The sequence below is a fragment of the Silene latifolia genome, chromosome 5 (genome assembly GCF_048544455.1).
Source record: "Silene latifolia isolate original U9 population chromosome 5, ASM4854445v1, whole genome shotgun sequence".
Lineage (NCBI taxonomy): Eukaryota > Viridiplantae > Streptophyta > Magnoliopsida > Caryophyllales > Caryophyllaceae > Silene > Silene latifolia.
The window spans coordinates 56860480-56932568 of record NC_133530.1 but is presented as its reverse complement, the minus strand read 5'-3'; the positions used below and the strand labels follow the sequence as shown (position 1 = coordinate 56932568).

The following is a 72089-nucleotide window of genomic DNA, read 5'->3' as shown; positions in this document are numbered from 1 at the left end:
TCCATGTACCATAAAATGGACTACCATTTTATTTTGTCAATTTGTCATTTGTCACACAACATGTCACATGTAGTATTTTACATGTTATTAATTAATTTAATGCATATTTATCACATAAATATCATTTTATGAATTAATTAAATTACATCCAACAAATTGACTAGTGATACTTGATCACATAAATAAAATGGGTCATATAATTATAATTCACAACATCTTGTAATTATAATTAATCATTCATTCTTATCTCTATTGTTTCTCAAACAATAAGCAATTTTAGTAATAAAGCATTTTTATTACTAAAATAAATCTTATTTAATCCCATTACAATAAGATATCAATATTCTCTTTCACAAGTAAATTGTTCACTTTTAAGGAATTTATTAACTCGTATCGTCATACAATTAATCAACTTTACAGATAAGGGCATCATCCTTTAGGTGTGACCTTAAGGGATCAACTGACCACCACCGTCCCACGACAGTAACGTCAAACTCTAGCAAGCCAATCTTTACCGATTAATGTTGATCTGTTGGCTGTATAATTGAATCATCCCTTACGTATTCTTTATATGAGATTTAATTATGATATTAAATCATGTGACCGCACTATTGTTGAGGACACATTTTCTAACACTTTCTTCACGCCTTGACGTGTCTGCTCTACGAGAGGAAGGATGTGAGTAAGTTAAACTCACATGAGTTGATGCTCTTGATGTCTTAACCCCACCCGGTCACAACCTATCACCTTTAGTGCCCCTGCCTTTGTTTGTGCCACTCTAGCTCTAATGGCCTCGTCTGACACTAGATTTCTGAGCTGTGGTGCCATTGCTACACGTCTAGCAGAGAGGTTGACTTCCTTTGAGGCCTCCTTGGCCTATACTCCTTTGACTACCACGGTGCCTACCTTGGACCGCGACTACTTCCTCGACCAGAAATGGTTGAGAACTTAGCGGATGGGAGTTTGGTATGGAGAGTATGGGGTATGAGTTGGTTGCGGATACCAGCTCTTGAGCACCTACCGGTGACTGAGCCTTTACCACTAGCAGTTATAGCTACCGATTCTGAGGATGAGGAGGAGGAAGGGCGTTCACCGGTGCAGACGTACCTCATTGACCCGGAGATCCTACAGGTTATGCCCGAGTCGAGGAAGGGAGAGAATGTGAGAGCTGAGGAGGACCGGCCTAGAATGGGGAGGGGCCACACAGAGTGAGGGAGGGGGTGGCTGAGACTCAGCCAGTGCAGCCGGAGCAGCCAGTGCCGCCGGGATGAAAAAACTTCCCAATTCGCACGGGGACATCTTCCCATATCCCTAATGGTGTCTTCGTCAATCTATCGGCCATTTGGAGTGTGATGTTGGTGCATTTAAGCTCTCCCATCCCCAACCTTTTACTCACCGAGTACGGCATGACACTCACACTAGCCCCTAGATCACACAAGGCTTTGTTGATCGTTGTGTCGCCAATGGTACACGGTATTGAGAAGCTTCCCGGATCTTTGAGTTTTGGAGGTGAACTCCTTGAAGTATTGCACTACTCACCTTAGTGAAGGCGATAGTCTCAAGTTTCCGGATCGACTTCTTCTTTGTGAGGATGTCTTTCATGTATTTCGCATAGGCCGGCACGTGATTGATTAATTCCGTGAAAGGAATCGAGACTTCCAAATTCTTCACAATTTCCATAAATTTTCCAAGTTGGTCATCAAATTTGGGCTTGGCTTGACGACTTGGAAAAGGAAGTCTAATCACAATGGGCTCCTTCTCCTTGACCTTGTCTTCATTTTTCTTTGAACTTTCTTCTTTTGATGATTCTCCATCTTTGGAGTTTTGCACAATTTCTTCCTTATCACTAGCTTCCACAACTTCATCCTCAACTTGCTTCTTCGGTGCTTCATACCTTGTACCACTTCTCAAGTGAATGACACTAACCGTTTCATGTCTTGGGGGATTACTTTGAGGTGGTAACTGCCCTTTTTGTCTTTGCGAGCTTGAAGATGCTAGTTGAGTCAATTGGGTTTCCAACATCTTGGTGTGAGCTAGGATGTTGTTGATGGTGGTTTCTTTTGCTTGACTATCTTTTTGCATTTGAGTGAAAAATTCTTGTTGATTCTTTTGCATTTGGAGGACCGCTTTTTGGACATCAAAACCTTGGTCATTTTGGTGATTGTATGGATTTTGATTTAGGTAACCTTGGTTTTGATTGTAAAAGGGTTTTTGATTTTGGTTTCTCATGGGAGGTGGGGTGTATGTTGTTTGAGGGTTTTGAACATTTTGGCTTTTGTATGAGAGATTTGGATGGAATTTGGTGTTCTCATTGTAATAGTTGGAATAAAGGGTACCACTCTTGTATGCTTGGAAAGCATTCACTTGTTCATTTGTTCCCCTACATTCACTTTGGTCATGTCCCAAAGTTCCACAATTCTCACATATCCCACTTGGGATTGATGAAGATGCCGTCATGGCATTAACATGATGCTTTGGTGATTTTGAGACTTCTCCTCCTGTGAATTCTAGTTGGGCATGGCGGAAAGTCTGTCAAACAAAAGACACACTTAAGGATTGCATATGGTCACAGAATGCATCTTATTCCATTAGCTTGGGTTATAATTGGCTCTTACCTTTCACTGAAAATGTGGGCTGGTATGCTTGGCAGCTTAACAGTTGGATGCTTCCCAAACACGGCTTCATCACTTGGATTATTGCACATCGGCGCCTCACCCAAGATAGATTGATCAAAATGAATATTGCACAAAGAACAGGTGTTACTTATGTGACTTACTACCGGAGGATCATGAGCATTTGTTCTTCCGGTGTGATTACGAAGACTCGTTGCGGCCTGGTCTCTCAATGGTGCTCTTTCACCCTGCCAGATATGGACTGTATCTCTTGGTGGATTGCATTGAGACTTCGTACTCTGACTCAGAAAAAGATTATTGGTGTCATTCTTGCTTCCCTGATGTACCACATTTGGATGGCACGAAACAAAAGTAGACTTGACCATGTAATGGTTAGACCTGAAATGGTGCTTGCTCAGGTCCAGTATGATGTAAGAGATAGGTTAACGAATTGTAAGATCAACTGTACGAATTCTAGAGTAGTTGAATGGATGAATGTACTTAGGAGTAATTAAGGAGTAAGGGTTCTTGGACTCTGCCTTAAAACTGGTTGTATGGAGTTTTTGTTCATTAATGAGAATAGCTTACATTTTCCCCAAAAAAAAAAAGATTTTGAGACTTCTTCAAGTCTAGCCATAGCTTTTTCAAACTTCAAATTGATTGTGTCGATGTGAGCACTAAGTTGAGCACCCAATTGAGTAACGGAGTCCACTTCATGCTTTCCTCCTCTAGTAGCCTTGCGAGGTCTACTATATTGTGAGTTATGGACCGCCATTTCCTCAATTTTGTTCCATGTTTGATTGTCATCAACTTCGGTGAACATTCCATTTGATCCCATATTGAGAATGTTCCTTGAATCTTCATATAAACCATTCCAAAATTGTTGTACCAAGAACCATTCGCTAAGTCCATGGTGAGGACATGAGCGACAAATTCCCTTGAACCGCTCCCAAGCTTCATACAAAGATTCTTCATCCCTTTGCTTAAAACCCGTAATTTGAGCTCGTAGCATGTTAGTCTTTTCCGGTGGGTAGAATTTTTTGTAGAAAGTTAGAGCCAACTTCTTCCAAGAATCAATTCCGAGAGTGGCCTTATCAAGGCCCTTCAACCATTGTTTCGCGGTGCCAATTAGAGAAAAAGGAAATAAGACCCATCGAATTTGGTCTTGAGTTACACCGGTTTGAGAAATCGCATCACAATAGTCACAAAAGGTTTCCATATGAGAATGAGGGTCTTCACTAGGCATCCCCCCAAATTGGCTCCTTTCAACTAATTGGATAAAGGCGGATTTGGCAATAAAATTTCCGGTTAGATGTTGTGGTGTGGGAGTACCATTGGGTAGGTTCTCCTCGGTGGGTACGGAATGTGATGAAAACTTAGGCATTGTAGGTTGATTTTGGGTGGTATTGTGTAATGGGTTCTCCTCACCTTCTCTTGCAAAAGGGTTGATGAACTCAATCGTTGGTTGAACAACTTCACTAATACCTCTCAAATTCCTCCTAGCAAGTCTCCTATTGTTTGTTAAGGTTCTTTCAATTTCACGGTCAAAAGGTAACAAGTCACCTTGTGATCTTCTAGACATGCAAAATATCAAACAACTTGAAAACAATTAGAACAAACCTTGAGGAGTTTTACTTCCCCAAGGTAAAGAAAGACACAACTAATAACAATATAAGGAAATCTAAATCAAGTAAACACCGTCCCCGGCAACGGCGCCATTTTTGATCGGTCCGTTTCGTGTTCACAAATAAATAGATGTGGTCGTTGGGTCACGTCCGAATCAAAACACAATTTATAGCTTCACAAACAACTCTACAATTAGTATAGAGGCAAGTAAAGGTCGGATCCCAAGGGACGGGAATTGAGATGAGATTTCTATTGAAACTAGTGGTGTCTTAGGGGTGTCACAATTTGGGTTGATGTAGAAGGTCACTAACTAAAATAGCAATGAAAATAAACAAGCAAGATGAATTAAAAGGGTTGTAAACAATTGATAAAAAGCACTAGGGTGTCATGGGGTCATAGGGGAATCATGGGAATTGATCATACAAACATGTTCTCAAATTATAAGCAAGCAATTATTGTTGTGATGGATTGAGTTGGGTTATATCTTATAATCCTAGGAAAGTTTGGGTCCTGGAGCCGAATCGATTAGATTGTACAACACCTACAAGTCGACTTAATCTTCCCTACTCAACAACATGCATGGTCTAATGAGACTCGAGTTGGTTTATGTCTTACAAGTCTCATTGAAAAGATAGGTAATGGTAGTAAATGCAAGGATTCATAGGCTTAGCATTTCATCAAACATAACATGTGCATGAGTTGAGATCAAAACAAGCAAGCAAATAAACCATGAAAGCATATTCATTTAAGCATGAATCATTCCCCATGTTGGTTTCCCATAATCACCCATTAACCCTAGCTAAGAGACTACTTACTCATTATCATGTTGATCATGCTAGCAAGGTTGTCAATCATACCAACCAAATGAAACATGATGAATAAATGAAAGTAATTAACAATAATTAAAAAGGGATTAAGAGAATTATACCTACTAATGGTTCCAATAATAAAGCAAAGATAAAAGAAGTACTTGATTCTTGATTGAGAGGTTGTCAATCTCCCAATAATAACCCAAATAATCTTCAATTACCCAAAATAAAGGATGAACAAAAGAGAGATTAAGGAAATAAAACTTGTATTAAAACTTGATTAATTGTTGATTACAAAACTAAAGAGAGATTTGATTGATATTAACTACTCTAATTATTGATAAGAAGAACATGCTCTTCTAATTAGACTAATGGGGTATTTATAGTGGAAATTAGGGGGATGCATTAGGGTTAACTAAGGGCTAAACTAGTAATTATACTTTTTAGATTGAGCAGGGAGGTGCCGATATTTTTCGAAGGAAGGGCTTCTTTCTTTGTAGCTTGGAGAAGACGAAATTGCGCTGTAGAGGAATCCGAGCGGATTAGAGTCGGGACGGGCAGATTCTGGCGATGGAACACGAGCGGATTCAGGTGAATCCGGGCGGATTGTGGTGGTTAAACCCGAGCGTCTTGTGGTGAAACCGCACGGATTGTGCAGGTGGAGGACGGCCGGATTGTAGACAATCCGCACGGATTGTTCTTTAGCAAGATTTCTTCTTCTTTTCTTCCCTTTTCTTCATAAATTCCTTGGGGATTTCCTTGGGGACTCAACGATCCTTTCTCAACATTGCTCATCTACTATAATATGTACAAAGGCCTTCTAATCTTGTCTCTCCTTGATGCTTGGTCATTTGATTCGATCAATTTAGTCTCGTTTTGCCATGAAAATGCAAGATTCTTACTCCTTTCCTACCAAGGGATCAAAATCTCAAAGAATATGCAAAACAAAGAACTAAAGATAATAAATGACCCAAATATGCACTAAAAAGCACGGGAACAAGGCTAATTCGGGGGCTAAATATGCGCTAATTATGGTCACATCAAATATCCCCAAACCGAACCTTTGCTCGTCCCGAGTAAAGAGGTGACAAAGACTAGGACCATTATTTAAACTAACCTAATAACATAGCCGATATGAGACAATTAGCGGGTCTCACTCCGCCCCTTCAACTCACAACAAGACAACCATGAGGTAGGATGCCTTCTTGCAAGGCAAGGTGGGTCTTGCCAAAATGGCGACACATCCAAACATTAAGCACACAAAATCACATAATGGATGCATCTACAAAAGGAATAGCCACTTCCTCATCAAGTGGCGGAGGCACTAAAGAGGAACAAATTTAAGAGCATGTAATCCTTCACAAATACTAGTTCAACAAATTACTAAGGCTAAGAGGATGGCACTAAATCACCTCCAAATGGTGTTAAACTAGACTACTTTCGTCCTCAATTTCCAAATGCTTTCGTCAAGAGCGATCGGATGGTGGTGGAATGATGATCCCTATGATGCTAGTAGCATATGACATGACGAGTCTCGAATTCTCTACAAAAGTAAAGGCCATGGATCGTCCCAAGCTCGACAAAGTGGCTTGACAAAAAGGCTTTTTGGGAATGAAATGCTCAAATCTTTATACACAACGGGTGGATATGACTAGTATTCAAAAATTGACCTCATTTACTTTCACATTTCAAAAATTTAAGATGGGGTTTGTCCCTTCCGGGCTAGTGTCCTTTGCTTTCGCCAATCGCTTATTAGGCAACCGGTTAACCTCTAGACAATAGCTTTTCGGGGTGATAGTCACTCTGTCTCTGGGCGGCCGAATTCACAACCGTGTGGGGGCCCAATTCAATGGATCCCGCTCCAAAGCACATCGAAGTGGTACGCCTCCATCAAAACAATTTAATTTCTCAACATTCAACAATTCATAACACTTGAGGTTTCCTTGACATTAAATTACTTCCACATGACAAAATTCTTTGAAAAGAGCACTTCAAACTTATTGATAGAAAGTATTTTTGGGTTGCCTTACCACAAGGTCAATCAAGGTCACCTAGACAGGTTAACCAAGTCCACATCGCATCACGGGGTTGGATAGGTGACTCACATGCAAACCCTTGACTAGGCTTTGGGTCATGGGTCAAAAGACACTAGTGTGACACTATCTAGGGTGTTTTACAACCATTCTAGTAGGCAAAGTCTTAAGTTGACAAAGTATTTGTAATGGCTTAGTTGCTCTTGTCAAAGTTCCCAATTAGGCATTTTTCAAAACGTTTATCTAAATGCAACTATATGCTATGATACAACTAATATAAACATCCTAATGCAAGTGATTCTATCAACTAATATGACATATAAACTAAATGCAAGTCCTAAGTTCACATTATTATACCGCATCAAACAAAATAAAGCCACATAGTCATTAACATAAAGAGGAGAAAGGAGATTGGAAAGATCATACTATGCGGTCTTCATTATCCTCATGTCTCGGATGTGGCGTAGTCGATCAATGTGAACAAGGGTAGAACAAACATAAGACAATATATACAAGACAATATATACAAGACTACACTACAAAAGGAAATAAACATGTTTTTGGTTTTTCAATTTTCAAATTTTTATGATTTTCTAAATTTTTCAATTTTTTTGGATTTTTTGAATAAGAGTTAAATGTTAGAATTCCCATCCCCACACTAATATGGGCATTGTCCTCAATGGCCAAAATGATGGAAATTATGCAAAGATGATGCATGATTTCTATACTAAATGCAATCTACACTAGTCTACACTACATGATGCATGGTTTTTGTTATGACGGAGAGGATAATTTAGATTACCTCCCGTTGTGTATGCATTAACTTCCCCAAACCGAGTGAGACACTATTGCTAATGTCCAAGGATGGGTATAGTTCATGCACACACTATGCAATGCATGAAACTAATTTGTCATTTTGGATTTTGAAAGCGGGAACAATAAAATGAGAACACCACAATGGTACCGAGGTGTGAGTCCTCTATGGTGCTAGGACTACTCCAACAATGATCAAGAAAATAATTAAAACAAAGAGAGAAATAGACAAACCATGAGAGGGTAGGAGCCTCCAAGGCTTGCTAATCTTCCATCATATCATCAGATTCATCACTATCATCATTCTCCTCATTAGAAGTTGTCTCATTGCCACTTCCCTCTTCATTTGCTTCTTCACTTTCCTCTTCACCTTGCTCATCATCTTGCTCACCATCTTGCTCACCATCTTGCTCACCATCCTTTTCTCCTTCTTCACTTGCTTCCTCATCAATGTTATCATCAACTTCTTCATTACCGACAACCTCATTGTCACCCGAAACGACCCTAGATGCACCCGGAAATAGGACTTCTCTATCCGCCCAACTAGGCAAAGGACATGATGGATCAAGTAGTCCTTGCCTAGCTAAGTGTAGGAGGGGTGGATATTGAGCCAAGTAAGCATTTTTCCGATCCTCAAAGGCTTGCTTGTGCATTGCTTGCATGAGAAGAGTCAAATAATCATTTCTTGCTTCAACACCTTCCGGCTTGAACTCTTGGTACTCAAAAGGGTAAGGTGGTATGACAATGGAAGAGGAGGGCATTTCAAGTTCACCCTTTTGTTGTCGGATAATATACTCGGCCTCTTTGGAAAGGGGAAGTAGATAATTGGTCCGGTGGACGCTTAGACGACAAATCTTTGAAGGCAAAGTAAACGATCTAGCCTCACTAGTGAGCCATCCATACTTGGTGTCAAGAGGGTTATAGGCAACCCACTTGTACGTGTGTATCATAGTATTCATATCAACAAGATGACCACCCTCCTTTGCTTCATACTTGTTATCCTTGTTGAAGTTAGGATCAAAGTACTTAGCTAGGATAGTGACTAGGCCGCCATTGACAATAACGGTAGTGCCTTTCTTCCCACAGTCAATGTTGAGCCATCTATCTACCAAAAGCCTTAAAGAGTTGAAAGGCTTGGTGTGTACTCTTCCAATGTTCAAAGCCGATTCAAGAAGAATAAAATCAAGTTTGGTGAAATGGTTGGTATCTTTCCTTGCAATAATGGTGTTTCCTATGACCTTGTGCCATACTCTTATGCCCGGATGATGGACTAAAAGAGTACGACTCGCATGAAAGTCCTCAAATTTCCTTCCGGAAATTGCCTCCCAAAGAGGGTCGGGGTCATACTTGCCATAATTCTTAAAATAACTCGGTTCATCACTAAGACCCAAAATTTCACCCAATTCCCTAAAGGAAATGCATCTACTAACATTAGCTAGACGAAACTCGAGATTCTCCTTAGTCTCAACTTTGGTGACTTTCAAAGAACTCAAAAACTCCAAGGTAAGGGAGGGGTATGTCAATTCTTTTGATTCAAACAATTTCTTCAACCCCATTGCTTTGAAAAAGGCTCTAGTTTGCTCAAGGACACCCAACTTATCTAAGGTATCTTCACAAATAAATTTGGTGGATTGAAATTATTTCCTAGCAAACTTGGCAAAAGTATATCTATGGGTTTTGGAAATAAAAGTTACCTCCGGATAATGCAAAAGTTGATCAATTTCCGGAGTAGTAGATGTTGTTGCTCCCATAGAAGGTTGTTGCTATTGTTGCACTTCCAAGTTTGGGGTTGCTACCACCATAACAAATGCTTTCTTTGCTTGAAGAGCCTTTTGCCTTTGTGAAAGTGTCTTTGGTGCCTTTGTTGCCTTTGTTGCTTTTGTTGCTCCCTTAGTCCTTGCCATTGATGATTCAACCAAGAAAAGAGTGAAAAATCTTCAATTTGTAGTGTACCCAAATCGATTTAAAGGTGAAAGGCTTTGCCTTTATGAATTCAAAAATCGACTCAAAGGTTGAAGATTTTGTGCTTGGTTTTGATTTTTATTGAAAAAGGAGTGATTAATTTGTTGTTGAAAGGATGGTTTGATTTGATTTTGGTGAATGTAGTTGAGGGATTTTGTTTTTGTGATGGAGAGGATGAGGGTTTTGATGTTTTGAAGTAGTGTTATGAATGAATGAATGAATGAATGAATGAATGAATGAATGAATGAATGAATGAATGAATGAATGAATGAATGAATGAATGAATGAATGAATGAATGAATGAATGAATGAATGAATGAATGAATGAATGAATGAATGAATGAATGAATGAATGACTGAAGGTGGAAGGGGTTTTATAAAGACCGAAAAAATTCGAACTGCAGGGGCAATCCGTGCGGTTTCTGCTCAAGACGGGCGGATTCTGCACTTTCTGGGTTAGGGAAAAACTCGCCTAAAGACGGGCGTCTTTTAGAGAAGACGCTCGGATTCGCTGACACGGGACGGGCGGATTCTTCAGAAGACGGACGGATTTCAGTCCAGGAATTTTTCTTGTTTTCCTCAGCTTAGAGGACGGCCGTCTTCTTTCCAAGACGGACGGATTTTCAGAGACGAGCGGATTGTTGTTCAGGACGCCCGGATTCTCTTACAGTCAAAAATATTTCAAAAGGTCAGCTCATAGGGACGTACGTCTTCTACCCAATACGGCCGGATTGCATGAAAACGGGCGGATTCTCCTGAATTCGCTCGGATTCGTCCCCTTTGTACCCGGATTCAGTTCCATCCGTGTACAATGCATATCCCTTATCATTCTTCCATTCTTCTTCATATCTTGTGTTCTTCATTGTGGGGGCGTTACTAAGGCATGAATAGCCTAGGCAATTACCATCCCCACACTAAGCTAAAGTACTACACATCAATTGAAATTATTAGTCCCTCCCTCACTTCTCTCAAACATGACAATTATCTTGATCAAAGTAAATAAAAATCCAAAGATGACAAAAATGCAATACAAGAATTGAAATGCGAGTTAGGGAGTTAGAAATATTTACAAATGGTGGTTTAGGGAGGACTCCACCAAACTCTCATTCTTGATGAGATGTCAAGGGGGCATGTTCAAGGTGTTGTTGATGTTGCTCAACACCTTGAACAAATAATCAAAAGCTTATTCATTATCGTTATAAAGTTCTTCAATAGACCTTGGCCCTTGTTGTCGGTCTTGATCGATGGCATTACCAATGTAGGGATTAAAAATCCCTTCAAATTCGTCGTCCCAAAGACCACAAACTTCATTAAGTTGATCATTGAAAATCTCTTGATTTGATGGAGACAACTCTCCCAATTTCTTCTCTTGGCCAATGAGGCCATCCTCTTCTTCTTTGATTGATTTTGATGAGCTTTGCAAGCTCTCCTTGTCATGATTCACTTGCTCTTTGAATGGAGCATCTTCAATTTTCTTCTTCCATTGGAGTTCCGACTTCTTCTTCTCATCCTTTCGGCTATAATGAACAATCATGAAACACGGTTCATGCAAACGAGGAGCTCTCATAGTCTTGTCAAGATTAAAGGTTATGCTTTCATCTCCCACTTCTAGAGTGAGCTCACCATGTTTCACATCAATCACCGCACCCGCGGTGTGTAGGAAAGGTCTTCCTAGAATTATTGGAATGTTGGAATCTTCCTCCATATCAACAATGACAAAGTCCACCGGGATGAAAAACTTCCCAATTCGCATGGGGACATCATCCCATATCCCTAATGGTGTCTTCGTCGATCTATCGGCCATTTGGAGTGTGATGTTGGTGCATTTAAGCTCTCCCATCCCCAATCTTTTACTCACCGAGTACGGCATGACACTCACACTAGCCCCTAGATCACACAAGGCTTTGTTGATCGTTGTGTCGCCAATGGTACACGGTATTGAGAAGCTTCCCGGATCCTTTAGTTTTGGAGGTGAACTCCCTTGAAGTATTGCACTACTCACCTTAGTGAAGGCGATAGTCTCAAGTTTCCGGATTGACTTCTTCTTTGTGAGGATGTCTTTCATGTATTTCGCATAGGCCGGCACGTGATTGATTAATTCCGTGAAAGGAATCGAGACTTCCAAATTATTCACAATTTCCATAAATTTTCCAAGTTGGTCATCAAATTTGGGCTTGGCTTGACGACTTGGAAAAGGAAGTCTAATCACAATGGGCTCCTTCTCCTTGACCTTGTCTTCATTTTTCTTTGAACTTTCTTCTTTTGATGATTCTCCATCTTTGGAGTTTTGCACAATTTCTTCCTTATCACTAGCTTCCACAACTTCATCCTCAACTTGCTTCTTCGGTGCTTCATACCTTGTACCACTTCTCAAGTGAATGACACTAACCGTTTCATGTCTTGGGGGATTACTTTGAGGTAGTAATTGCCCCTTTTGTCTTTGCGAGCTTGAAGATGCTAGTTGAGTCAATTGGGTTTCCAACATCTTGGTGTGAGCTAGGATGTTGTTGATGGTGGTTTCTTTTGCTTGACTATCTTTTTGCATTTGAGTGAAAAATTCTTGTTGATTCTTTTGCATTTGGAGGACCGCTTTTTGGACATCAAAACCTTGGTCATTTTGGTGATTGTATGGATTTTGATTTTTGTAACCTTGGTTTTGATTGTAAAAGGGTCTTTGATTTTGGTTTCTCATGGGAGGTGGGGTGTATGTTGTTTGAGGGTTTTGAACATTTTGGCTTTTGTATGAGAGATTTGGATGGAATTTGGTGTTCTCATTGTAATAGTTGGAATAAGGGTTACCACTCTTGTATGCTTGGAAAGCATTCACTTGTTCATTTGTTCCCCTACATTCACTTTGGTCATGTCCCAAAGTTCCACAATTCTCACATATCCCACTTGGGATTGATGAAGATGCTGTCATGGCATTAACATGATGCTTTGGTGATTTTGAGACTTCTTCAAGTCTAGCCATAGCTTTTTCAAACTTCAAATTGATTGTGTCGATGTGAGCACTAAGTTGAGCACCCAATTGAGTAACGGAGTCCACTTCATGCTTTCCTCCTCTAGTAGCCTTGCGAGGTCTACTATATTGTGAGTTATGGACCGCCATTTCCTCAATTTTGTTCCATGTTTGATTGTCATCAACTTCGGTGAACATTCCATTTGATCCCATATTGAGAATGTTCCTTGAATCTTCATATAAACCATTCCAAAATTGTTGTACCAAGAACCATTCGCTAAGTCCATGGTGAGGACATGAGCGACAAATTCCCTTGAACCGCTCCCAAGCTTCATACAAAGATTCTTCATCCCTTTGCTTAAAACCCGTAATTTGAGCTCGTAGCAGTTAGTCTTTTCCGGTGGGTAGAATTTTTTGTAGAAAGCTAGAGCCAACTTCTTCCAAGAATCAATTCCAAGAGTGGCCTTATCAAGGCCCTTCAACCATTGTTTCGCGGTGCCAATTAGAGAAAAAGGAAATAAGACCCATCGAATTTGGTCTTGAGTTACACCGGTTTGAGAAATCGCATCACAATAGTCATAAAAGGTTTCCATATGAGAATGAGGGTCTTCACTAGGCATCCCCCCAAATTGGCTCCTTTCGACTAATTGGATAAAGGCGGATTTGGCAATAAAATTTCCGGTTAGATGTTGTGGTGTGGGAGTACCATTGGGTAGGTTCTCCTCGGTGGGTACGGAATGTGATGAAAACTTAGGCATTGTAGGTTGATTTTGGGTGGTATTGTGTAATGGGTTCTCCTCACCTTCTCTTGCAAAAGGGTTGATGAACTCAATAGTTGGTTGAACAACCTCACTAATACCTCTCAAATTCCTCCTAGCAAGTCTCCTATTGTTTGTTAAGGTTCTTTCAATTTCACGGTCAAAAGGTAACAAGTCACCTTGTGATCTTCTAGACATGCAAAATATCAAACAACTTGAAAACAATTAGAACAAACCTTGAGGAGTTTTACTTCCCCAAGGTAAAGAAAGACACAACTAATAACAATATAAGGAAATCTAAATCAAGTAAACACCGTCCCCGGCAACGGCGCCATTTTTGATCGGTCCGTTTCGTGTTCACAAATAAATAGATGTGGTCGTTGGGTCACGTCCAGATCAAAACACAATTTATAGCTTCACAAACAACTCTACAATTAGTAAAGAGGCAAGTAAAGGTCGGATCCCAAGGGACGGGAATTGAGATGAGATTTCTATTGAAACTAGTGGTGTCTTAGGGGTGTTACAATTTGGGTTGATGTAGAAGGTCACTAACTAAAATAGCAATGAAAATAAACAAGCAAGATGAATTAAAAGGGTTGTAAACAATTGATAAAAAGCACTAGGGTGTCATGGGGTCATAGGGGAATCATGGGAATTGATCATACAAACATGTTCTCAAATTATAAGCAAGCAATTATTGTTGTGATGGATTGAGTTGGGTTATATCTTACAATCCTAGGAAAGTTTGGGTCCCGGAGCCGAATCGATTAGATTGTACAACACCTACAAGTCGACTTAATCTTCCCTACTCAACAACATGCATGGTCTAATGAGACTCGAGTTGGTTTATGTCTTACAAGTCTCATTGAAAAGATAGGTAATGGTAGTAAATGCAAGGATTCATAGGCTTAGCATTTCATCAAACATAACATGTGCATGAGTTGAGATCAAAACAAGCAAGCAAATAAACCATGAAAGCATATTAATTTAAGCATGAATCATTCCCCATGTTGGTTTCCCCTAATCACCCATTAACCCTAGCTAAGAGACTACTCACTCATTATCATGTTGATCATGCTAGCAAGGTTGTCAATCATACCAACAAAATAAAACATGATGAATAAATGAAAGTAATTAACAATAATTAAAAAGGGATTAAGAAAATTATACCTACTAATGGTTCCAATAATAAAACAAAGATAAAAGAAGTACTTGATGCTTGATTGAGAGGTTGTCAATCTCCCAATAATAACCCAAATAATCTTCAATTACCCAAAATAAAGGATGAACAAAAGAGAGATTAAGGAAATAAAACTTGTATTAAAACTTGATTAATTGTTGATTACAAAACTAAAGAGAGATTTGATTGATATTAACTACTCTAATTATTGATAAGAAGAACACGCTCTTCTAATTAGACTAATGGGGTATTTATAGTGGAAATTAGGGGGATGCATTAGGGTTAACTAAGGGATAAACTAGTAATTACACTTTTTAGATTGAGCAGGGAGGAGCTGGTATTTTTCGAAGGAAGGGCTTCTTTCTTTGTAGCTTGGAGAAGACGAAATTGCGCTGTAGAGGAATCCGAGCGGATTAGAGTCGGGACGGGCGGATTCTGGCGATGGAACACGAGCGGATTCAGGTGAATCCGGGCGGATTGTGGTGGCTAAACCCGAGTGTCTTGTGGTGAAACCGCACGGATTGTGCAGGTGGAGGACGGCCGGATTGTAGATAATCCGCACAGATTGTTCTTCAGCATGATTTCTTCTTCTTTTCTTCCCTTTTCTTCATAAATTCCTTGGGGATTTCCTTGGGGACTCAAGGATCCTTTCTTAACATTGCTCATCTACTATAATATGTACAAAGGCCTTCTAATCTTGTCTCTCCTTGATGCTTGGTCATTTGATTCGATCAATTTAGTCTCGTTTTGCCATGAAAATGCAAGATTCTTACTCCTTTCCTACCAAGGGATCAAAATCTCAAAGAATATGCAAAACAAAGAACTAAAGATAATAAATGACCCAAATATGCACTAAAAAGCATGGGAACAAGGCTAATTCGGGGGCTAAATATGCGCTAATTATGGTCACATCAGCGGGTCAGGACGCGACTAGAGCAGGTACTTCTGGAGGTGATGGTGATGATGCGGTGATGGACGAGCAGCAGCAGCAGTGATATACTCCCTTTCTTTTCTTATGTTTCATGATTGGTAGTGGATTTTATCTCATTTTTAGTTGGTACTTTCTTGGATGTTTGGTTTGTATGGTTGGCCATAAGGCCATATTTTGAATACTGTTAGACTTGTATGCAGGATTTGGGGGTCGGGCTAGCATCCCGACTCGTATTTATATGGTTATATGCCTTATGTTTGATGTTCAGGGGACTTTTCGACCTGTGGCAACTCGGTCGAGTGCCCCTCACTCGATCGAGTAGCTGCAGGTGTGTCATTGGAGGAGTATTATGATCTCGGGCTACTCAATCGAGTAGCTGATGAACTCGATCGAGTAGGGCCAGCTCGATCGAGTGCCTGACCAACTCGATCGAGTGTCACTATTACAGGCACATTTCGATTTTAGAATTGTTCCAATCATCATATTTTTGGATAATTTTACATTAATCTTTATTGTTGGTGGTTTGTAACATGGTTTAGCTTCACCTTTGGTTTTGTAAGTGTGTGTGGCCGTCTCATGAATGTAGTTCTCGATTTTATGCGGTATATGTGGGTCGGAATGATGAAACAAATCAATGAGGAACCGTAATGCGTGGGCGGTATTGTCCCAAGTTGATAATTATATACATATGAATATCTATATCTTGTGGGTCGTGGTTTAGTAATGTCTAGAAAGTGTTGATTCTGTCATAAGTCGGATATGCATTTTGATCAATTCACACATTTTTTTTTAAGTGGTATTTGTGTTACCTTGTAATCTGTATGCGGTTAAGTTGGATAAATCGAATACTTTGTTTATAATATTGTCGCTTGGTTGGTATGGTTGTATAACAAATAGTTGTTGTATTTGCCGCTAGTTTGTATCGATATATCCACAATGTACTATGTAATATCTGTGATTTTATGTTGTATGAGTTGTAATTAAGTAATGTCAAGGAGTAGGTTTTGTTAGTATGAATCAATGTTGTTTTGTTGGTTCATGAGTAATGTCAAAGTAATATCATCAACATCGGTTTAAGGGACAGGGAAGTTGCGTGATGGTGAACTTCGGGGACGAAGTTCCTTTTTAGAGGGGAAGAGTAATGTCGCAAAAGAAAAATGATATAATTATAACCATTTTGTGGTATTCTAAAGTATGTGAATGATTGTTTGAATAGTTTTATATGATTGTTTTGGTTAGCTTCATGGTGGTTGTAGTGCAATTGAGTAAGAGTTTGTAATTTTTGAATGAAATAGCAAGCTGTATACTTTCTTTCGGTAGTTATTCGCTATGATGACTTGAGAATTCAGTGTTATTAGCAGAAGGGTTATTGTAAGGTTAACGTAATCGGGTATAATGAAACATATGTGGTGTAAGTCAGGAATATGTGTTGTTGTGAATTTGTGACTAAACCGTTGAGTTGTGTGTCTTGCAAGTGGTAATCGTTGACCAGGTGATGAATGATTGTATAGTTTCGTAGCTGTATTGGTGCATGTTTGAATAATATGAGGTTATAGTGCAAGTGATAGTCGAGTTGATCATCCTTATGGTTGGTATGTGTTCAGTAAATAAAAAAGGAAGTCGTAGCTCGTTGGGGATTGTGGGTGTGTCGGGTGTTAGGTGGTTGATGATGATGATGTTTGATGAACATACGTAGGGGGATAGTATTTGCTAAACAGTTTTGTTGACCTGTATCGGGTAGATGGTGGTGTTGACTTGGATGTCTTTGTCGTATGGTTCGGGAGAGGAGAAGTCGAACTTCGGGGACGAAGTTCTCTTTAAGGGGGGAAGACTGTAATACCCGTCCTTTAGGGACCTGTTGACTGACGTTGACCGGCCTTAATGATATGTCTTAGTCGTTGGGAAGCCTTATGAGCGTTGGCTGGTAAGGTGGCGAGCTTTAAGTGAGTGGTACTCGATCTAGTTGAGGCTACTCGATCGAGTAGCTTGAGCACTCGATCGAGTAGGGGTCACTCGATCGAGTAAGTTAGTTACTCGATCGAGTAGTGTCTTTATAGCGGGCATTCCTTTCACCATAATCCCTTCCATTGGAGCCTTTAAGGATGCTTATGCCTTGGGTATAGGTTGCTTGAGTCGGGTAGAGGTCCTGACGTCGGATAGCTATGCGTAGGTATGTCATCGTCATTATCTTTGTCGTTGTCGTTTTCAGTTAGGGTTGTAGTAGTTGTGATGAATTTTTTTACTGTTTATATAGGTGTATTGCTTGTTTGGTTGATGTCATGTGATTGAACGTGGAATCGCTGCGGATGGCTAAAGGTAGGTTCGCCTACTCAGTATTGTTGGTTGTCTAGAGTGTCTTGTGATGTGGTTTGGTTGTTGTTACATCAGTATGGTTGTCGGATTATGATAGTTGGCTGGTGTTGTGCTATAGTGTCTATCGTTGTCGTAGTATATTGATTGTGATTGGCTGTCTGTGATATTCGGGGAACGTCCCTGGCTGAGTGGAGTCACTTGCGGGAGTGGCTTCACGCCCTTGGTTCGCCCTATGTGGAACCCGCAACAGGAGGGGATGTGCACATTAAGGAAACTTGGATTTATCGCTCAGTGGTTGATGAGCGGGGATTTGGTGGGTACGGCCGCAGCCCCCACGGCGGTAGGGTCCAAAGGGACGATCGGTAACGGTGATTGGTTGGAGCAGTTGTGGCTTGTGTGTGTGCTTGGTTTTGTTTGTAGTGTGTTGGTTGTTGTTGTGTCTTTCTTCAGTTACTAACCTTGTGTGGTTTATCTTCTTGTTGTTTCTGTGGTGTCTGCCGTGATCCCTTATAGTGAGCAGTGAGTCTTAGCAGGTGATGTCTTGGATGGTAGCTGGAGTCTTGGCGGGATGAGTCGTTCACGAGTCACGACAAGAGTAGTTCACATAGTGGTGTTGAGTTGTATCTTTTATATCAGTGGTTTTGTTTAATCTTGTAATAAACTATAATTGTTCTTTTATCAACTTTTGATGATTAGTATCCTCGGGCAACCGAGACGGTAACGCCCTTATATGCTAGGGAAGGTCTTGTTAAGGCTCCTTGATATATGAGGGTGTTACACTTAACAAGACCTTCCCTGGCAGATAAGGGCATTACCATCTCGGTTGCCCGAGGACAGTAATAATCAAATGTCGATAAAAGAACGATTATTTTAAATTACAAGTGATTTAAACCAAACAAACGGTACAAAAGATACAACCAGCGTTAACTATCAACTAGGTGAATCTATCTCTGCCAATACTCGTGGTACACTCGTCCCTCCAAGCACCCAGCTAAGATCCATACACCAACCTGCTAAGACTGACTGCTCACCATAGTGGATCACGGCAGACACAATACAAGAAGACAACATAACAACACCACACAAGGTCAGTAACTGAGGTAACAAATACAAAACCAGACACAATGAAATACAGTAATACACACACACCACTTCCTCCAACCAACCACGCATCGCTGACCGCCCGAAGGTCCAGTCCTGCCAGTGGGGGACCGCAGCCGTTCCCACATAAGCCCCGCTCATCTAATACGAGCGATAACCTATGTTCCTTAATGTGCACATCCCCTCCTATGGCGGGTTCCACAGAGGGCGAATCAAGGGCGTGAAGCCTCTCCCGCAAGTGACTCCACTCAGCCGATGACGCACCTCGAGAACCACAGGCAACCACTTACACTCAACCACACTATACCACAACAACAGTCAACAACCAACCTACCCCACCAACAACGACACTAAACCAATTATACAACAACAAAAGACACTCTAGACAGCCAACAACACTGAGTAGGAAAACCTAACTTTAGCAACCGCAGCAATTCCTCGCACGACCATAAGATAACAAGCAACCACCAAAACCACCTATAACAACCAGCATAACCATCTATTACTACTACTATAATCATACTGAAATCAAGGGAGACGATGATGATGATGATGACAACATACCTATGCAAAGCAATCCGGAGTTAAGACCGCTACCCGACTCAAGCATCCCATCCCTAAGGTGTAACCACTCTCAAAGGCCTCTAGGATATGAACCATGGTGAAGGAGAAGTGAAATTATGGCATCTAGGTTTAGGAAGAAAGGTGGAGAAATGATTTGGGTTTCATAATTTTACGATTTATAATTCCCCGCTGAACTCACGTTACTCGATCGAGTAACCCACTTACTCGATCGAGTGGCCTCTACTCGATCGATTTCAAAGCTACTCGATCGAATAGCCTCCGCTAGATCGAGTAACATGAACTCAAAGACTCACATCATCACAAGGCTTCACTCGTAAGGTTTTCGAAGGTCTAGATAGGTGTCTCAGGTCAGTCAACATCGGCCAACAGGTCTTTAAAAGGATGGGTATTACAGTCTTCCCCCCTTAAAAAGAACTTCGTCCTCGAAGTTCAACTCATCCTCCACCCCACGACATAAGGCAAAGGAACCAAGATAACCTACCACTATCCATCCCGACAAGGACCAACACAACCATTCAAGAATACCACCCCGATACGAATGTTCATCTACCATCATCATCATCTACCTTAGCACACATCACTCAACGCGACTTTCTATCAAATCACCAAACTTCCTATCAAATCACCAAGCACACATTATATACAAGAACAACCAACTCGACTATCACTTGCACTTATCTCATGTTATTACTCAAATATAAGCCAACACGACTATCTGTTTATTCCTCCATCAATTACTTGTCAACAATCGTTAGTTATCAAACACCCAAAAGCAGTAGATTATTAATAGATTATCGATCACTTACACACAACAACATAGCATTCATTTACATTAATTTTTTTAAGTCATTTCTATTACTCCACCATGCAACCACAATTCAATTATATAACAACTTTGTGAACAATTACATGGAAACGAAATACAACAACATGATAATTTAATCAACACTTGCCAACAATCATACAACAATACAACAATTACCAACAATTACTACTCAAAATACTATGAGATTGTCATAATTAAGTCATTCTCCATGCGACATTACTCTTCCCCTCTTAAAAGGAACTTCGTCCCCGAAGTTCACCTTCAAGACAACTATAACTATTACACAAGGCGATAAATTTTATTCCACATTGACATTGCGAACAAATTATGCTATACATTGAGAGTCACAACGACCATGATACTTCCTTGACATTACATAGATATGATTCATTTATATGAAAACCATCGGAAAAGTGAACCTCATAATTACACATTTTATCATCCATTATCATACATGACATCAATTAATTTCTTATGTGACCACACAAAATATGCAACAATAACTATAACCATCATACAACATATTACTTGAGGCAAATCGATCGGCTGTTGACGGCCATGAGAGTAGATTCGGCGGAGGCGAGGAGTTTGATCGGCTGGAATCTGGCTGCGAGTGCGGCCCAGGTTCCTGGTTTAGTGCCGAGTTATTACGTGAGGGACTACTTCGGTGGTAGGGTCCCAGCTACGGTGAGGATGGATGGACGCACGGTGCCTCCACCACCTTGTACTGCCGAGCAGAGGGCCCGTTTGTGGTTGTGGTGGTTCTTGTCTTCGATTTACCTCGGAGACAAGGGGAGAGGCTGTCGATGAAGCTTCTTCCCTTTCTTGCTGACTTGGGTAGCCTGGGTCATTGGGACTGGGTTACCCCTAGCTTTGCGGTCCTCACTCGCTACATGAGGGCCATGGTTCGTCTGGAGTTGATGGAGAAGGGGACTTCTCCTACCACTGTCGGTCCTGGACTTCTGTTGGAGGTATGAACCTTTTCTTGCGATTATGAAAGATCATTTTGTCATTTATTTTTGAAAATATGAAAGATCATTTTGTAGAGAATAAATTGTAATCACTATTTTTGTCTGTAGGCGTGGGTGTACTCCTACTTTCCCAGCTTCGCGCCTAAGAGGGCAGAGGATGTACCGAGGGAGTACCATGTCGTCAGGGACTGGATCGTGTGTCGTCGGAAGATCCAGCGGTCTTCTTACGACGTCTGCAAGAGGGGCGTGAACGCCCTGAGCTTAGACAGCGTAAGTATCTTGATTCTCATTTATATCTTTTCTTTTGTTTAGAGATGATCATAGGAATGACCCCCCATCCTCTTGTTTTAGTGGGTGCCCCGGCCCTAGGAGAGCTACACTAGAGCTCCTGCTTTCGTGGTTGCGGTCCTCCGTCCTCGGAGTTCGAGTCAGTTGTTGTTGACGACGCCCATGGGGCATGTATGGTACTTGGGTAAGCGTTTGGCTCGACAGTGCTCCCGCGACGCTTTCACGGTTCCCATCGATCCTCCAAGGACGATGTTTAGGGAGCCTTCAGAGGCTGAGAGGACGACAGACCTGGCTGGTGCGAGTGGTGACGCCCTCTTTCTTCTTGGCACGGAGTACGCAGAGTTTGTTTGTCAGAGGTTGGCGTACTAGTCGATCGTGGTAAGCATCTTTACTTGTCATTTTGATAAAAAATGATAAATGATGAATGATCATCAAGATAACGAATCATTTTAAACTTCTAGGAGATCGAGGTGGCGGGCGTCGAGCCCCTAACTTTTCCAGAGACACTGGAGTACACTGACGTGGCGGGCATGACGACGATCTCGGAGATCCGCAACTTGGGTGAGGCGGTGACTGACGCTGGCTTGGACGGATGGCAGCACGTCGTGAGGAGGCTAAGCCCCCAGCTTTGGCTGTCTTTAATCTCTGATGTTTTATTTACATATGAATACATTTGCTTGAACCTTCTTTGTGTTTGAATGAAGGTGGCACCGTCCAGGCACGTGGAGCAGTGGAGGATGGCCAACCGGCTGCGAGCTACAGCCATCGAGGCCCTTGCTGGTGGCTCTAGGAGGCAGGTATGAACCGTTCGTACCCGTTTCTTGTTTCTTATCTTTACTACTTTCGACCTTGTGAAGGGAAGTGAAGTAAAATGTCATGTCATTTCTTCTGTGTAGAGGGAGCGTGAGATAGCGCAGTCCTAGGAGGAGACGGCCCGCTTATTGAGGGAGCTCGAGACCAGAGATGCTGAGATCACTGCTCTTGAGGCGACAGTAGCTGAGCTGAGGGGTCGTCAGGGCTAGCGTGTTGGCTGTTTGTTGTGTATTTGTACATTTTTTCTTTTGTCACTTTACTTTGGGAAGGAGTCCGTCCTTTGATGTACATTTGCTTTTTTTTGGTTGTATATATGATGGCATGTGTGCCTTTGCTGGCGGGTGTTTATTGTATCTGCAGGTTAGCTTAGAAAACAGGTTTGGCATGTGACGGTTTACGCCGTAATGCTGCAGAAATTTACATAGAAAATCGCATATCAAAGCATATAATGAAATGAATTAACTTAAAATATGATGGCCTAAATAAGCGTGAAAAAATAAAAGGTTTCCAAAAAACGAAAAAAAAAAGTGTCCGAAAAATGGACGAAATGAAAAAAAGTGTCCGGAAATGGACGAAATGACAAAAAAGTGTCCGGAAATAGACGAAAATGACGCGGCCGGACGGTAGGGAGGGCTACCCCCTAAAAAACAAAAGAAAAAAAATGTCTAAGTGTATTAGAAATATTTTGAAAATAGGGAGTGAAATGATTCCCCGAAAAGAAAAATGAAAATAAAAATGAGTAAGTGTGCATATATGGCGAAAATGTTAATTTTGCCTCGAAAAGCGAACCCGTATCGATTAGGAAACGCAAATTAGGCAATTACACGGAATTATCGAATTAAATTCCTCATAATAGGAAATTTTAACTAAAACGGAATTAGGAAAGATCCACGGTCGCCGAACGAGGAAGGGGACCTGGGGAAGAGGCGCAGCAGGAGCTGCGATCCTTCGAAGAGGCGCAGCATCTGCTGCGTCATTTCCCCAGCTGATCCGTCCTCAGCTGAAATTAGGGAACAGCGGATAGTATAAATAGAGACCTTGGTTGGGCTTCTATTCTCACAATTCTCTCTTTCTCGTCTTCGTCTATTACATAAAACCTCATTATAAATTTCTCAAAATTTCCAAAACATGGATGCCTTTGAAAATCGCATGAAGGAGTGGACGAATGAATTCATAAATATGGAGAAACGCGACATGGGTGCTTTCAATTTGGGATCAATCATAAGTTTGAAGCTAGTGAAGGTTGTGAGGTCCTTTTGGATGCATGTCTTGAATATTGGGACCCAAATTTCCATGTATTTGCCTTCCCGAGAGGCGACATTTGCCCTTTTCCTGAAGAGATTGCTGTAGTTGGAGGATGGGATGCATAAGGTGTTCCGGTCATACCCCCTAGCTCTCAAGGATACAAAAAACAAATTTAGGGACTTGCTTGGATTGACCAAGGCTGAGGTGGACCGTCTCGTGACCCCAAAAGGAGTCCGTATGTTTGACTTTATCGATTGATTTATAAATAGGGAGGACCCTAATATCTCCTATGAGGCGAGGCGCCGAGCTTATGGATTCTGCCTTCTTCATTGTTATATTCTACGAGGGCATGTGGACCAAGAGATGAGGGGTGACCCTCGATTTCTAAGCATAGTTGAGCAAATGAAGCTGCGCAGGAGTCCAGCATGCTTGATTCTAGGGGAGATCATCCTTGGTTTGGATAATAGGAAGGCGAACCATGAGCTTCCCTATCTTGGGAGTCCTATCATTTTACAGGTAAGAACCCATCTTTTGTCTTATTCGGCCGTTTTCCGTTCGTTTTTTTTTTTTTTTGGCCGAATATGGGATTGATTCCCGTCTCCTTTTTTTGCAGATTTGGCTAATGGAGAGGCTGCGGTTGATCGAGCCTTCGGTTGATGTGGCTGGATACCATTCCCGATCGATTGCGATGAGAACGAGGTTGTATATGGTGGACTTCACTCGAGTATAAGATTATTGGGGAAATAAATTGAAGAGCGAAGTTGGGCCCTTGATCAGGTGGATAGTGCCATGGTGGCATCTCAGGTCAGTGACTGGAGTATCCTCCTTGGATCCGACGCGGTCCATTCGCGTTCCCGGCTTGGAATTCATGGTCCATACTTTTCCGGAGAGATTGATGAGGCAAGTGGGCTTTAGGCAGAAAATCCCGAAACTAGACATTGTCCCTCAGAATGCATTGGCACATACTGCAGAATCTTGCCGTGAGTGGGCTATTCGTTGGGCCCAAACGAATATGTGGTTCTTACATTTTAAAAGGGATTTTATTTTACAAAATTTCATCATGGTTTTGTTTACAAAACGGTGATCACATATATGATACAAACATTCATACGGGCATTATAATGGTATGCTGAGTGCATTTAAAGGGTTTTGGCTTTAAAGGTGGGTTGCCATACCAAGCAATCAAACCCTGGTCTGTGGAGAGGTCCGTGCCAAACATGAGTAAGGTCGGTTCCTAGTCCATTTCATCGAGTAGTGAAAGCCCTTGATACAAAGATGAGTATGTACCACGGCATGGTTGACGTCAATCGCTATCTATCCTTAGACCCAGATAATAATTTGGACCATCCAGACGCGACGATTGGTCGAATGGGTTGGGTTAAGCCTAGGAAGGCCGAATAAAACGACCTAAGAAGGTCGAGTAATGAAAACCGACAACTGTCTCGTATAAACTATTCCCTAACCTCGTTCAAGTTTCACCTTGGGTAACACGTAAGTTTATCATCCCCAGGGGAGTCGCCAAATTGTGGACATGGGTCACCTGCGGCGCGCGCGAAAGGGCTTAAATGAGCCTGCATTTGTGGAGTCGCCACCAATTTTTATGGGAAATTGGAACCATTCGAATACCTCGTGCCATGCCAAGACACAAAGTAGTGACATGAACACTAAGAACTCGTTACCCTTAGCATTCTATGTCGAGAATGACTCTCGTGGATGCCAATGAACACGGATGTTCACACAGATCTGGAGTAAGGGGTGAGGGAACGTATTAGGAAGCTATTTAATGGAACACCTAATCCTGCCCGCCTCGATAGCGTCCTCTACTAATGATTAGGGAAATCGTTCATAGTTGATATGTCGTCGATGTAATGCATGCAATGCAACAAACACAGATTAATCCTAGCATTTGATTTAAACTATGTCGGTTAACATGTAATTTAGCACTCAATGTGGGTCGAAGTGGAAAGTTAGATTCAATTACATGTGAAAACCAAGTAAATAAATCATACATAATAAATAATTACGATAAATAAATTACAATAATTACAAAGGATACTTGATCTACGTCAAAAGCACGCTCAAAACGGGATTTTGAAGAAGAAAATAAAAGAAAAGTAAAATTAGAATAAAAAGTAAGAAAATATGGCAGATTAGGTAATTAGGAACTACGTCAAAGCGAGAAAGAATTCAGGTACGGGAACCAACCCAGAACAGGCGCAGCATCTGTTGCGTCCTCTGGAAGAGCCGCAACAATCCCTGCGTCTGTTCTCTAGTTGGGCTCTGTCTGTGAAGTCAAAACCACGGATTGTTAATATTCCTTGGTGAATTTAAGACCGATTATTGACATTAGACTCAAGTGGAAGTAATTTAACAGATTACATGCATACGGAACCGTCATAAAACGAATTAAAGATAAGAATTTACAACGATTTATATAGTCATACGAACTCGTGTCGGATTTAATAAAGGAACAAACTTGAACTCGAAAACGAAATAAATCGAATGAATTAAAATCTGATAAACTATGTACAAAAGGCGAACTCCAGAGAATCGATATGAATGAATCGAACCTCTAAAATCCGGGTTTGAATAAGATGACGAAAACCCACAAATATTGAATTATAAGGGATTTATGTCGAATTACGTGTTATAATTTAAAAGAGTTAATTAAGATGTGATTACGTATTGAAAAGAACAAAAGAAATAAAAGAAATAAGAAAAATAGGAAAGTTGCAGAAGATCGAGGAAGAAGAAGAAGAAGAAGAAGAGCAGGAGCAGCGACAGCCTCAAGAAGAGGCGCAGCATGTACTGCGACTCTTCGAAGAGGCGCAGCTGCTGTTGCGTTTCTTCTCGATGTCAGATCTCCGTTGTTTGGTCAAGACGGTTTTAAAAGATGGTTTTTAAAGACGGTTTTGAACGTGCTTTTGATACAAACCTTACATTCGTGATACAAAATAAAAGTACAGTAAATAAAATAGGATTTTACACCCTTAGACTTACATGTTTGACAAAACGAGATTGACTAAGTTATCGTTTAGTGATTGCTCGACTCGAATATGCGAATATGAAAGTGCCCTTGTTAAAGGATTTAAAAGATTGATTAGATTGATTAAGGTGGAGTTGGTCAAATTGGTCGGTCTATGCAACGTGACTGGGACTCGGAATGATTTGAGCTTACGTGGTTGATTGATCAAGCACGTAGGCATCGAAAGCAATAGCGTGGTTTAGAATGCAAAGAGAGAAGAGAAGGGCGGACACTCGCGTACCAAATATGGAGGTCGAAGGTCTCTATTTATACTAAACACACGAATGAGTTTAGGTATGGCAAGGATACGGAAACAAATCAAGGAAATATTCTGGAAAGCATGAAAAGAGGGCTGGGGAAGAGGCGCAACAGCCACTGCGACTCTTGGAAGAGGCGCAACACCTGCTGCGTCATTTCCCCGGAGGTTTCCTCCTCAGCAAGAAAGATTTCCGCATTTTTTATGGAATTTCAGTAGTTATACACTTCCTTATTCCGTGAAACACAATATACGGAAGATAATTCCTTAGAGATATTATATTAAATTAGGAATAAATATCCAAAGAATTTTAGAACTTTCTGGAACATTCCGACTCGGCATTTTAAACGGTTTATTAGAAAATGAAGCGGTTTTTGACCCGGACTCCAAATGAACTCTAATTACTGTCAAAACGACCGTATCTGTGCGTAGATGACGACCAAGAGGTTGACTCGAGTGTTTGAGCTATCACTTGTCGATGAACTTACGAACTGTCATAAAATCGTTCCGCGTATCAAACATGCGGCCCAATCATCACTGGGTGGTTGGCGGGAGGTTCAGAAATGAGGTATGTACAGGCCGGCTGCTCCATCTCCTCATATCCTCCTCCTCCTCCGGACGTGCCAGCTCCTCCTGTCTCCCGCATATGGTGGCTCCAACCCCTGAGTCTGCTCCCACGCGCCAAGGTGCCAAACAACTGTAAGGGTAACTCGGAGGCTCTCCCCAAGTAGTCTGATCCACCCCAAAAGAGTGAAAGACCCCACTGTCATCACCAACACCTCTCCACCACACTGGCTGGGTCGAGGTGGTTCCGATGCCCTGCACATAATCCATCTCGTGTAGGTTCTGGAGCATCAAGGTGGCAGATACCCTCACCGTGAGCTCACTCACCCTCATCTCAGAACTGAAGAACAAAGGGTAGCTGGGAAACTGATGTTGTGTAGGCACGGGCTGCTGTGGCTGAGTCTCAGCGACTCTCTCCCTCACCTGTCTCGAGCCCCTCCCCACTCTCGGTTGTCGATCCTCAAGTCTAGCCTGATCCCTCTTTGTCGGCTCTAGCATCACCTCCAAAATATCTGCATCAATGAGGTAGTACTGCCGAGTAGGGACCTCCTCATCGTCATCGAAATCCGATGCCACTACTGCCGCCGTTAAGGGCTCAATTACAGGAAGGTGCTCGGGGTCAGGTATGCTCATCCAGCTCATCCCCCATACTCTCCAGGCCAACCCACCATCCTCCAAAGTTCTCAACCATTTCTGGTCGAGGAAGTAGTCTCGGTCCAAGGTAGGTACAGACGGAGCCATGGGTGTAAGGGCCGAGGAGGCCTCAAATGTGGCCAACCTCTCTGCCAACCTTGTGACAATGGCACCACAGCTCAAGTAACGGGTCCCAGAGGTGGCCATCAAAGCTAGACTAGCACAGACTATGGCCGGGGCACTGTAAGAAACTTTCGGGGCTCGGGTGGGGTTAAGATAGGCCACTAGCAACAACACCTCATGTGAGTTCAACTTACTCACATCCTTCCGGTCATAGAGCAAACAAGTCAAGGCACGAAGAAAGATCTTCAAGGTGACATGTTGAACATCGTTTATCAACATGTTGCTAGAGGTGGAGGCGTTCTTACCGGTAAAGCAAGGCATGTAACTACTGGCTCCACACTCAGTTGGGATATCCCTAAGGGCTCCCTTCTCCGGTCGGGCAAGGCCAAGGTGGGTAGCAAACATGTCCATGGTCAAGAGGAAACTAGTGTTCATGAGACGAAACTATACGGTCTTAGCTGCCGCATCGTAGGTGAAAGCGCTCATGAACTCTAAGGTCAAGAAGGAGTAGGAATGCTTCCTAAGGCGATACAAACCAGTCAAACCCAAAGTCTCAAATATATGCCTCACATCCGTCTCCACCCCTAGGTCCTCTAAGATGGTGGTGTCGATACATCGGGTTGGTTTCATGTGACGTTTCTGTAACTCGACAAAAGCATCTCTTTGCTTGAAATCCGCAAAGACAATGGTAGGGTACTGAGGCACGGGTGGGACAGTGGGTCCCTGACTCCCCTCACCAATCTCAGGCTCAGAAGCCCTCCCCCTCTTACTCTGACGGGTACCAATTGCAGGTCTCGCCATCTATTTCAATACATACTTTAGGCACACAAACGAACACTTACTTGAAGAAAAATAAATTTTTCATGCATACATATGGAGAAAGGAATAACCATGTAAACACACTTTCACCAAATCAATCAAAAGTTTTAAACAGGCTACTACCATCATTCATATCAGACGGTTTTTATAGCTTTCAAAATACGAAGATTGTAACGGTAATTAATAAGTCAATTACCAAATTAAGGCATTAATCTTTTCAAAATAGCTTCACAAATAGGTAACCATCATAAAGAATTGGGGCGAATTTCAATTTGGGGCACTTTTAAGACGGAGTTTTAAGACAAAATTTTAGGCAAAACTAATCAAAATCACTAATAAACATGATACCCACAACATACATTACTCAATTTTCCCTCTTCCATACTAAAAGACAAATAAAAATTCAATTTGCAACCCAAACCCTAGAAATTTCGGTCCACACATACCCCCATATTGATTCGATTTTTCTACTTCTAGCATCAATAGTCAACAATCTAGAGCAATTATACCATATTACAACAATTATAAACAAAAATACATGGATACAAATCGAATTTTCAGAAAAATCCAACACTTTATTTAGTTCTAATTGATTAAAAACAAAGAAAGAGATGAATATTCTTACCTTGATTGATTACCAAGTGAAAAGAACAAATTAAGCAAGAAGAAATAAGCAAATCTAGCACCAATTCACCAAAGTTTTGAGAGGAAAAGAGAGATGATAGAAGTTAGGGTTTAAAGTTATGAGGAAATAAGAGAAGAAAGGAATTGAGAAAGTTATAAGAATCCCGTCTAATTTCGGTTACTGTAGCACTTACTCGATCGAGTAAGTAGGGTACTTGATCGAGTGGCCTCTACTCGATCGAGTTGGAGCTACTCGATCGAGTTTTCGCTGGTAATTCCAATGTTTTCGACATAATAACTCCGCAACTAGATCGAGTAAGGTCTACTCGGTCGAGTAGGCACTTGTACTCGGTCGAGCAAGATTAAGAACAATAACAAAATTATTTAGTAACCTATATACTTGGTCCATAATAACCCTTATTCAGAAGCCTTTCTACCATTATGTAAATAGACATCTTTCAAACAAACCCAAACCCAAACCCACCACTTATACACTCATGACTAGGGATGGCAGCGGGACGGGGACCCGGCTCAGACCCTTTGAGTCGGGTCTGGATCTGAATTTTTGAGACCCGTGCGTGTATGGGTTGGGTATGAGTCTTAGATAAGTATTTCGGGTCCGGGTCCGAGTCTGATTTATTGGACCCGGACCCGACTCTTAAAGCCGTATACTTTACAAAAAAATAATTAAAATCTTAGCCTAACAAACACAGTAACACTAGAGGGGTGATGTATCACTTTTGTATATACTTTTATAACTCCTTTTATACCATTTTATATACCGTTTTCGTGCCTTTATATCGTTTATATGCCTTATTTCAGTGAATTGTCAATACTGCCGCTATTTTATGTTTAAATGCAGAAATGACGCATTACGAGGATAATCAAGCTAAGATGAGCATAGCGGAGATGGCATAGTGGAGTACACGGAGCATGGCACGAGGAACGAGGTAGCATGAAGGCTAGATGTGAAGAAACGTAGAAATCAGTCTGTGAAGCTGATTCCTCGATCGAGTCCCTTGGGGCTCGATCGAGTAATCGTCCTCGATCGAGTCCACCCAGGCTCGATCGAGGAACCTCTCTGGCAGATTTATTTCCGGATTTTCCTAAAACAGTTATTTTGTATTATAAATTAGAAACTCGTACGTTATTACTAGGTTACGCTTTATTTTGCTTAGAACGGCTGAATACTCTCTACCTTTAATCTTTCCTTGTTGCTACGGTATTAATCTTTCTTTAATAATTATTCATTCAAGTTTATGTTATTCAATTATTGTTCTTATTTAATGTTTTCAATCATGTCTTCAATTATGATTATTGTTCTTGTTGCTTTAGTTATGAGTAGCTAAATCCCCCATCTAGGATGAAGGGGATCTAGGTTAATTAGAAAAGGGAAAATTGATTAATTGCTAGAAAAATCGTACTCCCTCCTATTCAGCCTAATGTTCTCCTTTCATTATAATATTCCTCACATATATTAGAGAAAGGGGAACATTAGACTGAATAGGAGGGAGTATAAGTTATCGTTTGATTATTGTTCTTCTTCTAGTTAATTAACTTAGACCTGAGTTGTTAATTAGTGTAGCGAATTAATGCTTTCACCGACAGGGTTAGAATTGATATAGACTGTGATAATCAAATAGCTTGTATCTAATTATAGCGATTGCATATTAGAATCGATCTAAAGGACATAAATAGAATCAACCGATCTTGTGACCTTAGATAACTTGATAGATCTAGCAATTGATTAAGAGACCCCATATATTTGACCCAGTGAACCAGAAATCCTAGACTTTTAATATCATTGTTTTAAACCCTTTTTAATTACTTGCAATTAGTTGGTTAGATAACAAACAAAACAAACCCCCAAGAAAACGGTTACCTTCAGACGATATAAATATTTACAGACTGACTATTACCGTCTCCCTATGGATTCGATACCTGTCTTGCCACTAGCTATTCTTGTTAGTCTTGAGATAGTTTTATTTTGATTTGGTGATACGACTTTAGCCATATCAAATTTGGCGTTGCCGGGGAGGTTTTTGCATTACAGCTGGTACTATCTTTCTTGTTTTTGTTTTTATTGTATTTCTTATTTTCCCTCTTTCCTTTGTTAGTAGTGTCCCATAGGTTATTGGATTTCTGTGTGATTGTTATGCTGTAGGCGTCACAATGAGGACACTGTGACATTTAGGTTTGGGGGAGGGTATTTATTTCTGTTGTGTGTAAAAAAAAATCCAAAAAAAAATTGAAAAATTTATAAAATACAAAACATGTTTTTATTTATTTTAAGTCGAGTCTTGGTGAATTGTTTAACAATGATGATAATTTGCTTTGTCTTTGCATTTGAATCCCATTGAGTTGTCCATGTACATTGTTTTGACCAGTTAGCTATGATGAACAAAGCTCTTTACTCAAGTCTTGACCGTCACAATATGCCTTATGCCGAGTAAATTTGACTTTATTTTGTTGGTAAACCACTTAAATTTCTGAGGTCTTTAGAGCTTCCTAGGCCGGGAACATTAATAAACCGGTCTCATTGTTATTTAGGCTGAAGAGTGTGGTCTCCTTGTGGAATATGTAATATCAAACTGCATAAGTGTGACATTAGTTTCTTAGCTTTTGTGCGTTTATATGATCGAGTACATGAGGAAAAGCGGTTCTTATTGTTCAAATATGCCATACATTACCCAGTTTTTGTTAGCCCGTTTGAACCATGTAGCCATTTTATATCCTATTTCTTAGCTACATTCCAGAATTTGCCTACCTTTTTCGGGACAGTCGCAGTTGCCTGAGTCTTTGTTGTTATAGCTGCTTTTGTTGGGCTGGGACTTTTATGTCATGTGGGTAGTAGCTATCTTTTTGTAGCAATTGTGTGACCTCCTATGTTGAAAAAGAAAATTATTATGAAGCAATGAAAAAAAAAAAAAGAAGAAGAAGAACGAAAGAAAAAAAAAAGAAAAAAAAAGCATGAAAAAAAATCGAAAATTCAAAAAAGAAAGGAAAAAGAAAAAAATCTTGCTTCATCAAGTTTTGTTAGGAGGTCGTGAGTGGTAATTACTGGAATCTAATGCACATTTGGAGAGTCTTTTCATTCTCTCATATGTTGTCAAAGTTGAGAGGATTCCTCCAGTTGGATGATTGTTTTATATACTATTAGATTTGGCTATTGGTTTAGCGCTGCGACTACCGTCTGAGCCTCACATACCCATACGTGCTTTTGCACAAGCCACTTATATACCCATTCCACTTCACCACCATTATGTCCTTGATACATGTACTTGGTCTGTATTATGAATGCGCACTAGTTGAAGAATCTTCTATCACATTAGATTGCATGCATGTTTCATAAGTTGAGTGAGTGTCTTTATTCTTTCTATCTTACATATATCTCAACCCTTATGAGTGCATGAGTGAAACCGCGAGAATCCAACAAGAATTGTCTTGCAAGGTTGAAAAGCATTTGGCTGAGTCCCGGTATCATGTCACATCTTGAGTAGAGCTGCGTTAATCTGTTACCCGTGCCTTTGAATTTGTTTTATTGTCACAATTTTTGGTCATTACTTTGTTATAGATGTGGATAGCTGGGATTTGTATGTGCCTAGACATTTGCTCTGAGTTATTCATTCACCATTTGTTTGTTTGTCCTTTGTTTGGTTTGATTGCTTTGCTTGAGGACAAGCAAAGGTTTGGTTTGGGGGAGTTTGATGTATCACTTTTATATATACTTTTATAACTCCTTTTATACCATTTTATATACCGTTTTCGTCCCTTTATATCGTTTATATGCCTTATTTCAGTGAATTGTCGATACTGCCGTTATTTTATGTTTTAATGCAGAAATGACGCATTACGAGGATAATCAAGCTAAGATGAGCATAGTGTTGGAGCTTGTGTCCTCCACAAATTAGTGTGATAACATTTGTAAATCTCTTACAAGTTCACAAGGGTATACTTCGTATTTTAATAAGTTGATTAACAATTACCTAATAACGGTTGGCTTGCTAGAAAGTTTGACGTTATTATCATACAGATGGCGGTGATCAACTGGTCCTTAAAGGTCACACCTAAAGGATGTGTTTGAGAGATGTGGTTATGGAAATGTAATCACATTGATGCCTTATATGACTAAACAGTTAGTCAATGTGTTGATGAGACAATTATTTAATGAAGATCAAATAATATTAGTTGAGACGAATTAACTGTCAATTCGTAAATTGAATATAATAAGTTATATTTAATTAAATGTATGTAATGTTAGCTTGGACGAATTAATATGTTAATTCGTAATTAAATGTAATCGGTTATATTTAATATCAACAAAATGTTTTGAGTCTTCGTGTTATGACAGTAGTTCATTAGACTTAAAAATATAAACGATGCACATGCTTATTATTTTTATTCTTCTTCTCGCAGTGTAGAACACGTTTATTTTGATAATACTGTTACAACAAAATGTCTGGAAATAACGCAATCCAAATGCCTAGTGCCACACTTGGACGCGAGTCCTGGCTGAAAATATTCATGGACCAAATGAATCAGTTCACACGTCTGAAAAACGACGGATCCAACTTTGCGGACTGGGAGGCAGCACTACGGAATACTGCCATTACTGACGGTAAGCTCAGGTACTTAACTGAGCCAATACCGGTAAACCTAGGCCCCAATACAGGAGTCAACGAGTCACTCGCTTATAGTGACTTCGTTATGGAAGCGGGTGCGATAAAGAACGTACTCATATTTGCAATGGAAACCAATTTGCAGAGACGCTTCATTGCCCAAGGTGCGAACAAGATTTTCACCACGCTCACTAACGAGTTCTCAAAAGCACCGAGAATCGTTACATATGAGCATACCTGTCGCTTCTTTGATGCGAAACTCCAGAAGGGCCAACCGGTTAGCCCACACATTCTTCACATGATTGAGAATGTCGAGAAGTTGGAGGCACTCAATTGTAAAATCAGTGAGAGCATTGTCATTGACCGAATGCTTCATTCTCTTTACGATGGTTTTGCCCTTTTCAGGGCGAACTACTACATGAATGACTTGAAAAAGAGTCCTCATGAGCTACACTCCCTTCTCGTACAAACCGAGAAGGATATGAAATTGAGTGGGAGCATGAAGCAGGATGTTCTCATGATTTTAAACAAGGGTAAAGGTAAGGGCAAGGCTCATGGCGACCTAGCTGTAAGTAAGCCAAAGTTTAAAAAGCCAGGAAACGGTAAGAGTGGGCCCGGTGAGACTAGTGGCTCACAGGGCAAGGCAAAGAGCAAGGGCGGTGACATTGAGTGCCACCATTGTCACAAGACTGGACATTGGAGGAGGAACTGTCCCGTGTACCGTGAGGACATTAAAGCAGGCCGCGTCGTTCCTGTTGGTATGTCATCTTATATTCATATGATTGAGATTAACCATGCAAGTTTCGGAACTTGGGTACTTGATACTGGTTGTGGTTCTCATCTGTGTAATCATTTGCGGGGCCTAAAGAACATCATACCTCTCGAAAAAGGTGATGTGGACTGCGAGCGGAATGGAGCACGAGTTCTCATTGTCTCGAAGGGAACATATGTAATCCAACTCCTTAGTTGTTTTGAGTTATTTTTAAATAACTGTTACTATGTACCCAGTTTGTCTAAGAACATTATTTCTGTTTCCGTACTTGCTAAAGAGGGTTTTGCATTTTCAATAAAGGATAATAGCTGTATTTTCTCTTTCAGTGAAATGATTTATGGCAAAGCAGTTTCCATGAATGGAATTTACATCTTAGATCAAACCACGGAAGTATTACACATGAATAATAAGAAATTAAAGGTTGGTGATAAAGATCAAACCTATCTATGGCATTGTCGAATGGGACACATAAATGAGAAACGCGTAAAGAAACTCGTCGATAATGGGACTATTCCCGCATTCGATTTTTCTACATATGGCACGTGTGAATCATGTCTCATTGGCAAAATGACTCGAATTTCCTTCAAAGGTGTTGGAATGCACGCTAGTGACCTATTAGGACTCATACATACTGATGTTTGTGGACCTATGTCAATTACCGCTAGAGATGGCTATAGATATTTTATCACTTTCACGGACGATTTGAGTAGATACGGATATGTCTACTTAATGAAGCATAAAAGTGAGTCCTTTGAGAAATTCAAGGAATACCAGAACAGGGTTGAGAACCAACTGGGTAGAAAGGTTAAAGCACTCCGTTCATATCGGGGTGGCGAATATCTTTCAAATGAGTTTGATCAACACCTTAAAGACTGTGGAATCGTTCTACAGTTAACTCCACCTGGAACACCTTAATTAAATGGTGTGTCCGAACGGAGAAATCGAACCTTACTTGATATGGTTCGATCCATGATGAGTCACACGGTAGTGCCTGATTCATTATGGGGTTTTGCTCTTTTGTTAGCTGCTCTTATACTTAACCGAAGTCCGACTAAAGTCACGACAAGACTCCATATGAAATGTGGAAGGGAACGGTCCCTAACTTGTCCTTTATTCGGGTTTGGGGCTGCGAGGCTTATGTCAAGTGGAGACACGAGGATAAGCTCGGCCCGCGATCGGTCAAGACATATTTTATAGGTTATCCAAAAGGAACATTTGGTCATTACTTCTATTCGCCTACCGAACATCGAGTTTTTGTTGCGGCTAGTGCGACGTTCTTAGAGAAAGAATTTCTCGAGAACAAGACGAGTAATAGAACCTTCGAGCTGTCGGAGATTCCAGAACCAACAACCGAGGAACGGATGGAGGAAGTTGTTCCTCCAACTGATGACACGGTTAATATTCCCGAGGAACCTAGGAGGTCGGGTAGAGTCTCTCATCCTCCGGACAGATACATTGGTATGGTCGAGGAGAATGACGTTTTACTCCTAGAGAGTAATGAACCCGCTACCTATAAAGGTGCTATGGCCTGTTCTGACTCAAAGCTATGGCTCGAAGCCATGCAATCCGAGATGGACTTCATATATGAGAATGACGTATGGGATCTAGTTGATTTACCTAATAAGGTAAAACCTCTACAGTGCAAATGGCTTTACAAAATAAAGCGTTCTGTAGACGCGCAACCAGATACCTATAAGGCACGACTAGTGGCAAAAGGTTTCACTCAAGTGCACGGATTGCATTATGATGAGATTTTTGTACCTGTAGTCATGCTACGTTCCATTCGGATAATCTTAGCGATTGCCGCTTTTCATGATTATGAAATTTGGCAAATGGATGTGAAAACCGTCTTCTTAAACGGTTATTTGGAGGAAGAGTTGTACATGGTGCAACCCGAAGGTTTCATAGATCCTGAACATCCTAAGAAAGTATGCAAGCTTAAGTGTTCCATTTATGGACTTAAGCAAGCTTCTCGGAGTTGGAATCATCGTTTCGACCAGGTGATAAAAGAATATGGTTTCACTCGATCGGTCGAAGAACCATGCTTATATATCAAGTCGAGTGGGAGCAAGATTGTATTCTTGATATTGTATGTCGATGACATACTCCTGATTGGGAATGACATTCCTCTCCTATCTTCGGTTAAAGAATGGTTGAAGAACCATTTCCAGATGAAAGATCTGGGTGAGGCACAGCGCATTTTGGGAATCCGTATCTACCCAGATAGATCACGACGGACGTTATCACTTAGTCAGGAGTCTTATTTGGATAAGATTTTTGAGAAGTTCAGCATGACCAACTCCAAGAAGGGGAACCTTCCAATGACGATCGGGATGCGATTGAGTAAGTCTCGATCACCCACGACGCCTGAAGGGATTGAGCGCATGAGTCGTGTTCCTTATGCATCTGCAATAGGATCGATCATGTATGCCATGATATGCACACGTCCAAACGTGGCATATGCATTGAGTATGACGAGTCGGTACCAAAAGACTCCAGGTGAAACACACTGGATAGCTATCAAAAACATCCTCAAGTACTTACGGAGGACTAAGGATTGGGTATTGACTTATGGAGGCGATACTAAGCTATTCGCAATCGGTTACGCAGATGCTAGCTTCCAAATGGATCGAGATGACTCAAAATCTCAGTTCGGGTTCGTCTTCACTCTTAATGGTGCTGCGGTCAGCTGGAAGAGTTCCAAACAGAGTGTTGTAGCAGATTCTACTACTGAATCCGAGTACTATGCCGCTTCGGAAGCAGCTAAGGAAGCGATATGGATGCGTCAATTCTTACAAGGACTTACGATAGTTCCTATTTCGAATGACCCGATCACCATCTATTGTGACAATAGAGGTGCCATCTTCCAGGCTAAGGAGCCAAAGTCTAGCAACAAATCTAGACATGTACATCGGAAAGCTCACCTGATCCGTGATTACGTGGAGCAAGAGGAGATAGTGATAGACAAGATTGCGACGGATGATAACATCGCGGATCCTCTCACTAAACCGTTGAATTATGATAAGCATGTAGGGCACGTTATTTCCATGGGAATTAAACTTGTTCCTGAGTTGTAGTACTTGATTATGGATTTGATACATTATCTTTTTCATATACTATTTATAACTTCATCGTTTTATTATAATATTTTGTTTTTCATGTGGATTGTACTGACAACATTGAACGCCACAAAGTGAACTGAATTACATTATATTTGTTTCGTCTGTAATCGCCCATGTGAGCTGATAACTCCGGCTATTATATTGTGCAGTCGATTGATGGTGGGTTCAACGAGCCATAAGTCAAACTGTTGACTGATCGATCACAAATGCGAGATTATAACGATACCTCGTAGGACAAATTTTTGTGACAACGTAATGGAGTCCTAAATGTTTAAAAACATTTGGTGCCAGGTCGTGGATAGGACATCCATTGTGTTCCTAGAGTCGATTTTTTTACTATTGACTGTCTCTTGAGATTAAGGCAGTTTTTGGGTGACTTTGGTTTCTTTCTCACGGTCTGAATCGGAGGCTAAGTAGATTTTTTTCTGGGTCATTTCATACTGTGCTTACATCTGCAGGATTCGAGTTGAGGAAAATATCCAACCCTTATCAGGTATAGTTATTTCTCAGGGCCACTCGAGGAGTTGTAACTGAAATGCATGGCCATGCTCGAATGATGATTCGTTTATCAGTTAAGTTACTCTCTAGTCGGGGAAACCACTCTTGATGATGATCGCTTGTAAAATACGACCTTTGTGAATATGGATTTGCAAATTGTTTTACATTGAGTGGGAGAAATTTTAGGATATGAGAATCGGTTATCGCACATACAATTGTGAGGACAAGTGGGAGTTTGTTGGAGCTTGTGTCCTCCACAAATTAGTGTGATAACATTTGTAAATCTTTTACAGGTTCACAAGGGTATACTTCGTATTTTAATCAGTTGATTAACGATTACCTAATAACGGTTGGCTTGCTAGAAAGTTTGACGTTATTATTATACAGATGGCGGTGATCAACTGGTCCCTAAAGGTCACACCTAAAAGATGTGTTTGAGAGATGTGGTTATGGAAATGTAATCACATTGATGCCTTATATGACTAAACAGTTAGTCAATGTGTTGATGAGACAATTATTTAATGAAGATTAAATAATATTAGTTGAGACAATTAATCAATTCGTAAATTGAATATAATAAGTTATATTTAATTAAATGTATGTAATGTTAGCTTGGACGAATTAATATGTTAATTCGTAATTAAATGTAATCGGTTATATTTAATATCAACAAGATGAATGTGTCATAGTGGTAATAGTGAGGGTACTCAAACCAAGAGGTCATGGGTTCGATCCTCACTAGATGACAATATATATTTAACACATTTTATACATTTTTGGAAACCGAAAATAAGGAATTAAAACTCCTTATTATCTCGGTATATGGACCGAAATTAGGAGATGAGAAATCTCCCTATGGACTTCTCTTTTTCGGTTATAAGAAGAGGAGAAGGGGGAATTTTTCTAACCTAATATTCTTTTCCCAATTCTTGCCTCCTCTCATCGGAAGAACACAAAAAAAACCTAAAAATTAATCAGTGATTTTTGGATCGATTCTAGCAAAATCAAAGGGCATATCTCATATCGTCTTGGGTGCAACTGATAGGCGAATATCTACTTTGATATTGTTCTTAGGCCGTATTTGCTAGGACCGAAGGTTATTTCTTAATCCTTTACAATTTTGTTTATGCAATTTAATTTTATGACTAGTTTCATCATTATAATTCGTTATAGTCCTTAAATTTAAAGGGATGCATACAGACAAATCCCACACATAGCGGAGATGGCATAGTGGAGTACACAGAGCATGGCACGAGGAACGAGGTAGCATGAAGGCTATAAGTGAAGAAACGTAGAAATCAGTCTGTGAAGCTGGTTCCTCGATCGAGTCCCCTGGGGCTCGATCGAGTAATCGTCCTCGATCGTGTCCACCCAGGCTCGATCGAGGAACCTCTCTGGCAGATTTATTTCCGGATTTTCGTAAAACAGTTATTTTGTATTATAAATTAGAAACTCGTACGTTATTATTAGGTTACGCTTTATTTTGCTTAGAACGACTGAATATTCTCTAGCTTTAATCTTTCCTTGTTGCTACGGTATTAATCTTTCTTCAATAATTATTCATTCAAGTTTATGTTATTCAGTTATCGTTCTTATTTCATGTTTTCAATCATGTCTTCAATTATGATTATTGTTGTTGTTGCTTTAGTTATGAGTAGCTAAATCCCCCATCTAGGATGAAGGGGATCTAGGTTAATTAGAAAGGGAAAAATTGATTAATTGCTAGAAAAATCGTATAAGTTATCGTTTGATTGTTGTTCTTCTTCTAGTTAATTAACTTAGGCCTGAGTTGTTAATTAGTGTAACGAATTAATGCTTTCACCGACAGGGTTAGAATTAATATAGGCTGCGATAATCAAATAACTTGTATCTAATTATAGCGATTGCATGTTAGAATCGATCTAAAGGACATAAATAGAATCAACCGATCTTGTGACCTTAGATAACTTGATAGATCTAGCAATTGATTAAGAGACCTCATATAATTGACCAAGTGAACCGAAAATCCTAGACTTTTAATATCATTGTTTTAAACTCTTTTTAATTACTCGCAATTAGTTGGTTAGATAACAAACAAAACAAACCCCCAAGAAAACGGTTACCTTCAGACGATATAAATATTTACAGACTGACTATTACCGCCTCCCTGTGGATTCGATACCTGTCTTACCACTAGCTATTCTTGTTAGTTTTGAGATAGTTTTATTTTGATTTGGTGATACAACTTTAGCCATATCAAGGTGATCATGGGCCGGGTCGGGTCGGGTTTGGGTCGGGCCCAAGCATTAAATTAAGCCCAAGTGTGCGGGCCTATTTCATCGACCCAAACCTGGCCCGTCCGTTGTTAAAGCGGGCTTTCGGGCTAAGTATTTTTCTTTTTGAAATAAGTTTAGAATCCCCATTATGAAGTTAAATAGTTTGTGTATTTGTTATCAAAATTTTCGTATAGAATTATGTGATTTTTTCGAGTATTGTTAATTAAGTAGTAACTTAATGTACATTTTATGAACCTACTGCTAGAGGTGACTCATACAAACTAAATGCACAATTTTTAGTAGTATAATAATATATTTTAGTGCGGTGCTCACTGTATGTTGTTGTAGTGTTGTAATTGATTTGATATTTGTTGTTCTTTAGGCTCAAAAACATTGACTTAGCACGTCGATAATGGTAAAGAATTTATCGGCACTAGTGTGATACAAAATCATTAGCTCATTTTTTATCATATAAATACTAGTAAAGAAAAATACTAAGCCTTATCAAACTAATACATGTAAACAAGTGACTACGACTTATTTACAATACAACAATTGATTGGTTAATTATTTTACTAAATGCTTATTAACATTCTTAAATTATACATATTCGTAAATTTTGCATATGTTCGGGCCGGGCCGAGCCAAAATTCGGGCCATAATGGCGGCCCAAACCCGACCCTATTATGTTGAATCGGGCTAAGGGGCTTCGAGCCGTTGGCTTTTCGGGTCTAAAATCGAGGCCCAAGTCCGGGGAAAAATCGGGCTGGGCCGGGTGAGGCTAGCGGGCCTGGGCCATATGATCAGCTCTAAGTAACACACATGGTTCTATTTTCCGGATGAGGATCCTCTCCATTTCCTTCTCTCAACCCCATTTAATAATAGTTTCCCTTCTAACTTTCATTTTTCCTTTACTTTTAGGATAAATTACAAATAACCACCTAGTATTTGCGTATTTTTATAAATAACCACCATGTATTTCTGTTTTTACAAATAACCCCATACTTTCACGTATACTACTAAATTACCACCGTATATTTGAATCGATACTCGTTTTTCATATTTTTCGACTCGTTAATGAAAGATTTACGCGAGATACCCATACTACCCCCACTTACTTACATTCACCAACCTTACCCAAAAAGGTAAGGTATCCCAAATTCAATCACCTTTTCCCCTAATTCACCTAAATCTTTCAAACCCTAAATCCCCCAAATCAATTGATTCAATTCAATCATTGATTACCCCAATTCAATATAGAAACCAAAAATTTCTCATCCTTTGAGAAATAATAAGCTCTTAATGGAACCACTTTTTCATGCTTACATTTTCCCAACAACTCCATTTGAACCTCAAACTCCTTTTATATCCTTAAGCCGCTTACTACCACCGTCGTCCCTTCTTCCAACACCGCCTTGTAACTCATCCAAACACTCCCCTTGCCCAGCACCTCGGTCGATGCGCGCAGCAAGTCTTCTAAATCAAACCTGTATGCTCCGCCACCGTTGACAAACAGCAGATAATAATAATATACGTAGTACTTTAATTTAATCATTTAGGTACACACCTTGTTGCTTTGCTGGCTAGCAACTATACTCTTCAACTCTTGTACTCACCAACATTCGTAGTTCAGTTCCTTTTTTAACTCCAGTATTAATTGGGTAACCATAGTCGTTGAATATGATCAATTGATTTGGGGGATTTGGGGATTAAAGTATAAAGCGATTTGGACAAATTGGGGAAAACATGATTGAAAATGGGGGTAAAATGGGTATTTCGTGTAAATTTTTTATTAACGAATCGAAAAATATGAAAAATGAGTATCGGTTCAAATATACGGTGGTGATTCGGTAGTATATGTGAAAGTCTGGTTTTTATTTGTAAAAACAGAAATACATGGTGGTTATTTATAAAAGGCAAATGTTAACGGGCGCCCTAGGGGCTATTGATAAAGTAGATAATTCCTTATACTTACAGTTAAAGTTCCTTAGAAATAGGCTTCAATTGACTGAAACTATTTGTTTCCTTGGAAATAGGAACTCATCCCACTAAATCTCATTGAGGAAACAACCGTATATGCATTTAGTTAGGTTATATGCTAATAAAAGTACACTAATGCCCTTTAGAATAATATTCTACTGCTACTATATATCTTTAACAGTAGTCTATATTAATTTGCTAACCCCAACTTATTCCACCCCAACCATTTTTTCTAGAGATAAATACTTTAATGTTAGATTAAGAAAAAGAAAATAATGTTTGATCTCAATAAATTGTTAACAGAGGAGCATGAAAATACATCAATTATTAATACGCTTATTAGTATCCAAACTTCGTCTGTAGAAGCCATTGCATTCGAGCCATTTGTTGGTCAATCGTTTTTAAGTGAAGAAGAAGCGTTTGTTCTATATCAAAATTATGCACGACATGACGGTTTTAGCATTCGTAAAGATCGTACACAAAACAAGGATGGTAAAATTGTGAGACGAGACTTCTTTTGTCATCGAGGTGGATGTCAACCATTAAAAGAAATCGATCCAAACAAGGAGCAAAGAAATAGATTGTCTTCCAAATGTAAGTGTAATGCTCATATGCGCATTAAATAGCGTCGTTCTAACGATATTTTTCTGAACAAAGTGGCATGTTACGACATTTATAATCGTTCATAACCATGATTTGCTTTCTCCATCATACACTCGTTTTCTTCCCGTCAATCGTGACATAACTTTCGAGGATGAGAAACGTATACTTCTTTTAAAAGAGGCAGGACTCGCGGTTCGTCAAATTATTCGTGTGATTGAACTAGAAAAAAATGTAAATCATGGGGATCTTCCGTTTCTTGAAAGAGATGTCCGTAATCTCTTTTGCCGAGTCAAGAAAAAGTTGCGGAAATGATGTTATGAACTTGTTAGATTTCTTTAAAGCTTGCAAAGACAAAAATAACAACTTCAAGTATGTTCTTAAAGTTGATCATGAGAAAAAATTAGAGCACGTATTTTGGTGTCCTCCTCAATGTTTTGAATGGTATCAAAGATACGGAGACGTTATTATTTTTGATACAACTTATAAGATTAACATATACGACATGCCTAGTGGAATATTTGTTGGAGTCAATAATCATGGAAAGACGGTATTATTTGGATTTGCTCTTCTTCTAAATGAGACCACATCAGCCTTTACATGGTTAATGAAGGTACGTTTTTTTCTATATTATCGTCATTTCCTACGCTTAAATTAACTAGTAATGTTATCCTTGAGTACTTCTATTCATTTAGCATTGTCATTGCTCAAGACCAATATTGTACGTGGTGTTAGATTGCTTTAATCAAGTATTGTCAATGCTCATGAATTATTGTTGTACGTGTATCCATTTCGTTTGATTTTAGGCTAATCTTTAATGTTTTCGTTACTTATTTTTACGATTAATAGATTATCTCATATGCAGTTTTTAATGAAAGTCTTTTTTGTTGGTACGTAGACATTTTTAGCTGTAATGAAAAAGGCACCAAAAACAATAATAACTGATCAAGATCCATGGATGACGGAAGCAATAGCCCAAGAGTTGCCATTTACTAAACATTCTTTTTGCATATGGCATATAACATACAAGTTTAGTGGGTGGTTTGCATCTATTCTCCGTCATGATTATCAAAACTGGTCCAAAGATTTCTATAAAATTTATAAATTGGAGGATATTGAAGAATTCGAGAGCCAACGGCCTCTTATAATCGCCAAATACAATTTGCAAGACAACAAGCACATAAAAGGATTATATGCAATAAAATATTCTTGGGTGCCCGCTTATCTCCGAGGTTACTATTTTGGAGGAATGACGACCACCGTAGATCGTAGTACATAAATGGTTTCATTAAGAGATTTGTTTCATCTAACTACACATTGACTGATCTCGCCAAACAGGTACATAACTAATACTATTTATACTTATTGGATATTTAATTTTCTTAATTATTATTTTGATTGAGTTCGATTGACTAATAACGTATTGTACCCCTACAATATTTATCTATATTTAACAGGTTGATGTTGTTGTTCAAGAAATCATGCAAAAACAGTCCCATGATAACATGTTAGCCATTTCTAGGGCGGATATACTGAGGGTTACAACACCATTGGAACGACAAGTTGCTCAAGTGCTCACTCCATTTTCTTTTCAAAAGTTTAAGGAGGAATATCAAAAGGCAAGTCATTATGTAATATTTAATGCAGACACCCATAACTTTGTTGTGAGGTATTATCAAGGTGAAAATGGTCGAAGTCGGAGATTTTTTTGGGATGGAAAGATCGCAATGTGCAATTGTAAACAATTTGAGTTCCTTGGAATACTTTGTCGTCATATATTACGAGTTTTTATTCAAACCGACTGCCATAACATTCCCTCGATTTACTTGCCTATTCGCTGGCAACTTGAAGATCATCAGAATACATGTCATATGGCCGACATTTTGGAGATGGGAAATACGAATGAAGATGAAAGGATGGATGATCACATTACTAATCTCGAAGAATGTCGCTCGACTGATGATGTTTTTGAAAGCCTTGGGGGAACGAATACCGTGGACTGTGAGAATATTTCATGTCCCCCAAAATCAAAAACTAAGGGTCGTCCAAAGAACAAGCGACTAAAAAGTGGAAAAGAGACCGCAAAATAGATAAGACGTTGTTCTATATGTCGTAATCCTGGTCATTACGGAAATAATTGTCCTACAAACAAGGAAAACAATGTCGATCCCGTCGGTACATTAAAAAAGCAGAAGAAGAAAGTTGCGTCAAATGACAAAGACTTGAACCCCATATTTTCATTGAAGTATTAGATGCTAGGGTGTGTTTTATTATTGTTACGAACATTTTTTAAGTTTATTTTTTTTTTTGCAAAGAATAATTATATTTGCCTTTGATTTATTATTTTGTTTAAATTTTGAGGGTAGTACATCGACATGGTGTATAAAGTGAAATTAATGAATGACAACAAATAAAAAACAGTACCATAACAAACATGTTAAAGGGTAACTTTATTTTAGGTAGTACAAAATACTCAAAGAAAAAAAAAAAGGAACACAACAGTCAGATACGGATTAATACATATCATTAATAAAGGGCAGCCATGTAAATTTAACAGCCAAAGAATTCCACCGAAATCAAGAAATTGCTTGTTGGTAGGTTTAGTGAAATTTTCCTAATTTATATGCAAAAGTATAGTTGGATTCTATTATTTAACTAGATTTTGTGCTCGTGCGTTGCACGGGTATCTAAAATGTTCTGTTTTTAAGTGAGATTGTAGAAAATGTAAATAGATAAATGCATTTAGGCGAATTTGTGAAAATCGTAAATAGATTATTATTTTTAACTACTGAAAAGAAAATAAGAATTAATTATACCGTAAAAGATAAAGAAAGTATATTTAGGAGTTGAACCTACAATTCATGGGAACCAAACAACCCATATTTTTCAAAATCATGGGATTTTCCAATGCCTATGTTTTCTAAGTGGCAACCAAACAACCCATATTTTTCAAAATCATGGGATTTTCCAATGCCTATGTTTTATAAGTGGCAACCAAACAACCCCTTAAAAAAAAGTAAGCATTAATTACTCCGTAAAAGATAAAGATAAGGAAATAAGTACTCCTCTCCAATTCTAATTGTTCATTAATCTGGTTAGTGGATTATAATTAAGAAAAACCTAGCATGTCTATACCTCAAATATGTCAAACCGTAAATATAGATTGTTTGTGTTTTTGTAAACTCAAAACACATGAATTGTTTATGCACAGTCGCATAGATAATTATATACTCCGTATTATAGATATTATCATAACCAATCTATAAAAATATTAGATTTACGTAAACCAACTAATAATAATAATAATAATAATAATAATAATAATAATAATAATAATAATAATAATAATAATAATAATAATAATAATAATAATAATAATAATAATAATAATAATAATAATAATAATAATAATAATAATAATAATAATAATAATAATAATGGCATGAAAAGCAACGCAAAAACACAAAACAAAGTGTGACAATCAAACAAATTAACAAAAGAAGGAATAATAATAATAATAATAATAATAATAATAATAATAATAATAATAATAATAATAATAATAATAATAATAATAATAATAATAATAATAATAATAATAATAATAATAATAATAATAATAATAATTGCATATTTGTCTACTTTTACAACCTCATTTAGACGCCCCAAAAATGGAGTCTACATTACATTGATTGACTTGTGGATGGCGACATGGCGTACGCATTACAACAATGACAACCAAACTTTCCTTATCTTTATCTTTATCAGTTAAAAATAATAATAATAATAATAATAATAATAATAATAATAATAATAATAATAATAATAATAATAATAATAATAATAATAATAATAATAATAATAATAATAATAATAATAATAATAATAATAATAATAGAGATAGAGGAGAGGGGAGGCGATTAGAGAGGAGAGCTCGCTGGTGTCTTTGAGAGCATGTTTGCCGTAGCTTTGCAGTCGGTTACCACCATCACCGGTCACCATCCCAGCCTGTTGGTCGCTGTTTGTCATCGCTGGTGGTGTGTTAGCAGCGTTAGGGCTTGTGAGGAGAAGGGTTTTTGTGAGAGATCGTGAGAGAAATCATCGGGATTTCGTCGTGCACCGTCTGCTCCGGTGCCGTCGATCTTATGCTGCCTCCCATTGGCCTTTAAACCTCACGTCGCCGTCGTTGTGGTTACCGGTGCTTTGTCGTTCCTTTTTCGTTTTAGGGTTTTCTTAGGGCACATGTTCAGTTGTGGTTCGTCGGTGCTTGGTCGACTGTAGTGAGGGTTTCACGTGGCGGGCTTTCACCCCGTTACGTCTCGTCCTTCTTCCAGCCGTTGCCGTCGACGTCGCTCGAGGTTCTTTAACTTGTTATTCGCGTTTGTTTTTTTCTCTGTGCCTTTATTTGGGTTTCTTTGTAGCTTTTAAAGGTCGTCTTTCCCTTCTTTGCTCGCCGTCACGCCGGTTGTGCCGTCGTTTTGTTGGCCCCTTAATGTCGTCGGAGGTTGCCGGTGTATTTGGCCTGCCACCGAGAGTTTGACTCAAACCATTGATGTAGATATCCTCCCGTGAGTAAATTTTTTGTTGTTCAAAACAAACCAATGATTAGTTAAACATAATCAGCAAGCAAAAATTTATCGTATGTATTGTGAGTATTTATAGCAAAATTAATGGTAGAATTCTATCTCTAAACGTAGATATATATTTTATATTTAGTAGTTATGAAAAGATGGATTTTAATAATTAAAATAATAATGGTGTTTTAAAAAATTTATTCTCTCAGAGTGCCTGAAAAAAGCCTCTTTTATATATATACTAGATTTAATGTCCGTGCGATGCACGGGCCTATTTGTAATATTCTGTCTCTTGAAGCATCATTGAATGTCAAGTTATAAAATAACCACTACATGCACATGACATTGCTAATGGGGCAATCTCATTTGGAGTATTGAAGGCAATTTAATGGGTTGACCCCTCCTAAGTTTGGCTTTTTCATTCGTAAGAGTCTGAAATCGAATCTCTGACCACTTGTTTAAGAGATGAGAGCCCTCATCACTCATACCAGCCAACTTTAATTGTAAAAATAGGATTTTAAAGTAGGACTTCTATTATCAATAAAAATATTTTTGTGTTTAGTCCTTGACATTATTTTTTCTCTTAAATCATTGAATAATATCACGCTCATTTTCACATAAAATCATTCCATTATAGGACTACTTGTTATAAACACTGTGTCTAATATTCTTCGAATGGTGATATACTCCAATATAACAATGTATGGCTATTGTTGTTTATGGATTTGGTGTCCTAATTATCTCGTTGGAAAACTTTTGACATTGCTTGCATCAGTTGTATGTACTCTAATTCTTACGTAACCCATTCTCAAATTGACAATCACACTAAATCACTAATAAATACTCTTAAATCCTAACTGGACCCAACTTATACATCTGATAAAGATGATGGCTAAAATATGATACTATGTTCATTCTCTTATATATATATATATGTCATTCTCTTCAATTTAGTATTGGACTCTTTATAATCGATTAAAAGTAAAATTATTTGATTTCCTTCAGGATGGATGTGACTTTAGTCATTTTTTAGAAAAACACAGGGTCGTCCCGGTAATTTTGGGGGCCCTGTGCGAAATCTTAAAAAGGGGCCCCGAGTACCATTTTTATTAATAGAATAATTTGAAAAATATATTTTTACTATTTTGAGTACTTTTATATGGCTACTTTTTTTCTTCATTCCAGAAGGAATTTAGTACATAAACAAATTTATTTTCCATTCTTTAACAACAACTACGTGGCATAATGGTTAGTTAAATGATAAAGAGGCAATACCACCCGAGTTCGATTCCCAAGAATCGAACCCAAGACCATTGGCAATATGTACCATTACTCTTACCACTGAGTCAAGTTGATTATTATGTTAAAAATAAGCGTTAAATTAATTATTAACTAACACGGATATTTCTTACGATTGGGGCCCCTTCAAGTCGGGGGCCCTGTGCGGCCGCACCGCTTGCACGGCCCCTGGGCCGTGCCTGGGAAAACATATACGTAATGATTTCTTTTCTTGGAAAACATTAGGATATAAATATTAAACTATGTCACCAGTCTATAATGAGGGAGTACAAATAGCTAAAGTAGAGTTATACTCCATAACATGTGTCTGAGTAACATATACGGATGACTACAATGCAAAAAAATTAACAATATTATTGAAAGTAATACACCAAACTCCTTATTGACATACAATTGCAAAGATCAATCATAATTATGCCTTCGCAACGCAAGTATAAAGTAGCTTTAAATAGGAGTATGATTGTATTTATAATTATAATTGATCTTGTTGATGATAAAAAGGATGATCCCGAGTTGTAAACATCCAGGTATATCGTATCTACCTTTTTTTTTTTTTTTTTTTCTTTTTTTTTTATGTAGCACTACAAAGCTTTTAAAGTATAATAGAACTTCTATTTTAATGGAGGATAGTGTCTTAGATGATCGAAGTAGAATCGTTTTACTAAAGTCCTCCTGAACCCCTAAATCATCGGCTAATTTCTGCACGAAAACCCAACATTAAATTCTTTTCGTTAGGATATTGTAAATAGTCACACAAAACCTGATAATCAAGAATCATGAAATAAACATGAAGAAACGAAAACTAAAATTTAAAGTGCCGCTCATTTTTTCTTATAGTATTGTGCCACTCATAAAAGTAATACGGAACCAAAATAATGCTTTTACTTATTTATAAAGACCGTCAACTTATTTAAAATAATACATAAAGAAATCTATTATGATTAGTTGAGCCCATATAAGTATGTATACAATAAGATTCAAGAAGGTTGCAAATAGGCAACCTAAAACTTAGGTGTTGGTTTATCATGATAAAACTTCATGCATACCGTACCACCAATATACGGCCAAACTGTAGGACATAAGTTTGATATCATCCCCCCTACTACTAAGAGAATAAAAACTCTTAGTAGTTTTCCCGCCTAAAAAAATAACCTCTCAAAACTATATATGGAAACAATATTACATTTATATTTACTTATTTTACAAGAAACAATTATTATCCCTAATTTATTAGTATACAATCATTTCCATAAATGTTATCCTTCACCAGTTACACTCTAAAATTACCCAAATCTTCTTTTTATAGTATTATCCTTCATCTGTTAGACTCTAAATATGGTTTTCTAAATGACGTACCAAATTTTTATGTATTTTCTTTATTAAAAATAAAAAATAAAAATAAAAAATATTAGTTAATTATTTGTAAATTGTCTTTTTAAATGAGTAGTATATTGTTTTTACCTATTTCCTTTATAAGGTAATACGCATTTTAATTAGATCTTACATTGCTTAATTTTATTTTATGTCATATTATATAACGATATAACATTATAGTGTTATTTTTAACAGTAAAGTAAAAAACAGCTTTCGGACAAAAAATAACTCAACTTAAAGTGTCTTTTGATGGTAATAAACTTTCATTTTCTACCTCTTACTAAGATTATACAGTATTTAGTACTCCATACATTATAACATTAAACTCCAAGTATAGTTAATTTATACAATTAATTTAATAAGAAAATTTCTTTATAAAACAAATCTAAAAAATACCGTGCTGTAGCACGGGAACTATACTAGTGTGTTAGTAAGTAAATATAGCAATAAAATAGATTACTTCAAATTTGTAAAATTGCTTTCTCAAAATAAAAATCATTAGAGCAGAGGAAAACGACAAAAGATCTCATGTTTGAGATTTTAAATGCTAAAAATTACCAAAAATAAAAAAAAAAAATCTGCATAAGGCATGGATGAAGAATTGATACCGAATATTGAGATTACTTTCATGTCTAATATGCAGGTCGGAGTATTGTGAGATTGCTTGATATTCTTCATGGATTTGACATTAAGTAAGAACAATTAGATTCACAAACGTAATAATTGCAACAAACAAAACAACACGATTGCAGACAAATAAATAAATTGCAATGAAACAAAGAGGAAAGTAAGAAAGAATAGAATTAGACAGAAAAAAGTATGCTTGGTAGGATATCATCATACCGCTTTATATATTGTGATAATTTCGGTACTATTTTTCCAGTTTGAACATCTCTCAAACTCTATTGCATAAATACTTTATTTTAAAAATTATTAAGATATATAGATTTATTTGCGGTAGTTTGCAAAAGTTGGAGACTATATAATCACTCGAAAAAAGCTTCCTTTAATAATATAGATAGATAGATATTGATTGATTGATTGATTATAAACATAAAAGATTATCTACATTATGAAGCACCCCGGGGGCGCTTGTTAACGGGATCGTTTATAAAAATACGCAAATACTAGGTTGTTATTTATAATTTATCCTTACTTTTATGAATAAATTTAGGACCATTACATGTAGGGGTGAGCAATTTTAGGTCCGGACCGGAAAATTGGACCGGACCGGACCATTTGGTCTGGACCAAACCCGGACCGAATTTTTTAGGTCCGGTCCTCGGTCCTCATTTTTTGAGTTTTCGGTCTTCGGTCCGGTCTGGACCAAACCCGGATATTTTAGGTCCGGACCAAATGGACCGAATTTTATGTTTCTAAAGACTATCATTACAATATTATAAACTAAATTACCATTTTATCTTCACAAGACATTATAAATTAATATTGAGTATTTTTTTCTCAAAAACAATCGTCTAATTATTCATCGACATTTAATTTAGTGAAACTTAAATGTAATTATCATACACGAAATAGTGAAAGAATTAGTTCTAGGTCCATTTCTGTCTAAGACCGGACCGGACCGAATATTTCGGGTTTGGTCCGGTCCAAGACCAAAAGTTTTAGGTCCGGTCTTCCGGTCCGGTCTTGGACCGATGCTCAGCCCTAATTACATGTTTGGAGAAGACAATCTCAACCAATGTAAGTATGGACCCGAATATGGACTCTTATTTTACTGTCTTTCTTTACCAAAATCCCAATTCTTTCCTTGAACCCAAAATCCACCTCTAGGCTTTAACCATAAACTGAGATTATACGGCAGCCGACGACGATACTGACCGGTGAAGACGACGACCAGCAAGAAGGATAAATCCCTCTTTTTTTATTCCTATTTCGAATCCATCAATTATTTAGTAAGTATGATTTTAATCTTTTTATTGTTTTTAATTTCATATGCTTATTTGAATTGAATCTCATACGAATTTGCTATTCAAACGAATTTGCCCTTAAATTAGTACTGTATTAATTTGCTATTCAATTCATATTAATTTGTTCTTAATTTCATATGTTTCGTCTGATTTTACTGATGATGATTTGTCGAAGAGTGTGCTAGTTAATGAATGAATGTTTTAACTTTGAGCTTTGCTTATTTGATTTTCAGGGATAATGTACATGTGCTAGTTAATGCAAGTGAAATCAGTGGTGGTTGAATTTTATTTTTGCGTATAACTTTAAAAAATGCATCAATTACTCTAGATAATTGCCCTCTTATTCTTTTGGGGTAAATCCAGCAGAAGAATAAGAAGATTATTTGTCTTAAACTATTATACTTTATTTTCAATTCTAATTTCTGGGTTTAATAATTACTCATGTCAAGTTTTTTTTGTCATTATTGTCACTTTCTGGTAAATTTATGGATTTTCTTCTCCTTTTCTGGGCTTTTCAATTAATTATGGGTTTGTTATTATTCTTTTTTGTTATTAAAAATGTAAATATTGTTATTGGACATATTTAATATTTATTGTTTAGTATATTTAATATTCGAAATCATCGAACAATGTAGAGGACAATGTAGATGGACAATTCTGACAATAGTCATAAAATTTAATTACTTGAAATAATTGTTGTAATTATAGCTACTTGAAACCGATTTATTATATACGGAGTATACAATTAAGACTTGATAGAAACCAAGTATAATGCTCTGTTAATTCCCATATAGAACACGGGTACTAAAAATCAGGAAATACAAAATGTATTTTTTTGACTTATTGGCTTTCAACCACAGAGCGACACATAGGCTCGACACATAGGCGCTGTGGTTGTTGCTTTAATAAATAAGATACGATATCAATTCTATTAAAAATCGATATGTAGCTTACACAAGGTAGATTGTCGTGAAAACTAAGAGGGTGGTGGCAAAGGCCAAAGGGTAGACAACTTTTTTTTATATATATGGTTGCCGAAATTGGTAGTGAGAGAAGGATAGAGTCATAATTTGGAGTGGGTATAATGCAATTCTTTCGTGTAGCGGAAGAGGCTTTCTGGATTTTGGGATGAGCCATGCCGGGTTTTGGGCGAGTGGTTTGCTTTCGCTTAAAATTAATATCTACCATGAGGGGTTATGGCCGAATTTTAATAGTGACCAAAGGAGTGGTGGTCGAATTTTAGTAGTGAGATAATGCAATTTTGGTGGTAATTTGGCCAAGAGGCTGGTGGCCAATAATTTTGGCGGTGGTTGACCAAAGGAGTTGCGGCAAAACATTAATAGTGAGTTTGCTGCAGTTCTTGGGGTTGTGTAAGGTGGATTAAGGGTGATGATAGTGGAAGAAGATTAACTCTTAATTTTGGCGTTAACTTTTATCAAGAGCCTCATCCTACCACATTTGAAGACCATCTCAATCAAAGCTTTAAGGTTATGATCGACTCAATCACTCAATCAGTCAATCAGTGATCATATATCTTATATCTTGGGCCATTGAAATTAAGAAACCGTTGCTTAGGAATTAGAAGATGAGTTTTTAAATGCTAAATTTTCAATTAAAGAAGAAAAGAGTTGGGAATTCGGGTCTTAAAAAAAAAGAGGGTAGAGAGTCAGGGTGAGAAATTAGAAGAGCATTGCTTTGTTTTTCCTAAATTAGATTTTTTTTTCTTTTCCTACCACTATTATTATTTTAAAACTCTGAACAATGGACCCCTTTCTAGCTTGGGCCCTAGGCCGCCGCCCCTCCACACGACCCTCAGAACCGGGCGTGGTCGTAATGCAAAATAGAAGAGTGCCATTTTTACTGTTCAACTGCTTGTAACTTGTAGGAGGGTGTATTGGATTATTGGTATGATGGGCCATCTTGCTTGATTTACAATAATGTGAGTTAGAGTTGTCATGAATTTATATGCTTTTAATACCTCGTGCTTGTTGTCTTTTTTGTACCACTGATCAATACTCATCAATCCACGTGATGAATTTGTGTGTGTGGACTTATAGTGACTGATTAGTGGGGTTTAAATGGGAAAGGGAGTCTAAACCTCGCTAACAAATTCTTGAGTTGAAAGACTGGAAAAGTTGGTGGTTGTAACAACAAATAATGTATTGTAAGTAGTTATGTTTAATCGATGGGAAACTGGGAGGAAGAGGTTAGGCACTTATCTAACATTGCAATCTTTTTTCATATTTCAGACAATGAGTGAGAGGTAGATTTTGAAGCTCTAATTTAGTGCTCTGTATTTTATGTGGACGAACTTTTTATGGTCTGGAAGCTACCTTTGTGATATGTGAGGTGTTCGTCCGTGCATCTTGACCTCATAACACCTCTGAAACCGGTCATTCAGCCATAACGTATTGGGGAGGATGAAGTTCCAGATAGATGATGTCACTGTCTACTTCCCCTATGACAACATATACCCAGAGCAGTATGCATACATGGAAGAGCTTAAACGAGCCCTTGATGCCAAGGGCCACTGCCTGTTGGAGATGCCCACTGGCACGGGAAAAACTATTGCGCTTTTATCCCTCATCACTAGTTATGCTCTCTCCAAACCCGCCACCCCAATCAAGCTCATTTACTGCACTCGTACTGTCCACGAGATGGAGAAAACCCTCGCAGAGCTCAAAGTACTCTATGATTACCAAGTCAGCCACCTGGGTCCCTCGGCCAGTCTCCTTGCGATCGGTCTCTCTTCTCGTAAGAATCTTTGCATTAATCCATCTGTTGTCTCTGCTGAAAATCGAGACTCTGTCGATGCTGGTTGTCGCAAACTCACTGCTAGTTGGGTTCGATCTCTAGCAATTGAAAACCCAAATATACCCACTTGCCAATTCTTTGAAAATTTGGAGAAGATTCCAGAGGCAAATTTGGATGCAGGTGTTTATACGTTACAGGATTTGAGATCAGAAGGGAAGAAGAGAGGATGGTGCCCATATTTCTTAGCAAGGCGTATGGTACAACGTGCAAATGTTCTGGTTTATAGCTATCAATATCTTCTTGATCCTAAAGTTGCAGGAATTATATCAAAGGAGATGCAGAAGGAGTCGGTAGTTGTTTTCGATGAGGCTCATAACATTGATAATGTCTGCATTGAGGCGCTTAGTGTCAGTGTCCGAAGTCAAACTCTTGAAGGTGCCACTAGAAATATCACAAAAATGTCTCAAGAAATTGAGAGGTACTTTTTTTACTTTGTGCTGAGGCTAGTCTATGCATTTAATTCATACGGAGTAGTTTATAGGATTCATTTAGCAGAAGTGAGTTTAGGTTAATTTTCCTTTGTGATCCTTTTCGTTTGCCCCGTTTAACATTATCCTTTTTTTCCTGTTTAATTTATCTTTTTTGACCTTACCTCCTTAAGTTGAGTTTTTTTTTTTTTTTTTTTTTTTTTTTTTTTTTTTTTTTCATATTGTAGCTGCAAGCCCTTAAAAACGTAAAGTTTCTAATGGTTTGCCTTGTCGTAGCCCATCTAAATCAGTATTCCTTAGTGAATCTGTACAATTCTCTTGCAATTGCTGTAGGTTTTCCCTTGTCACTCCTTCTTTTCGGTAATTGCTTTTAACTTTTATGTTATTGTTATTTCTGAAATCAGAAGTTTCCAACTAAGAAAAATGATCTTGCCCAATTATATGGCTGAAATTTGTTTTATGATAAATATTGAACAGATTTTCTAAATAATTTCGTGTGTTAGGAAGGTTTAAGGCCGTTGATGAACGAAAACTGCGTGCAGAATACAATCGCCTTGTTGAAGGATTGGCCCAAAGGGGAGATTTATCTGGTATATCATTGCTTAACTAAGAACTCCGGCAATCATATTAACTCCTGGTGATTTTAGTTTACTTCAATCAGTGATTTAATTTATGTTCCAGGTGGTGATACTTGGCTAGCTAATCCAGCCTTGCCTGATGATATTTTGAAAGAGGCAGTACCAGGAAATATTCGTCGTGCAGAGCATTTTCTATCTGTATTGCGTAGATTGGTGCAATATCTGAAAGGCCGTTTGCAAACAGACAACTTTGAAAAAGAATCACCGGTTTCTTTTGTAGCATCTCTAAATGACCAAGCTGGACTTGACCAGAAAACTTTGAAATTTTGTTATGACCGTCTTCACTCTCTGATGTTGACCCTCGAGATAACGAATACAGATGACTTCTTATATATTCAAACAATATGTGATTTTGCAACCCTTGTGGGCACATATGCTAGGGGTTTTTCAATTATTATTGAACCCTTTGACGAGAGAATGCCTCATATCCCTGATCCCATACTTCAGGTGTGTGTCGTCCTTATGATTATGTTAGTTAAAATGTGTGATAATTATATTTTGTCATGCTTCTGTTCTGTATTATTTTGGCAATTGTCTCTTACAAAGCCTCTCTAATATTCTCCATTCTGTTTTCTTATTTGTATATTGCTATTTCTACATTTTTTTGACTTGCTAAATACTAACCTTGCTCCTTTAAAATTGTTCAGCTGAGTTGTCATGATGCTTCACTTGCTATAAAGCCTGTCTTTGACCGTTTCCAGACAGTTGTAATTACCTCGGGAACTTTGAGCCCTATTGACCTGTACCCACGCCTTCTTAATTTCAATCCAGTTGTCAGTCGAAGTTTTACCATGTCCCTGACGAGGGACTGTATATGCCCAATGGTCCTCACTCGTGGAAGGTAACGACTTCACCCTTGATCTGCCATTTTATTTTCACTTTTCCATAAGATCCGAATTTTTTTGTTTTGAAGTCATAGACTCTTGGAACTTCCGGTACCTCACTTTAGTTATTGAGTGGAACACATAAAGTCATAAAAGTTTATCTCATTGCTTGTGCTTTCACTTGTTAATTTCAGTGATCAACTTCCAGTTAGCACCAAGTATGATATGAGAAGTGATCCTGGTGTCGCGAGGAACTATGGAAAACTTTTGCTAGAAATGGTTTCTGTTGTTCCAGATGGAGTAGTATGCTTCTTTGTCAGCTACTCATACATGGATGCTATTGTGAACACTTGGAATGAAACTGGAACTCTAAAGGTAGAGCTCTTAATTGACATCTACCTTGAATTATCTCAGCTGAAAAAATTCTTTATATTTGCTTTTGTGGTTATTCTTATTCTTATTATTAATTTGTCGATACCTGAACGGATTGCTCACAACTTCACAAAATAATTTTATTTATCAATGTGCCTTTTTGCTTGTTTCCCATGCTCTCTAGTTGTTTCGTTTTGTGGTGGCATCTTTATTTACTCGACAGAAATGATAATCCAAAAAGCTTGGTCCCTGCAGGAGATAATGCAGCATAAACTCGTATTCATTGAAACTCAGGATGTGGTCGAAACAACTTTGGCTTTGGACAACTACCGCAGGGCTTGTGATTGTGGAAGAGGTGCTGTTTTTTTCTCTGTTGCAAGGTAATTTTCAGTGTACATTCTCTCTCTGAGTCATTGGGGAATATTACATACCCCTCCTTGCAATGAGAACTCTTTTGTAGTTGCAACAATCAACAATCGGAACTTATTTAAAAACAACAATGTACACTGTTCCTCATTTGCTACATGTTGCTGCAGTTAGGAAATAATATATTCTCTTCTTCATATATTACTTAAACCTTCTCCTAATTTTGGGTGGTTCAGGGAGCTAGATTTTGGCTATTATTAGTTTTGACATCGCATTGTTTATTTCCTGCCTCATATTATTTAAAATCCTTATCTATTGGCAATAATATGGCATAACTACTCCACACATCAGATTGGGAGGATGCTTTGGGTTTTTTTTAGAACATAACTTTGCTAGGGGGTTTATGACTTGGTTTCATATGAAAAAATTATGACAACTTTTGCTTTGCTAATTCTGCAGGGGGAAGGTGGCTGAAGGTATAGATTTTGATCGACATTATGGCCGGTTGGTGATTATGTTTGGTATTCCTTTCCAGTATACCTTGAGCAAGTGAGTTTGAATTGTCAAGTGTTATCGTATTTGCTTTAATTTCTTTTCACTATAGGTCAGATTATTCACTGCCTTTTTTTCCTCATAGATGTGTATATAGAATAAATATGTTACCAATGGGACAGATACCCCAGTTGGTATCTCAACTCTCCTTCTGGAGCTTGGTTAGTTCATCTCTTTAACCTAGAGCAGAGCAAACTATCCGATTATTCAAACTTACCCGACATACCATACGTATTCGACCTGAAAGATGTGATATCTGATTTTGTAAAACTTTTGGAGAGGGTATCCGTATCCAAAACTGTCGAATATTAGATCGGATTTGGATACATCAATTACTAAGTTTTCGGATTTTGAATCGGAACGCATAATTTTTATTTTATTTTTTCCAAATTCAAAGCCATTTTTTAAGGTCTGTCAGGTATAAATAATTGAGTCTCCCCAAATCTTTCCACTCTTCTATTGCCAGCCATCATATACCTTTGCATTTCTTTCTCTCCATCATCCCTCTTTCCTCTCAAATAAAGTACTAAGACCAATATGTTTTTTCCTTTTTTGATGGTTTTATCTTTAATTTCATCTTATTTTGCAAATCGATTTTTACACTTGAAAAGGAAGAAACTTCAGTGCATCTTCGTTGCACAAAGGCTCTTGGGTTAGCTCCAACTTTTTGTTACCTCAATCCAAATACGTTGTTGATTTTTGACATATTAGAAAATGGCGGAGGCCTATACTGCAGATCTGAACATGCATATCATGTTCCTAACGTACCTGATATTCCCTTTCAACAGATAGATCATTGTAGTTTAACTTCTCATGTTGCTCGAGTTGTTTGTATACTGCACTGTACCCCTTCAGTATTTGTTAAATACTACTCTGTAACATTATATGTAATATTTGTTACTCATCCTCTGTGCTTACATAACAGGATATTACTCGCTCGGTTGGAATATTTACGAGATACTTTTCAGATTAAAGAAGGCGACTTTTTGACTTTTGATGCTTTGGTACTACTTTGTTTCTAAAGTATATTGCATGTCTATTTCTATATATTCCCTTAACATATTGACTAACTTGATTTTGTGATCCAGAGACAAGCTGCTCAATGTGTAGGCAGAGTAATTCGGTCAAAGGCAGATTACGGGATGATGATTTTTGCAGACAAAAGGTCTGTTGGCATATTTATTGACTTTTTAATTTTTAGTTACATGTTCTGCCATCTTAAAAGATTCTTACACCTTAATTTATAATGTTTAAGTAGATACTTCCTCTGTTTGAGTAGATGCAATGTTCTTCCCACTTGTCTTTTTTTTTTTATGCCCTGCATTGTTCTTCCCAATTCTTTTCATTTCGTATTTTTCGAAAGTATTGCTCAATGTGTATTTTTTTTGGATGTCCTGCATTGTTCTTCCCATCTTAAAATCTCAACTTAGTTTATTCACCCATGTAATCTTACCGACTTTCCCAACTAGTCACTCAAAAAAATAATCTTACCCAACTTTAATCAACCTATTTAATAAGATCCCTCTCCGTCTCCCTCAGCATTTAGCCATCCCGCTCTCTACCAACAACCTTTTCTCTCCTCCCCACCATCTACTACAAATTTCTCTATCCCCAGCCCCTACCTTTTATCTCCTCCCTATTACCCACCACACCTTCCCTCAGACTGGCTCCGACCAGCTTAGACCCCCCATGACGGAGTCGAGACCTTAACATTCTTTTACGATGAATTCCAGACGAGCCTAGATCTACAGTCGAGCATGCTCTCGAGCACCACCTCTCTCCCCCACCCCTCAATCTCCTCGCCCACCACATCCCTGGACCCTGCTTCTCTCTTCCTCTACACCAAAACCACCAGATCACATATTCCCCGCCTTTGGATCATCCTCCACTCCTTGACTTCCTCGCTTACCGTTGTCACCTCCTGATCTACTCCCCAGACCATCAACTCTGTTCTGGGCTCATGTGATCTCTAATCAGTGATCACTGTTTATGACGTGACCCCTCCATTGTCAACCTGAGCTCCGTCGAATTTTGGTGGGGTAGTGGCTGGTGTGGATGGTGAGCTGGATGTTCGAGGGGAGGAGAGGGTAGTGGGCTGGGGGCTTGAGGGGAGTTGTGAGTGGTCTGCTGGGTGTTTGGGGAGAGGGTTAGGGAGTATGCTTATTTTTAAAGAAGGCTTACTTTAAGTTTTAACTGATACCCCTTTTTTTCCGAGGTATAGTAATATTATTTCTACATGAAAAAAAATTAATATAGCTTCTTTAGATCCTAATGCTAAGAAAGCAGTGTAGCTAGCTAAGAATCTGTTGGCTGATTTATATGAGACCTGACAACATGGTTTTGCCCAACTGCACCTAAAATTGTTGATAATTGTTTCAAATTTACCTAGCACTTGACCTTAAAGTATGGAACAAGTACTGCAATATTTTTCTTAATGTTGCGAAATTTTTGTCTATATGAAGATGCTGGCAGTTGTTTCATGGTATTAAACTGCGCTATCTGTTGTGATTGCGGTGATGGTCGCGAATATCAGTATGAGTCTCAGATATAATGTGGGGGGTCGCAGTTAATTTAAAAAGCATTTGCGTGATGTGTTAAATTTTCAATTCTTGTTAAGACCTGAATTTGGGCTTTGTTTCTAAGCTGCTGTCCATCTACTTCATCATTTGACCTCTTTTCCACAAATTTATAATCGATTTGCTAATATACATGTCTCCCAATGCTTTGTTCCTGAAAATAACATCTGTATTTTAAGTTGTAAATATGTAGGTAAAGAAACATGTTATTTAAAATCTGACGGTGCAGCCGAAATATTGTTGTTTTCGTGTAGAGCTTTCTATAACGAGAAATAACATAAAGGCGTCCTGAAATTCCGTTTTGTATATAATGGTAGCATTTTTAAATCATGAGTTGTTCAGTGACCTGTATGAGCGGCGTTTTTGCTAAAGAATTATCTAAGATGGGCCAAAATGATGTCTTATTGACTAATTATGTAGCTTTATTGGAGAAATCTTGTGCGGAGCTTTAAGATGCTTTCCTATTGTTGCCTGTTTGTGTAGATATAGCCGGCATGATAAGCGCTCGAAGCTTCCAGCATGGATATTGTCTCACCTTCGTGATGCTCACCTTAATTTGAGCACTGATATGGCTCTACACATTGCAAGAGAGGTCTGATATCATTACCATTTATGGTTCATAACTTCATAGACATAGAAAACTGCTTCTTGACCCCACTTAAATCTGAGAAACTTCTGTACTAAAGTTTTGCAGTTAGTTTGGTTGATAGTTATGCGGTTCCACAAATCACTGCATGAGACAGAGTACTTATACCTTGATCTTACTTTTTAGTGGGTATTATCGACATGCTGATAGGCTTTATAATATGGGCTAAGTCCCACACAAGAGACTAGTCTTTTTTTTTGATAGTGGATATGAAGACTGAAGTGAAGAAGAGGGGCGGGATGAGAGGTAACGGATATCTTGTTGGTTAGAATGTTAGATCGGATATAGATTTGGAGGGGCGCAAAATCAAGGGATCCATTTCCTCTAGATGGTTAATTTATGCTTTTTCTAACAATGAAAAATTTGGAAGGAAAATGGCATTAGTCTTCACTCCTCTCCTCTCCTCTCCTCTCCTCTTCTTCTCTTCCCATATCCTCTATCCCTTCCCCCTCCGTTGCCTTCCTCAATATTTATAGCTAAACAAATGGTAAATTCATAAAGTTTGAGTCGGGCATCATTTCATTTGATTAAATGAATTGTTTTTACTTTATGGTACAGTTCTTGAGGAAGATGGCTCAACCCTATGATAAGACTGGGCCCGGTGGCAAGAGAACCCTCTTATCTCAGGAAGACCTAGAAAAGATGAATAATGGCAACGCAGATGAGATGATGCTCTGATCAGATTTTTGTAGTCTCAAGCTATATTGGTCTGCTTCAGTTTAACCGAAAATGTTTTGGCAATAGTAGTCTGAAAACACGGTTGTTAGTATCAGAATCCTCGGAATGGCCTATTGCTCTAGGAATTACGTAGTATTATTTCATGTTTTTGTATGTGGAGATACTTTACTGGCGAGAACTGTCCAAATTTTGTAGTTAATGAGTAGATTGTTAATTTAGTAGTTAATGCAAGTTTTAACCCTTGTATCTTTTTTACAATTGCTAAGTTATTAGTACTCCACATGACCTGGTGGTAAAACAATGCTATTCATGTCATGGAGAGCGAGCACTTGAGTGTCGGCAAGTGTAGACGGTTAGTTTTGTTTACGGCTATCTTATATTTGTACCTTAGTTATTTTAGCTAGTACAATGCTAAATTATTATGTTTAGACGGTTAGTTTTCCCACACCACCGTATCCCTTTTGGCCCTCATCGACCCCCTCCACTATCGCCTCTTTGCTGCAACTGCCACCCTTTTCTAGAGCACCCCTTCTTCCCCTATCAAAACACTAATCAAAATTTATCCAAGAGGTTGCATTGAGAATATAAAATCATGAATGTGAGGCATTTTTTTTATAACATATATAGTTGGCATAGATGAAAGTCAACAAGGTGAAGAAGACATGATACGGCGTCTATAACTTCACACTACAATAATAAATACAGTCATTGACTACTAAACAATTAATTTCCACATGATATGGAGTAATGGACACATTGTTTAAAAAACACGATTTTATCTTCAACGTCTCTAAAAATATACAAGAAAACTTTATTAAAGTATATACTTGATAAATCTTATTTTTGCAATTATATCTAATAAAAAAAATTTCATAGTTGTAAGATTGCGAATGCAAAAACTAAAAAAGGTATTATTATTGATTGGGCGAATGATTTGAAAAAAAAGGGGAAATTGTAATAGGCATTCCTTTAGAAGGAATCGGAAGAGGATCCATGAGAATAGGCTCATCATTTTCAACTAATGACCAATCATAGTTGGTAACAACCAAATGAACAAAGATTAGGATGTTAAGCTTAGCCAACTGATTTCCTGCACACATTCTTGGCCCCCCTCCAAATGCTAGAAATACATATGGTGGTACCGTCTCCTCGAATCGACTTGGATCAAATCTATGAGGTTCTCTGAAGTATTCTTCACTATAATGTGTCCCATATACTGTCCATAGTACCTGCATTTAATCAATCAACACTAAATCTTCAATTTCCCTTTATCCCAACTTGAGTACTAATAAACTTATGACTTATGTCTTCTTTTTGTAATAAACTCTTTTATAGTTCGACTTAATGTGTCCCATATACTGTCAATAGAGCTTGGTGTTGTTGGTATGAACAAAAAAAGTTGAAAGAAAGAAAATACCTTCCATCCTTGGGGTATGGTGAATCCATCAAACTCGAATTCCTTAATGGCTCTTCTAAAGGAGCCGAAAACAGGAGGAGAAAGGCGCATGGTTTCACGAACAACTTGCCATGTATACTTCATTTCTTTCAAGTCCTCCATTGTTAAACCCTCATTTCCGGGACTCTTATTACCTTTTATTTTCATATGTTCTGCATATATATAAAATAAAAAACAGAAATTGTTGTATAAGACAATCAGATCGACAAGGTTAGTGTTTGTTCGATATTTGACGTTAGTGTGTAGGTAGGTAGGTACCTTGAAGCAAGGTGGTGTAGGAATTAGAATGTTTGGCTAACATTTTGAATGTCATTGCAATGGCGAAAGAGGTGGTGTCATGAGCAGCAAAGATGAACAAAACCATATTATCAATAACTTCAACCTCTCTTATTTCTCCTTTAATCAAACCACCTACTAATCTTGATAACAATGACTTTAATTCATCTTTACTCCTTACATTTTCATCTAATTCCTCCATTTCCTTTCTCTTTTTCCTCACTACACTACTCAACTCTCTCTCTATTTCCTTCCTCGCTTTCTTTGCCCTCCAAAAACTCGTCCCTGGAACGTCCAAGGGCGGCGAGAATACCCCTTCCAGAACCCTCTCAAAACAATCAAACAATTCCTCTTTCGCCTCCATTTCCAGCACACACTCGCACATTATGGTAAAGATCAAGAATTTAGCGGATTTATAAAGGGTAATGACCCGTTTTTGATTTCCCCAATCCTTGACCAAATGGGCCTTGACCACCTTACAAATCTTAGGAACTAAAGCTTCTAGTCCCGTGCCACCAAGGCACGGGGCTAGTATAGCTCTAAGTGAACGATGACATTCCCCGGTCTTCTCCATAATAGAGTTCTCTCCCATGAGCTGGACCGAAGAAGAAGGCCAAGAGCTGACAACGAGCTTGAACTCGTTGGCTAGGAAGAATCGATTGGCTTCGAGTCCGTTCACAATGACCGTTGCTGAACCCATCAGCTTTGTTTTGAAGGTATTACCATGTTTTTGGATTCTTGGAGTAATGAAATCTTCAAACAATCTGTTGTTTTGTTGGGCTCTATAGAATTCCATGGTTTCGCCTATAAAAGGGAGACCCATATTTCCTGGTGGAGTTTTGTTCTTAATTTTTGATTTTTTGTGTTGTAGTAAAAACAAAATGCAGATTGATGAAGCAACTAGATAGGGTAAAAGGTTAATTATAAGGGTTGAGCTGATGTAGGGAGCCATTACAGGATGCAATATGCATATAACTTCAGAGTTTGGAAATGCTCCATTATATATGTCACAGCATAATACAGCTATAGCTTCGATATCTGAGATCCTCATTATTAATTTTCTTTTCTTTTTTTTTTTTTTTTAATGTAGACCGTCCGGTTTAGTCCGGATTCGAGTCGGCTTGGACCAGTAGGGCGGTAAAGCTTTCCCTCATGTTATGTTTTAGTATGGGTGCGTTCGCAGGGTTCGAAGACGAAACCTCTGATTAAGTTAGAACAAACCTTACCAGTTGATTTAAATATTTACGGTATTATATTTATAGTTTGGAACAAGGTTAAATAATCACTTTTTAAAGTCATGAATAGTAGCTTGAGAAGAATTCAACACACACGGAATTGGGAATTATGGAAATATTTTTAAATAAATGAGATGACTTAGATAGTTAGATGGATGCATGACTTAAGAGTTTATAATAAAATAATAATCTTAACTGAAAAATATGTGGAGATGATCGACACTTGTATATATATTCCTTGTATCATCTGATAAACCATTTACTTTTGCTCTACTGCATTACATTGATGGAAACCCACTAATCCCTTAAACACAGTTCTATTATGGAGTACTACATTTTGTATTATTTGTCTATCTTAATGAGTTACAGTATATACTTAAATATGAGACATATTGACTTTATTTTAAGGTATGAAGGGTCTCGACGCAGGCGTAATCCCAACAATTGGGCAGTTATACACATTGCTCTGTCATACCATATGCTTTAGTTTTGAGATACTCGACTATATATCTCAGTCAGTTCTAATAAAATCGGCTTATACGTTGATTTGCGATCGACACCAAAATTAATGAAGATATATATATATATATGTGAGTAAGGAGTAAAGTAATACTAGTAGCAAGGAAGAATGGCAATAATTAAGTTATTATGATCCAATAGAGTAAGTAACCAAGCAGAGAATTAAACCATAATTAAGAGGGCCATGTGCTTAATAAGTGTTTCACTTAAGAATCCGGTAAACAAGAAGAGGTTTCGTGTTGTCAAGTTGATCAACTCGATCTTACTCGTCAATAGCTTTTGGTTTAATTTACAAGCAACCTTAGTTATGTTTTCAGTTTACTTCTTGTTTTCCCTTCCGTAATAACATGCATAAAATGGGCTATTCTGCCACAACATGCTACTACTAGATTACCACTTGTTCAAAATTTAGGTCAATCGTCCGGGCTAGAAAAATGCACCGTACCAAACCGGAAAAATGGACCGGATCAAACCAATTGTCTAGGTCCAATCTTGGACTGATGCTCAGCCCTAGTAAATTTAGGTGTCGTTGGTTGACTCACAAACTATAGTAATTAGAAAATCCCATGAATCAGATTCAGAGCTTCCATCGATCATTAATCAATGGTAAACCCCATAAAAAAATTATTTATCAATTATTAGTATGCAAAACCATGAATTAATTAATAAAACTCCCCGCTTTGGTGAGAACTGTTCGTTAGTCTCCATTTTTGGAGTTTTTCTGTTCTTTTTATCTTTATAGGGTTTAGTTTTATTGGAAATTTAGATAAGAGCGGTTTGTTGATGATGATCCTGAAAGTTACAGAAGATTGATTGGTAGACTACTTTATTTACAAATGACTAGACCTGACATCTCCTACACTATACAACATTCGAGTAAGTTCATTAGTCAACCAAGAGAGCCCCATTATACAGCAGCGTAGCATGTTCTAAGATATTTAAAAGAACTGTCAGTGTTGGTTTATTCTATTCCTCTGTTTTTCCCTTGCATGCTGAAAGCATATACAGATGCTGATTCGGCCTCATGTGCATTCATTTGTAAGTCTTTGAGTGACTTTTGTGTTTTATTAAGTAACTAGGTTTTGTACCCGTGCAATGCACCGGTCATTTAAAGTATAGCTTTAAGGTGAGTTGTTTTTCAATCGATCCTAAGGTCTTTAATGATGTTCGTAGACTTTTAATTTTAGGAATAAATAATCCAAATTACATTATTTCATTGCCCATATAATAAACCATCTATATCTATATATAGGTTTAAAAGGATAATGAAATAAATAATAATGTTTGCGCACCCAAACAATCGAAACATGTTCTTTTAAGTGCCCGTTGGGACAAATAATATCCTCTCAAAGTCTCAAATTACACAGTAATTCGTAAGGAATGTTAACATGTTGATAAATAACTGGAATTTGAACATGTGATTTTCCAATGTTATAATAAATATTCAAAGCAATCTAATTATATTTTTTTTCTTTAGTGCTCAAACTCTTTTTCAATCATTGTTAAATTCGCCATACATTGTACTTTCTCCTTGGTCGTAGTCCTCACTGCCCGACTGATTTCGTTGTTTGGATTTTAAGTTTGATTTTAACTGGTTTTGCGTCAACAATTGTTTCGTTTTTGTATATTCGTCAATAGTTGTCCTTCAAATTATAACTTCATTATTGACAACTTGAAGTGTAACAATAGTATAAATAAATATTCTTATAAAAGGTGTGCATGGGTGAATTTTATCGTAGGTTGTGCTTCTTGAAATGAAAATTAATAATAAAATACTCCTTTGTTCTTTAGTCAAGATTAAGAGTAGTTTTTTAGTTTTAACAAAAAACATAGTTGGAGGAATCAAGACCATAAAAAAGAACCAAATAAGACCCCAACCCAAAATTTAAACATCCTTCTTTCTGTAATCAATGTTAAAATTATTTTTATTGTAAGTATCTCCTTTAGATGATTCAAGTCTTTAATAAGCAAAAATGAAATTCAATAAGCAATTTTATTAAAGCTAAATATGGAGGAAGAATACACAACCTATGACTAATTTAAATTACAAATTGCCAACACTTCGATGCAATCACAAGATTGGCAAACAAAGCTCAAATATCCCGTAAATAGCACATAAAAAAATCCACATTAAAATATGAAATAGAACCAAATAAAAAAAATGCATAAGCATACATTAATCAACCATATGCATTACAAACCTTGGCTAGTGACTTTTTGTACATGAAGAGAATTTCGACAACTTTATTGATGTGAACCTGCATTTCTGAACAATGGGAAAATTAGATCGAATTAGAAGGACACTCGTGTTATTGTATATAAATATATAATACAAAAGCGATGCAATAAGTATTTTGATTGTTAAAACAAACTGGGAAAAGCTAAATAGGTGAGTAAACAAATTATGATCAAAGGGGAAAAATGCTACTGAAAATGAAAATAAAAGATCAATGTGGGTTTATGTATGAATATGAATAAAATTAAACTACAAAGTATTTAACTTATCATATTAACTAGTTCTTTTGCCCGTGAAAACTCACAGGACGTTCCTATTTTATAGTATATTAAGCGATGTTAAGAAATTATTTAAGCAAAATACTCCCTCTGTTTCTTTTTAATATGTCATTCTCATTTTTCGAGACATTCTCTTCTCTCTTCAATATCTCTCAAAATATAAGAGTATACACAATAAAATGTATACTCATTTGAAAGGTCTTTTCATAAGAAATTTTATGGTATAATTTTTATAATTTTTAGACTAATACTTCGTATATTTGTATAAAAATGAAAGTCAGAGGCTAACCTCGAAAAACAAAACCGTCATATAATATGGAACAGATGGAGTATTTTAATTTGGGTTCCCTCTTGAAAATCATAAATCATCACTAAAAATTAAGCTCAAATTTCTCGCAAACAAACTCGCCTTAGATAAAATCAAAGTTAAGTAATCCTAATTAGCAAATTAAAGATAATAAAATTTATTAATTCAAGCAAATAATTTAATTGGAACGCCCTATATTAAAAAAATAATCTAAAAAATACCGTCCTTTAGCACGGGATCTAGAATAGTTGTCTATCATTCTAATACAATATAAAATTTTCTTACAAAATCTGACTTGAAACCTCAATGCAAGATGTTGAGCGTTTTTATACTCTCTCCAATTCTCTATATTCTTCCCTATTTTCGCAAACGGATTATTCAGGTTTTCTTTCCCTTTCTTATTTTGGTAACTTTTACCCTTATTTTATTCACCCTTTTCTCCTATCACCATACCCCACTCTTTTACTCCTATTTTATTCCTTACTTTAATGTTTGTGACCCACAATTTATTATTTAACTCCTAATTATTCATCCCTCTCTCCTATCACAAAACCCACCCAACTTTTTTATTTTTATTTTATTCCTAATTACTACTACCCCTCTCGAATCCCTCAACCCCACATATGTCCTTTATGGCTTTATCAATATAATACTTTCACCCTTAATCCTTGTGCTCACATCAAAGGGGAAGAAAATAACGGATTGAAGGGAGTATAATGTTGAGATGTATATAAATAAGTTCGAAACTACTACTCGCTACATTAGTGCTTATTCAACCCCAATTTTAGAACTGGCTTTATGCAGGGACAAAACTGAGATTATTCAGCGATTATGATACCTTTATTAATAGAGAGTAATATTTACTATTTTGAGTGTCTAAATGTATATTCTGTATATACATAGGAAAATGTCACCCATGCATATTTATATTATTAGCAATCATCTTGGTTTGTGGTGCTTCCCCATTTGTCTCCTTATGTCTTTGTTACTCTTGGCTTTCAACCGACGTTCATCGGGTTATATATTATGTTGTAGCCTGACTTGTAGATATGAAGAACGAATATACACCAAACAAAAGCTCTCTACTTTCAAGATGTTAACAATAGAAAAACAATACAAAATTACTATGGATATAAAAATGCAGTAGTTATTGTGTAAGACCGTCTTACACCGAACGGTCCGATTATTAAACACGATTGATTCATGAGTGCAAGCACACATGATTGTTAAAGTGCATTAAGATCCAACATAATAGAATGGACATAACATGATGTCAAGCCGTCAAAGAAGGTAAAGTAATTAAGTAATACGAGTACTCCCTAAAAGTATTTTAAGTTAGCGAGCACCAAAAACACCAGTAGCTGAGTCTCTTGATGAGATTGGGTATTCATTTGATGATTGATTTCATGTATGAACATGTTCCTATTAAACTAAAGATCAAAGTTCTTCATCTTTTTAGAATGTTTGTGAGCTAAGGGCTCACATGGATTCTAATGTGCTCCGTGCTAGCAAAATATCTGCAATTAATATAATTAACCCAAATAACTTTTGTCAGTAAGGAAGAAAACCCCATATACAATAATTAGTCAAATTAGAAAGGAGGAAAACCCCATAGACATAACCGATGAAAAACACAACAATATTGGGATAAAGAAAGTAATAAAAAAATAACCATGGGAAAATTACCGTGTCATACCTCATTGGTGTTCGAGCAAGATTTTTCCACGCCATTTTTAATTTTAATATTGTTTATTTGTGTTCTATATCAATTGTGGAGTGGTGATGTGATTAATATAGTACAATGTTTTTTGTAACCGTCAAAGGAAGACTATTAGATTTTGAGTAATAAGGCTAAAGAATAAATATGCAATCAAAGAGGAGACTAAGAGACAATGAGTCAATGACATTAAAAGAGTAAAAGAGATTCAAGGGTTAAATCACTTGCACGCCTATTTCGTTGAAAAAATGACAATAATCAATAAAGACTTTGTAGAGTTTTGATGCTGCCACGTGTCCTCAAAAGAATGCTCAAGCTTGCCTTTTTATGTTATTTATACATTTTATAGAAACACTATGTCTTTTTTTATTCTTACCGTACATGTAACCTATATGTATTTGTGAAGGGTCATGAAAAATAATTTTCTTATGAAAAAGTGACGAGGTTTGCTTATTTTGTAGGGAAACTAAGGAGTCCCTTTTTTAAAGTATATATTATCTGTCTCATTATTAAATGTATGTTCATTTGTTAGTAAAAAAAATATCAAGCATTAAAATATAATAATAATAATAATAATAATAATAATAATAATAATAATAATAATGATGATGATGATGATGTTAAACACTAAAATAATAATAATAATAATAATAATAATAATAATAATAATAATAATAATAATAATAATAATAATAATAATAATAGGGGGCTAAACACTCTTCATTTGCCTTTTTATATTATTGTATTGATAGATTGATAATTCATGTCACATTACTATACCATGTCAAATTAAAATTTGCTTTGTCACATTAATTTGATATTTTGATTACGCTTTTAATTAAATTGTATAGATAATATTGTATAGATTTCATGTTATGTTGTCAATAATTAAATCATCAATAAAAATTAATGGCTTCAAAATATGTCTTGTGGAAGAAAATTTAATGGTTTATGCCTTGTATTTATATTGTATAGATTTTAATATTTATAGATTTAATTATTTCCATGTTATGTTGTCAATAATTAAACAATCAATAAAAAATAATGTATTCTAAAAATTCCATGTCACATTGAAATTTGTCATGTCACATTTAAATTTATCATTTTAGTTGCCCTTTTAATAATATTGTATAGATACTACTCCATATGAAATATCTTGAAATTATTAACTTATAGTTAATGCGTATTTTTTTATTGTAGTTTTTTTTTTGAGTTAATTAAGTTTAAAGCTAATGGAATATGGATGAATTTTTAACGGAAATAAGTGATTAAATTGATAAT

The 72089-nt window shown here is 37.7% G+C and overlaps 2 protein-coding genes, 1 non-coding gene and 2 pseudogenes across 4 annotated transcripts; 4 read left to right on the top strand and 1 right to left on the bottom strand.

Annotated features, from left to right (window-relative positions):
- The first annotated feature begins 3517 nt into the window (after window positions 1-3517).
- LOC141658083 (small nucleolar RNA R71) lies at window positions 3518-3624 on the top strand. The gene has a single exon (XR_012548992.1). It is a non-coding gene; the product is annotated as a small nucleolar RNA R71 (small nucleolar RNA).
- Window positions 3625-13094: 9470 nt separating this feature from the next.
- LOC141658112 (small nucleolar RNA R71) lies at window positions 13095-13194 on the top strand (annotated as a pseudogene).
- A 30196-nt stretch (window positions 13195-43390) lies between these two features.
- On the top strand, window positions 43391-45967 carry LOC141655404 (protein FAR1-RELATED SEQUENCE 11-like; annotated as a pseudogene).
- Window positions 45968-52686: 6719 nt separating this feature from the next.
- LOC141657432 (general transcription and DNA repair factor IIH helicase subunit XPD) lies at window positions 52687-63212 on the top strand. Of its 2 annotated transcripts, none has more exons than XM_074464670.1 (12): window positions 52687-52875; window positions 55140-56122; window positions 56640-56722; window positions 56814-57217; window positions 57418-57611; window positions 57789-57969; window positions 58222-58346; window positions 58792-58881; window positions 59810-59888; window positions 59973-60049; window positions 61944-62052; window positions 62665-63212. In XM_074464670.1, the coding sequence occupies exons 2-12, from the start codon at window positions 55311-55313 to the stop codon at window positions 62782-62784; spliced, it is 2274 nt and encodes a 757-aa protein (XP_074320771.1). In that variant the 5' UTR covers window positions 52687-52875; window positions 55140-55310; the 3' UTR covers window positions 62785-63212. The 2 variants fall into 2 exon arrangements, with proteins under 2 accessions (XP_074320771.1, XP_074320772.1); XM_074464671.1 differs by having other exon boundaries at window positions 52721-52879.
- A 454-nt stretch (window positions 63213-63666) lies between these two features.
- LOC141657434 (taxadiene 5-alpha hydroxylase) lies at window positions 63667-65626 on the bottom strand. Its single transcript, XM_074464672.1, has 3 exons — window positions 64499-65626; window positions 64202-64392; window positions 63667-64013 (listed from the first exon to the last, which is right to left on the bottom strand). Exons 1-3 carry the CDS (start codon window positions 65565-65567, stop codon window positions 63699-63701), a joined length of 1575 nt encoding a protein of 524 aa, XP_074320773.1. The 5' UTR covers window positions 65568-65626; the 3' UTR covers window positions 63667-63698.
- Window positions 65627-72089: the final 6463 nt, after the last annotated feature.

Bases quoted from the DNA above. Each gene is read 5' to 3' on its own strand.
- LOC141657432 (XM_074464670.1), top strand. From the start codon at position 55,311: ATGAAGTTCCAGATAGATGATGTCACTGTCTACTTCCCCTATGACAAC. The intron at 58,347-58,791 runs GTAATTTTCAGT...CTAATTCTGCAG, and splicing joins GTTTTTTTCTCTGTTGCAAG to GGGGAAGGTGGCTGAAGGTA. The intron at 60,050-61,943 runs GTCTGTTGGCAT...CTGTTTGTGTAG, and splicing joins ATGATTTTTGCAGACAAAAG to ATATAGCCGGCATGATAAGC.
- LOC141657434 (XM_074464672.1), bottom strand. From the start codon at position 65,567: ATGAGGATCTCAGATATCGAAGCTATAGCTGTATTATGCTGTGACATA. The intron at 64,393-64,498 runs GTACCTACCTAC...ATATATATGCAG, and splicing joins CTACACCACCTTGCTTCAAG to AACATATGAAAATAAAAGGT. The intron at 64,014-64,201 runs GTATTTTCTTTC...GATTAAATGCAG, and splicing joins CCATACCCCAAGGATGGAAG to GTACTATGGACAGTATATGG.